Source organism: Ambystoma mexicanum, chromosome 1q (assembly GCF_040938575.1).
Source record: "Ambystoma mexicanum isolate Mex_15411 chromosome 1q, UKY_AmexF1_1, whole genome shotgun sequence".
Taxonomy (NCBI): domain Eukaryota; kingdom Metazoa; phylum Chordata; class Amphibia; order Caudata; family Ambystomatidae; genus Ambystoma; species Ambystoma mexicanum.
Window position 1 is genome coordinate 771313858 of NC_090922.1, and position 72089 is coordinate 771385946.

The following is a 72089-nucleotide window of genomic DNA, read 5'->3' on the forward strand; positions in this document are numbered from 1 at the left end:
TTACCCATTCTGTTGTGGTTGGTATTGCGGTTTTCTTTCAACATCTAGGAATACATAATTTAGCAACCATGATAGCAGTCGCCAACCATATCTGTGAATGATTGGTCAATTTGTCTCTATTTGTAAAGTCATGAAGCACGACCAATTCAGGGTTGGCTTCCAGGGATTGACTCATTGTGTAACTGAGTTGAGCAATAGTATCAGACTAGTAGCCTCAAAGATTTGGGCAGGAACATACAATATGTGAGTTGTTTGCATTATTTTCATTAGATGTCCAACATCTACTGGAGGTATTATCTTTAATCCTACTGAATGAGTTTGACTTGTGTCCAAAGCCAGTGTTGCAATGTTGTAGGAGTTCAAACTGTAAATTGTAAACATGTTTCACGCAGACCTTCGGATTAATGGTAGAGTGGGCAGGACTGTTTATCTGAAGAATTGCAATCTAGAACCTTCCCCATTTCTCTTTTAAAAGCAGCTTCACACTGGAATTATCTGCCTTATCAACTAGGGATGCGTAACATGCCGGGACTATACCTTTTGTATCTTCACATCCAAAAAGTAAATTTGCAAGCGGGCGCTACATATTGGGTATTTTGTTAGAGATGTAGCATTTTGGAAACTACTTTTTAGTTATAAATATTGTCATTCATAATTTTGTTTTAGAAATGTTAATCAATTCTGTAATATGGAGAAAGGTAACTGTTAAAGTTTCTCTATCGACTATCTCCTAGAGATGCAAAATATTTAGCGACCCAACCTGGGCAATAGACCAGATGCTCCTCAATTTGCAGCCTACGATTATGCCGTAGAGGATCTTCAAGATGCAGATAAAGGTCTATTTTCAGTAGTTTTTGTACTTTTTCCAGCTATATATGGTAGCCCGTAACATTGGATTACAATGAATTGTTTTCTATTTATGTATTCTAGCCAGGTTCAATGATGTCCAACCAGCCTTTTCCTACAGTAAGGCAAAGCGGTTTATTCTTGAGAACATGGTTGTATTTGCTGTCTATAGGTACAAACTCAATATTCTGTAATGCTAACCCCCCACAGGTGGTTGCCAAGAAATGTTTTGCCGTTCCAACCCTTGGACTTGTGCAATCCCACACACATTTCTTGATCTTCTTCTTAACCAATAACCATCAGGATTTTCCATTTTTTTAGTGGCAACATGCTAAATACATAGTTCACCTTCAACATTGCTGTCATGTCTACCATCTGAATCGTACTACAGTAACACAGATTTACTACAATCAAACACTTACTGTCTGTTGAAAAAATGTGGTCCCTAAAGGGGTTACATTATCCTGAACCATATTGCACAATCCTAGGATCAATTTAATATAATATGGCATGCCTTTAAAAGTCTATTTGGAAGGATAAAGGTGTATTTCATTTCATTTCAATTTATTGAATTTATAGAGCGCCTTTCGCCCAAGGCGCTGAACAAAATATATCAAAAGCAGTACAAACACAAGAAAATGTAAACAAGGGTAAAAACAGAAGAGGGAAAAGCAGGTAGAATTAGCTGGCAAGAGAAGATATAAGATGAGTTTTTAGGTTTGATTGGAAAATATGAAGAGATGTGGCAGAGCGAAGTGAAAGGAGAAGAGAGTTTCAATGTTTAGGAGTTAGAAGAGCAAAGGAACGGAAACAATAAGAGGCACAGGGGGTTTCGGGACGGTTAAGAGAAATACATTCTGTGATCTGAGAGAGAGAGATGAAACACAGAACAAAAGTAATGAAGAAAGATAAGGGAAGCCACACCATGGGTATATTTGAAAACAATAAAAAGGGGTAGAGGAGACGTGACTCAAAATGAGTAGGGAAATAGAGATCAAAGAAGATGTAATAGAAGACTGAGTGGATAAAGAAAAAAGGATCAAACAAATGAATGGGTCTGCCTCTCCCATACCGTTGTCTCAATTGTTGGTTCTATGTTAAGTACCAGACACACCTCGCTCGATTGATACAAAGTGTATGTATTTAGAGGTAAAGACCAACTGGTCTATTAGCACACATTAATAGAGAGTTGTCCATTTCAATACATACAACAAATATGAAATATTGTCAAAACAAGAAGTTTGAAGTGAATGCAAACTCAAAATTCAATATCATTCGGTGGAAACAATACAAAGCCTACTATTGTGTTGGGTCACAACAGGGGTCAATACAGTGATTACATACATTACAATGAAGCAAACATGGAAATTGAAACAGTGTTAACAATTAGGCACTGTACTCGTAATTGCAGAATTGTCTACACAATTGTGTTTCGGCCTTCACTGACTGTTGTGCCAGCCAATCTTAAGCAGGCCTTCACCAGGACGGAAAAAGAGAACAGATGGACTGCTCTGTGTGTGTGCTCAGCCTATGGGAAGAAACAAATAGGCAAGGGTCAATGCTAGGGTACTCAGGTATAGGTAAGGTAATAGAAATAAAACTAATGACTTGACTGTCTATAAATGACTTTCTTCCTGTGCTAGGAAAACAAAATGGATTCTGCACGTATTCGAAACAGAGGCAAGGCCCATGGTGATTCGGGTGGTCTCTGGATCTTCTTTATTCAAGAAGGGATGACCTGTGTGGTGAAGGCAGGTGTCAGATATAAATACAATGGTATGCACCCTCCTCTCGTTGGGATAGCACAGTCTGTTTATACGCCAAGAGTAGATTCAGTTGGCTTACCTGTAAAACATACAGTGTCTTTTTAAAAGTTGACGTAGGGTTGGTTCGGGATTTAATTATCCATACCAGGTTGCCACACGCATAAGGTGTGGTGATGTATAATATTTGAATACTGGGGGGCCGGGTGGCCTCACTGTACTTCTATTCCCTGAGGGGTCAAAAACAGGGGAAGGTCTATTAGATGACTAAACGTATCAGGGCTAACAGTCTCATACAAACGTTGATGTCGGTCCGTAAAGATTTTTTTTTTATATATACACTCGTTACCTGTATAGAGTGGAAACTCAGTGAGTCAGCGGAGGTGCCGCAGCGCTGGTGCCGCTGTCAGCGAAGTATCTCATGAGAAGAGCCCTCAAAGGGGAGTATGCTTCTGTGCCTTGTTTAAGGAGATATATGTTAGGAGGCAGCGCACAAAGCAAAGGATTACCTGTAGGAAGGGATCATGGTGCATACCCGCAGGCATCTCTGTGTGCGAGTGTCATTCCTGCATCTGTGTTGAGAGCAGCCACTTACCTGCGCGTGAGTCGCTGTAATCCAAACTGTGATTCAGCATCGAAGGGTTGCTATAGCTACTGTTGTTTTTATATGCGGCGGCCATTGTGGTTATATGGCCAGTTCGGCAGATGCACTATGTCGCCAGAGGGTGGTGAGCCGTGTGTCATCATCATGTGGCTTTGCAAAAATGACAATTCAGTTAATGGATGCCCAAGAATAATTATGGAATGAGCAAAAATCGATGTTATGATATGGTTGTCATGGCAACTGTGGACGTGTCTATAGTCTCAACATAGACGCAGAAAGAGAACAAAAGAGAAGGATCAAAAGCAGCACCCAAGTTGCACGTGGATGCTGAAAAAGGAAGAGAAGATGAAGAAAAGAGAGAGACAGAGGAGGAATACTAGGGGAAATAGTAGAGGCAGGAAAGAACAGAACCTCCGTTTTAGAAGGTGGAGAAAATGAGAAGACATCCAGTTTTGAACATCAGAAAGATAGCTTGAAACAGTAGAGTGCAAAGCAGAATCAAAGAGGAAAAGGAGAAAAAGATCTGATTATCAAATGTGTACAGATGAAAAGAAAGATTGAATGAAGAAATACGAGCAGAGAGAGCAACAGTATAAAGAGAGAAAAGAAGAGGACCAAGTACAGAGCATTGAGGGACCCCATATAGGAGAGGAAGTGAAAAACTCATCAATAAGTAATTCCAAGGTGATACAATTAATAAAAACAATTACAAAAATAGTAAGTGACCTTTTATAATCCTCTATGATTAACTCTTCTCTATAGAGTATTTTGTCGGTGGGTAGGATGTGAATCTCTACTTCCTTTGTAGGTTTTATAAATATACCTTTGTGATCTAACACCTATGTTGAATTACAGAGGGTTATACTTTCAACATGTTTCTGTTCATAATCTATAAATAGTGAACATTGGTCAGAAAATTTCAATCTGTTGTCACTGTTCTATTAAGGGTCTGTCTCTGTTTCCCCTTCTGCACTTTAGGAGTTTTATTTGCACGTGTTCCGCTTTAGTAACGTGTTATCAATAACAGAAACACTTAGTGTTGTTTTTATCTCGCTACCATCAAAGTTCAATTTATATATTGATTCCTAATCTTATTGTCATTATTTAGAGCTACAATGACAATAAGATTAGGAATCAATATAAAGATTTAACCTTGATAGTAATGGGATATAAACAACACTAAGTATTTCTGTTTTTGATAACAGGTTACTTAATCGGAACATGTGCAAATAACACCCATAATGCGCAGAGAGGCTCCTAGTAAGACGCAAATGATGAGTGATATGGAGAGTAATATATTAATATCCTATAACCGAAGGACCCAAGGGAAGGATAGAAAAACGGGAATTGTAAACTGTTCCCATGTTTTACTTTGTATTTTAAGACATCCAGAAGTAAAAGATATAACTACTCTAAATACCTGAAACAGGAGCATAAAGACCCACGTGAAACAGGTGGGTCTAACATACTTGACATAGGAACTGTAAAATAATAGCATAAGAAGAGAGGACTCGAGAGAGAAGAGAAACACAAGGTTAAATGTTTATTTTGTTTTATACAGATGCATATAGAGGATAAGACTACATAGGAGTCAACCCCAATGCTCACTAGCTGCCCCCAAAGACCGACTCAGGTAAACATACCTTGCACCTCAGGTCAACTCTCAGACTAGATATAAAGTCTGTAAAAATCCAGACTAGATGTTAAAAGCTCCAGTAGAAGCTTGGGAGGTTTGAACAAAGGTGGTTCTAATTGTCTCAGGGATGCAGTTCTTGCACTGTCAGGGTCTCATATTACTAGCAGCTCCCATGTAGGTGATACTATTGGGCATGCTGCTTAGATGATGCCTTAAGACCTAGGTGCTGCTGAGTCTTTGATGACGACTGAAGAGTAATCTTTAGTTAGCAATGGCAGCACTATAGATCATATTGTCACCAGGGACCTTTTGATATCGCAGGTGGTTCACAACACCCAGAAATTGGACTTAGAGACAATGAATTTAACCATTCCACCCCCCCCCCCATAGCCATCCTGGGGTTCATGACAAATAGTCCTTTTTAGCACTTAGAGTAGTGTTGTTGAATACTGGATCCTTAATTAAGCATGCCTTAGAAGTAGCCACATATATCCAGGAGTGCAATATCGATATTTGCGCAATCACAGAAACCTGGGGTTATGACGCAGCTGGTCCCTCATTGGGGTTAGCTATTCCAGAGGGTTACAGTTTGCTGCGTCAAGATAGATTGGAAGGAAGGGGGGGGAGAGCAGCAATAATATTTAAATCAAATTTAAAAATCTGGAAGGTTTCTATTCAAGTTCTCCCCGGTGCGGAAGCTATACTAACAAAAATTGGTATCAATGCTGAAGATACCATTAATTTACTAGTGCTATAAAGATCACCTGGATCAGGACAGGATTTTCCAGATCTATTGTCCAACTTGCTTTTACCCTTCCTTAAATATAATACTAAAGTTATAGTTATGGGTAATTTCAATTATTGGCTAGGATGCGACACGGACACTAAAGCTATTGCCCTGGAAGTTGCTCTGGGCCATCTTGGTTTTAAGCAAAGGGTTAAAAACCCCACACACATTAAGGGTAATACGCTGCACTGGGTGGGTACCCACAATATCTGTATTAGTGACCCGGAAGTTCTTTTATGTCCCTGTTCAGACCACTCTTTTGTACACTTTGTGATTAATAATGAATTGCCCATAAGGAACAATGGGAAAAGTAAAATCTCTATCTTAACAAGACATTGAAACTGAGGCCTTAAACCCTTAGATATCCTCTTTGGTCCCAGAGGTTTTGACAGCTGAAACAGTGCTAGAGATGACCAACCTCTTTGTCTACTCCTTTCATGATATCACAGAGACTCCAGCTCCTCCAAAAAAGAAACAACTTGCATCTGCCTGGAAATCTAATTCACGGTTTAACTTAGAACCTGCAGTAGCTGAAATCGATTAAAATAAAATGCGTTCATGTCTGAAAGTCACGTCAGGATGGCACCAGATTGGAAGCATATAAAAAAAGCAGCCAATATTTATAAAACTGCAACAGTGGCTACAAAAAAAGTCATGCTTGATAACAGAATTTTGAAGTCTAGTTTAGAAAACTGTTTAAAATACTGAAAGAACAAAACCCTTAAATGCGGCAGTAACACTATTACCGCCGCATTTAAGGGTCCACCAAATCATGGCCTTGGCGGATTTCCCCCCAGCTGCAAGCTGGGGGGAAATCCGCAGCAAATCTGCTGATTTTCATGCTATTACCGCCAGCGGGAAATCCGCCGGCAGTAATGGCGCAAATTTTCCCCATTGGGCCTAATGGGTAATGAGGAATTCCCGAATGGGCCCAATGGGGAATGGGCACTAACCATTCCGCCAAACCCATGATACGGCGCTAATAGCGCCGGGGGGTTTGGCGGTAGGGCTAATAGCGCCGGCGGTAGGGCTAATAGCGCCGGCGGTAATAGTGCCAGCGTTATCGCCCAACTCATGGTGAGGCCCAATATCTTTATGGTGCCATTCTTTGATTTATTAGACGAAATAACATAGCATTCGCTAACTATGCGGATGAAACGCCATGTGTCATCCCGCTTACAGGATCCTACCTTGAAGATGAATGCAACATAAATAAGGTTTATGACCTTATCCAAACTTGGATGCTGCAGAATGGCCTGGCGTTGAACAAGGAAAACACAGAACTCATGGTGGTGGGCATACAGTAGAAGACAAAATATTATTAAGGCTAGATCTTCCGTTAAACAGGACATGCGACTCACACAAATGGAGGCAACTGTTAGAGAACAGTATTTCAAATTTGACCCCATTTCAGAGGCGGATATGCTAGAGGTGCTGAATAATATGAATCCTACCACTTGTGCAGAAAACATCCTACTTCCTACTATTATCCTCCAACACAAAGACATTTTTGCTCCTATCCTTCGGAGAATAGTGAATGCATCTTTCCAAGAGGGCACAGTTCCTAGAGATCTGAAGAAACTCACTATCACACCGCTGGTAAAAAAAGCTGGCTTGGATCCTAAGGATCCAGCTAACCTTCGCCCTATAACTAACTCGAACTTTGTTCTTAAACTCCTAGACAAGGTTGCAACACAGCAACTTCAACACTTTGTAGAGAACCAGGAAGTTTTGCACCAGCAACAGTCAGGCTTCAGGGCGTCTCACAGTACTGAGACAGCCATGCTGGACCTGCAGAATCAGATGCTGAGTTTGCTTGATAAGAATAAGTTAGGGATGTTAATGCTCCTTCATCTAAGTGCCGCTTTCGACCTAGTGGACCATCATCTACTCATCAAGGCACTTAGAGAAAATGTGGGATGTTCCGAAGGAGCCCTGGGCTGGCTTTTGTCATTTCTATCTAACCGCCAAGCTAGAGTCCACTGGGGTAACAGTTTTTCTGATCCCTGTGACATCCTATTTGGAGTTCCCCAAGGGCCCAGTTTATCTCCCATGCTATTTAATATATATATGCGCACCATGTGCAGCTTATTGGTGGAAGCAGGAGTGTCGTTCACGAATTACGCGGATGATACTCAACTCATATTGGAACTGGGGGGTAGACATCACGCCATGGATAGCGAATTGATCGCCAGGATATACAAGACAATAGACGACTGGATGCAGGCAAATTGGATGTGCCTGAATGACTCAAAAACCGAACTGATGTTGTTTGGTTCCAGCCGCCAGCTGGCAAATTTGGGCCCTGAGTTCAAATAAAAAATGCCACAATCCTGGTGGCCCCCAAAGTGAAAACACTGGGTATGATGGTCAACTCTGCGGTCGACTCCCATGCCCAGACCTGCAAAAAAACACGGCGTATTATCTGAGATTAATGAAAGCTGTCAAGCCGTTCCTTAACGAAGGTAATATGGCCACGATAGCCAGAGCCATTATCCTATCACGGCTTGATTATGGGAACGCTCTGTTGTTCGGGGCCTCTTCCAAGGACTTATCTAGCTGCCAAGTGATCCAGAATAATGCGGTCAGGCTTGTCAAGAACCTAAAGAAGAAAGATCATACTACGGCAGATAGACTATCACTGCACTGGCTCAGGGTAGAGGAGTGTATCAAGTTCAAGGCCCTCTGCTTGGTGCACAAGTGCCTTTACGGCTCTGCGCCGGTTTATTTGAAAAAGAGCTCAGTGCCCTATATACCGAAGAGAAGTCTACGCTCGGAGGGAAAATGTCTGCTGTCTGTCCCCAACTTCAAGCTGAAATCTGGTTTGGGTAGATCATTCTTGGTGATGGCTCCCAAATTATGGAACAGCATGCCTGAAGCGCTGAGGTCAGAAATAAACCACCTTACCTTCAGGAAGCACTTGAAGACACACCTTTTCAGATGAAGAGGCTGGCGAAAGCAATGCTTCGGGGTCCCTATTAGGCCGCAGTGTTCGTTACTTAATGTCTGTCATGTTACTGCTGTGTTGTAAGTTCAAGCGCCCTGATGCCCTCGGGCTACCGGCGCTATACAAAATAAAATACATACATACATACATACAAGATTACTAAGCTCGGTCCTAGTTATGAATCTTTTTCTATTGCAGATTGCAAAATCGATGTTAAGGAGAAAGTCAAAACATTGGGCATAGTAGTGGACCAGAATATCAATATGAAGGTGCAGGTTAGCAGTGTGGTCGCCTCCTCAACCTATTACATAAAACTGCTGGCCCACCTTCGGCTTCTTATATCTCAGAAAAATTCTGGGTCGATTGCAAGAGCCATTGTAGGTGCAAAGATTGACTGTAGCAGCCTATTGATAGGTTTGCCTAAAGCAGAGTGTAACCACCTCCAGTTTATTCAGAATAGCGCTGTGAGGGTGGTTGTAGGTCTTAAGTGGAGAGAGCATGTATCTGAGGCCAGGCGGAATCTGCATTGGCTCTTGGTAGAAGCAAGAGTTCAGTTCTGGATTCTACTAATAACCCATAAATGTTGTGTTGGACCTATGCCAGTTTATTTGAAAGACCTTCTTGTGGATAAAAATAATTCGAGATCTCTTAGATCTAATAACACAAATCAGCTGAAGATTCCCCCTAGCAAGACTAGCAAAGCATCAAAGGGTGCCTTCATAAAAGCAGCCCCCAGAGCTTGGAATTCCCTTCTGCCTCACATGAGGGAAATAACGTCAACAGACATGTTTAAGAAAAAATGAAAAATGCTGTTATTTAGTTAGATCGTTATTTTTTTACACTTATTGATAAATCCGGACAAGCTCTTCCATGTATCTGTCTTAGGTATTTGTTTGTTTTTCTGTGCGCCCTTAAGCCTTCGGGTCCCAGGTTTGTGTGTTATAAATGCTAAGTAAGTATAACCCTCTGTAATTAAACATAGGTGTTACATCACGAAGGTATATTTACAAAACCTAAAAGGAAGTAGAGATTCACATCCTATCCACCGACAAAGTACTCTGTAGAGAAGAGTTAATCATAGAGGATTATAAAAGATCACTTACTATTTTTGTAATTGTTTTTATCACTTGTGTCACATTGGAAATACTTATTTATGTGTTTTAACATTATGTCTTAACTATCTAATACATGTTCTTTGTATATTTCCAATCTAAGTGAAAGGACGGATCATTGTAAATCTTGAACTGTCAGTTTTCCTTACCTCACTGTTTGATATATTATGTAATTTCAGTAAGCCATGCCATCTCCACAGCTTGTATTTGTGTGAACATAATTCAAAGGAATGGTGAAAAAAAGGTAAAAAATCAAAAACCTTCATTTTTAAAATTGTAATTGTCCATTTCATTTTATATTACTACACGTTCTGTATTCATTTACACAAACAGAATGTAAACTCCTAAAGAATCAATCATTACAACTTGAAACAAGAAATGTTTTAAACACAAATAATCAGGAATATCTACATATGCAAAGTAATATACTAACTAAATCCCAAGTGTTGAACAAACAAATAATACATTATCAAAAATAAAATCACAAAAAACAAGGGTCAATATAAACATGTAAATGATGGCAAATACCAAGAAACATCAACATGTATCATAAATCGTACAAATACCTTCCGGCTTAATAACAGTTCAGTTCGACTTCCTCAGAACTGCCAAATTCAATGAGATACACTTCCCAAACATTAGTAATACAAAAAATCCAATCATTAAAGAACACAGACATTTTCACTATGTTAATTAGACTCATATTAAATCAGAAAACTTGCTTATAACATGAAATATTGACGAATGACTGCCACATGTCACTCACACTTGATAAGCAGATCAAGACAAGGAGCGACTTCAATTGTTTGCAATTTTACTCGAACTGCAGAGTAAAGAAAAAGAAAGCCAATATAATGAACTATCTCTCATTAGTCCTCACAGGAGATCTACCAATCAATGCAGCACAAGTTCTAGCAAGCCATTCTAAAGAAGAATCTGTACTAAGAAATTATTTCGGCCACCTTATCTAAACTCCATTTTGTGTCAAACACCCATTTCAAATCTTCAATGTAAATGCACTCAAAAAGGCCAGGTCATCCGGTCTAAACTTCAAAACGGCATCTCCCAAATCACCTATGCAAACAAGTAAACAAGAAAACCAAAAAATCTGAAGCTTCTATACGATTTAAAAAAATAATCTTACAGTCTTGCTTGCAGGAGTACACATGCAGTAATGTCTACTCAGTTCTAATCCCCAACTGGGCATGTATCCTCTTCCTCTCAAGTGCCACTTCACTGAATGTACTAATTGTATGGGTCACAGGAACAGACATATAAGAATACGTATTAGAGCATACGTGGTGTATACACATGGTAAAAGCAGCTTGATGTCACCACATCATTGTGGAATTTCATACTATAGCTTTCGGATTTGGTCAAAATGACTGAATCCAATTTGCCTACCCCTCCAAAAGACCTAATATACATACCACAAAAAGTTAGAACTACCAAAAGTTCGAACTTTTTGTGATAAGTATATTAGGTCTTTTGGTGGGGTAGGTAAAACAATGGCTGCGGGGGTGTCCCCTGCAACACCCCGCTGACTATACTATACAGTATAGCGAGTATTTGTATCCTCCAACAAAGCGGGGACCAGTTAGATCAATGCTTTTATCCTATAGAAACAGTTTAGGATCCTTGTAAACTGCTCAAAACATGTAAGAAATAAGAAACAAAATGGCATATCTGGACAGCTCTTTCATAACTTCAGATTCTTATATATTAGACTAAGGACTAGCAGCTGTCACTCAGCAATGCCTTCAGTAGTAAGGTACCCACTAAAATGCCTCAGAAGAGGGCGGGCAATCGACAGTGGCAATGTCCCCATTGGACTTGAGCAGGGGACCTGTAACCTGGCAATCCCAGCTAGGATTATTGAATAAATAGCTTAGAGGAGAACCACTCTGTTGTTTCATTGGTTGAATTAGAGAACTCAAAGTTTCTTTTCATAGTAGTGAAGCCAGGAAATTCAGAAGGGAGGAAGACTCTTCCCAAAATATCCATGGGGAACCGAGGTTCACTTGCTGGGATAAATAAGAAGCACCCCTGATGCCTGTTGAGGGTCACACACCCAGGGCTGCCAACTCGTGCATAAAAGTGGCTCAGAATACTCCAGTCTGTAGAAAAAACGTAAGGCAGCTCCAGTTCAACTGGTTAGTGGCAAACAAATAACCTACCATCCCAAAAGGGAAGACTTGTTGCTGCTGCAGTTGCTTGGCTGACCGATCACATCATATGAGCCAGGATCGAGCCATTGAACTGTCATTGAACCAGTGTGCCCCCATGCAAGGGACTGCTGCCTGAGCCGCTGAGCCCCCGCTTTTCCTAAATCAAACAGACTAACTGAACGATTGAGCCAGAGACAGAGCCCCTTCGGGTCCTCTTACAGACCTCCAGATGATCTGATTGAATTCTGCTTTGCACCACTGTACACATGATTACCTCATCGAACCTCCAATCTTGAAGACACTAAGCAACCAGATTGACTTTTGAAAATGGCAAAAAAGCTATCACAACGCTGTTGAGTCACCAGAGGTGTGGTTGGGGAAAAAAGGTTCGAGTACCAGAGAAACTAGGTACCCTGGCATTATCATGGGCACTAGAGACCGATTTAGCCCTTTGTAATGAACTTGACCCCAAGAAAGATTCTTTAAGACCATTATTGCGTCTTTCCTTTTTGCAAATAATTACCAACTTTTGACATCATTCTTGTATTGTAATCCTCAGCTGCCAACTCTTCCTATGGCTGATACTGAGTCTGTGTTACTTTGCTTTGTCTTGCAAAGATGCGCTGTGATTTAGTGGTTCTTGTGTCTGTAGTAAAGTGTGTTATTTTTATACAGACCTGCATGGACATTCATTTTGTTTTGGAAGTTATCATGCTGTAATTGTGTGGATGCCTGCTGACCTACCAATGTGGAGTATAGCCTGCCCTCAGGCAAGTATGCTATTTACTTTTGTCTGCTCAGTTTTTGCTTAAAATGCCTTTGAGCCAGTTTGTGACACAAGCCTCCCCAATTGTACTTCTTCACAGGGGTTCTCGATGTGCCTAAATTGGACCCTGTTGCTTAGTCGAAAATGTTTCCTACCATGATCCAACATACAATTCAAAACCTTGTAATGGCAGCATTAACTTGTATTACAAGGGCATGCTGAGTCATGCTGGTCATTTTGCAATTTATTGGACCTTCGCTTCTTCCTAATTGCCCTTACTGTGTGCCCCCATCTATACATTTTGATCTACATCAGGTGCATCAACCAATTAAGCTATCCAACTAACTAGACATTGGTTAGATGAAGATTCCTTAATCCGAGTCCAGAAGAATTCAGAACTCATTAAACAGACTTACTCTTTCAAGCACCGCAAAGGAGGGTGGGTTCTCTACTGATGGCAAAACTGCAGGGGTGCCTTCCAAGTGGCCCTATATGATGTTTGACACCTTCTGCTAGTTCTGGCTTTTGTTGTGTGAAAACATCTCTCTTCATTCTCTGACTTCTAGACTCATACCTTTGAGCGGGGAAACCAAACGTGCCGCAAGCCCCATCTTTCAAAGTTCCTTTTGATGAGAAGCCAGGACTGGCGGAAGGTGACACACATATAACAGGTGGCAGCTGTGCCTCAATGGGGCATCTGTGTAGTCACTAACTTGCAAACATTAGTAACATGTATGGAGTAATTTATCCTTAGGAAACAATTATACAGGTACAGGAAGTAGACAGCTGTTAATTGTGTGCACAATGGCATGAAACAATGTGGAGGCCAGGAGAGGAAAATCAAGAACGCGTTGCAGCCTCACAGAAGGGGGCATTGCAAGATTAGGGTGACGCAGCACAGAGCATTGATGCATTCACGGCAGAGGTCTCTGGGAAACCTGCAGATTTAAGGTTTGAGTCTGTATGGCGTCTCCTCAATGTTTCATTCTTCCAGGCGTGTTCGATTACCTTGGGTAAGTGAGTGTTATTATGAAATATTGACAGGGAATAGCAATACTTATATCAAGTTTGCATCCAGTGCATCATGACAGATTTTATTTGTAAGTGCTGTAATAATAGCTGTTAATGCCCACAAAACGATGAATGGCTGCACTGCCTTAGCAAATTTGGAACTTGCAAAGGGGCACAGTCTTGCCCCATAACACAGTTGAAGGTTAATTCATAAACTATCCTCTGGGACACTCGACTTCAAATATCCGGGACTCTGGAGAAAGTATTTTGCATTTTATAAATATGATGCAAGCATCTGCCATCTGATGGCAATACCTGTGTAATTCGTGAAAGTAGCTGCTGCCGGATGTTTTCTGTGTACTCTTGTCTGGTATTAAATGGGAACACGTATCAGGGTGTGAGTACCTGGGTATTGGATGGTGGTACATGAGATGCGGTTTGGCCACCTGGCAAATGATGTCAAATACTGCTGCTGACATATGATGGCAACGCTGGCTAACGGAAAACACAAATTCACTATACACTATTGCCAATTCTTGTTCTTCTTGGATGCAGGCTTCATTCAGCTCTCTCTGAGGGTCCGGTATTAAAGATGTAGGCGAGCTTTGCAAGGCTCTGCACCTGGTGTTATCACTGATTTGCCTGGATCACCTGAAGAGCTGGCGCGTGAAGTGTAAATACGTGCAGGATATACAGTTCAACTGTGCACAGTGAAACCAATGATTCCATGGACCAACAATGCAAATTGCCATTACCTTCCATTTCTTATTAGGTCTGCTGGGGGCTGTATGCACATGTTAAAAAACATAGGAGAAAACAGCATGCCTTAAACATTGTTAGGTCCGATATTGATGGAAGGAGGAGGACCATTTGAGAATGTGCCCACCTTGTTTATTTATTTACTTTATGTTAAGAAAATGCAAAGATATGAACTAGACACCAAGGTGTACCAGAGGTCTGTACAATAAATCAGGGTTGTCCAACTCCATGCCTCAAGGGCCAGAAACATGTTGGATTTCTAGGATACTCCCTATTAATATTCATCAGATGAATTTGCATACAATGATTCTAAATGTATGCAATTTGTTTTCTCATGAGTATTAATTAGGGATATCCTGAAACCCAGCCAGGTTCCGGCCCTCAAGGCCTGGAGTTGGACAACCATGTAATAAATCATATCCAAAGTCAGTAAACGTATACAATAAGAGAGGGCGCACATTCCAAACATAGTCAATACAGAATCCTTAAACAGCGAAAAACAAAATAAAGTGCATTTGGTAATACAGCCAGGTCTTCAACCATTTTCGGAACCCTAGAAAGCCCCTACATTGTCAAAGAGAGTTGGGTAGAATGTTCTGACAAGACCCTTCTAAAGAGAATCTCCTGGGACCTAAAACCTCCAACCACAGCAGAGCTAACAAGGTAATTAGGGGTCCAGGCATGAATCCCCTTGTGAGCCACACATGCAACCTGGAATTGGCTTCTGGGAGCTAGTAAAGGTGCTTCTCTGGATTGATTGATGAGGCAGGTGTTGGGTATTTTCCTGTTTATTCTTATAGATTGTGGCTTTCATGAGGGAAGCTAAAGGCCTTGTTATCTTAAATGAGGGAATACTCGGATACTTTTAGCCTGGTAGATAGCTGATCTGGTGATTGGGTCAAATAAAATAATCCTCCACACATCATGAATCCAATCTAGGGATGCATTGCATGCATGGATGAATCCTCACATGATAGGCTGATTGCCAATGCTCGCAGAGCGCATCTGTGTATCCCTGTGTTCTCTAAGCTGTGTGAAATGGTAGGCCCCTTCATCTCGATAGAGACAACAAATGGCCAACACACCCCTAGAACCTCCTCTCTCGTCCCAAATCATTACAGAACTCATTTATGAGGCCAACAGTGTCCTCTCAAATGGGTATTATATGGGTATTGTGGATGGCATGGGTTAGCACAAATTACCACACATACATAACAATTCGGATTGTTTTGGAATCGTCATTTATATGCAGATGCAATATCCCCACATGTATATGGTGTAGCAGAGGACATGCACACAAAGCGGATGCAGACCCCAAGTTACTTAGAGTTTGCGAATGTGGATACAGACGGGGCAAGGTTATTTTGCCCAATGTTTCTCGGCGTCCGCAACTGCATTGCAGAGAACTGGGGAAGAATATCCGACTGTGTTTAGAGGATGAAGAAAAATTGAGTTCAATTTTCAATAATTCAATAAATTCATATCAAATTGTCAAAAGTAAGAACTAAAGATCGTTATGAAATCAATCTAGTAATGTGTTTGTTTTTACAAGTGTTACCTTAATAGAGAAATAAACCAGAAACTCCCCCTCGATATAGCATGTGATTAAGATGTGGAGAGTTATGGCAGAAAGTTGAGAGTAAATTGACATACCGTAAACATTTCACTAATGCTAAATTGCTGTATACACCTGTAAATGTATAGGTCAATTCTAACCCACTAAAGGAATCTGCTGATGGCCATCAGGAGATATTTGTCCATTTGTGTGATAGTAAGGCTGGACAAACGCCTCTCCTGCTGAAATTGCGAGATTTAGTAGAAGGTCAAAGTCAAAAGCAAATTCCGCATGCGGACTTGGTCCCGTGTGCCAATCAGAACAGCCAAGTGTTTCTGAAAGGTTTGGCAAGCCAATCAGAGGTCTAGCATGTCAAGAGAGGATCAGTGGCAACATAAAGGATCTCGCTCGGTGGTTTGGGCTTGGCTATTAGAAGAAGAACGGCCCCAATCCACAAGAGGAGATAACAGGAAGGTGTGTGCTGTACCCACTGAGAACATTTTTGTGTGTGTTTCACGTATCCTTTGCAAATCTTTTGCATGATCTTTTATTTTTTATTGCGTTGTTTTTGGAAGGTCCTTCAAGTCGGACTCACCCTTTGAGACACCTCTGTGACTTTTTACTTTTTGAGTCCATTTCTCTTTCCGTACCTTCACAATAAAATATTTGTTGAAACGTTTTGTGAATATCCTTTGCAAAGCTCTCCATGACACCTTTTGTGGTTTTTAAAACTGTTATCTTAACCTTCTTTTGTACACTGTACACTTACAAAAACAATACAAAAGAAGATACTCTTTGTTAAAGAACCTTTAAAAAAGATGTGTGGGACACCTCCTTTGTCAGTTTTTTTCCAAAACTTTTATTTAAACACAGATGCATGACACACGGAGAATACTGGATGTTGCAGTACATGAAAACACAAGGAGTACAGACAATCAAGAAAAGTGTCTCTTCATTCGATGGCTCCCACCCACAATAGTACACAGAAAAAGCAGTAGTACCAAGTACCCACCCCCCGAACATCACAACAATGAATAGCCTGCCAGAAGGGACAGCTTGAAGATGAAGGACAATATTCAATGAACGGAAGCTAGACGGTGAGATATTTAGTTGATTGTTCGTACAAGCAGTGAGCCTTTCAGCAGCTAAAATAACCCACACATTGGTGCACCACCGCGCCAGCAGCAGCACCTCATATCTATTCCAGTTGCACGCAATGCTCACAGAAGTTGGGTCAGCAGTAGTGGTCTAGAGCCAGACATAGGATACATATCTTCCACAGGACATCCCAAAAGAACAGCGAGTGGGTCAACCGGCAAGTCTGCACCGGAAATCTCTTTTATCAGAGCTAGAATGGACACCCAAAAGGTATGAATCATAGTGCATGACCACCACATGTGGTAGTAATGTCCATGAAGACCACACCCTTGCCAGCAAACCGGATCCAGGTTTGGGTTCATTTTATGTAATATGAGACGAGGCAGGTACCATCTATAGTATAATTTATACATAAACTCCCTGTTTGTAAAACATTTGGAGGATGAATGATTCCTTCCTGGCCCACATGTCCTCCAAAATGGTGTCATCCATGGCATGCCCCACATCGGCTTCCCAGCTAACGATATACGAAGGCTTTGATAGCAGCTGGTCCCCCCAGCAACTAATATAGACATGAGATGCTGCCCCCACCGTATCACTAACAGCCCTAGACTGCGCCAAGGGGTTGGTAATCCAATGCCAAAGCTGAGCCATCTAAATCGTTCATTCTCGCTCAAAGAAAATGTAGCTTTACAGTCTGTGAAAGAAAGGGGAGAACCCTCCCCGTACAACTGGGAAAGATGCTGGAGACCCCCCGTGAACCAGCATGAAAAGCCATCACCAGAGGCACCAGGAGAGAACTCTGGATTACCGAAAACAGAGGACAGGGGCCCAACACAGGGCCCACTCCCAGCCTCCTCAGTGCTTTACGGCAACAGTATAGCGAAACCTGCGTCGAAGAGAAAAGGGAAGTTGCACAATAGAGTGACTATCTTGCAGGGGAGAAGGCCTGCTTTAGGGAAACCCATTTTCACAGGACAGAGAAACCTGAGTAGCCAGGGAATACCAGAAAAGGTCAGGTGGCTCCCATGACACCCCTCCTGATATCTCTGAGGATATCTCTGAGGACCGCAGCTCTGGCTACCACAGGTCTTTTACCTGCACAGATGAAATGCTGAACCTTATACTGTATAGACACCAAAAAATGGGTGGGTATTTTAACTGGAAGCGCCTGTCAAAAATATAGGAATCTCGGTAAGAGGTTCATTTTAACAGCAGTGATCCGCCACATCAGTGTTAATTCCTGCTTACTCCAAACACAAAGGTCGTCAGTAAGTTCCCTAAATAGCCTAGAGAAATTGGCCTGATAAATCTTCTGGTGAGTGGCGGGGATCTCTACTCTCAAGAACTAGATAGAACTGGAATCTCATACCCCCAGACAGATAGCTTTCGCTGCAGTTACATCCGAACTTGGTACCTGAATTCCCAATGCAACTGATTTCTGGTCATTAATGGAGAATCCTGAGACCTTCAGCCATGACAGTTCTAAGAGAAGTCGGGAGGTTTGTCAAGGTAAGCATGAACTCATCGGCATAAAGGGAGACCTTACATGGGACCCTGCTGACCTCCACCCCACAGTTCAGCCATGACAGTACTAAGAGAAGTCGGGAGGTTTGTCGAGGTAAGCATGAACTCATCGGCATAAAGGGAGACCTTACATGGGACCCTGCTGACCTCCACCCCACAGTTCAGCCATGACAGTACTAAGAGAAGTCGGGAGGTTTGTCGAGGTAAGCATGAACTCATCAGCATAAAGGGAGACCTTACATGGGACCCTGCTGACCTCCACCCCACAGTTCAGCCATGACAGTACTAAGAGAAGTTGGGAGGTTTGTCAAGGTAAGCATGACATCATCAGCAAAAAGGGAGAATTTATATGGGGCCCTGCTGACCCCCACCCCTCGCATCTCAGGATTTTCTTTGATTCTTTGGGCGAAAGGCTCCATTATGAAGGCGAAAATTGAAGGAGATAATGGACATCCCTGTCTGGTACCTCAGGAATGCAAATAGAATCAGTATAATACTGATTAACTCTTAGGGTCTCATCAGGGGTTGGGCGGTATCCCAGCGCTAATTATGCCAGGATACTGGCCAGTGCTATTACCGCTACTCAGTCCGACACTATCAGCGCCAGATCCCGAGTAGCGGTACACCGGTAAGTTCCCATTCCCCATTGGGTGTATTGGATCCAATGGTGTTGGGTGGGCTATTACCGCAAGCGGTAATAGTGACGAAAACTGCCAAAGAACTGTCAGGAAGCAGGATTTTTAAATCCAGAAAAAAGCTGGAGGTAAAACTCCAAACTTTCTGCCCAACTCATAATAGCGCCAGCCCTTAAATGCGGCGCTATTACCGTTACCGCCGCATTTAAGGGCTACCACCCAACTCGTGATGAGGCTGTTACTCTGGTGGAAGGGGAGTGATAGTTAGCTAGAACTATGCTCTGAAACATTGGTCCAAATCCAATATGCAAATAGGGACGTAGCATGCTGTCGAAAGCTTTGGTAGCATCTAATGCGAAAACACCCTGACCCAAGTTTTTCTTTCCATCAATGTCAATTATGAATCAATACCCGTCTCACATTATCATGAGTGCTCCGCTCAGGAACAAACCCTGTCTGGTCAGGAGCAATGAATCTAGGCAGTACCATAGCTAATCTATAGGTCCAATATTTTGGAATGCAACTTGGCGTCAAGGTTCAACAGTATAATCGCCGGGCACGATTGACAATCCTGTGGGTACTTCCCAGGCTTCAAAAGTAATATAGCGATTGACTCCTCCATCAAGGGAGTAACCTTCCCCTATGCCAAGAACGAGTTCATTAATTTAGTGAGGGGTTTAACTAGCTGGGGCTGAAAGATCTTATAAAAAAGAAATTGAGAAGCCATTAGGCCGGGGGTCCTATTTTTGAGAGAAGAGATTGCAGCAGCCACTTCCTCACTCGTTATCGAGGCATCCAACACCTCCCATTCCTCGGCCATAAGCTTAGGCAGATTCGACAGCTGGCAGTAGGTACTTTCTGGGGAAGCGGGGGATCCTTCATCCATTTCTGCCCTGAAATACCTCTCCACAATCTCCACTTTACCCTGTTCAGTGTACTGAACCATCCCACCTGCTCCCCCGAGTCCAGTGATGGTAGTTCTAGTATAAATGACCTTAAATGTACAAAACAAAAAAAGCATTTGCCTTATTGCCTTGGGCGTTGTAAGATTGTTTGGTCCGAATGATTGCATGGACTGGTCGCCCTGCCAAATGGGGGGCTTCAAGTTTATTTCGTGGCATGCACAGATTTCTTAGGCCTCTCATAGAACCTGATTTTTTATGGGACTGCTCAGTGATTTTTTATGGGACTGCTCTGAAACACTTGTGTATGAGCACGATATAAATAAAACATCATTTCTTTTCATTTTCATTTCATTTCACACACCTCCCCCTATAAGGATTACCTGAGAGCTCCATTTATGTTGGTGTATGTGGCAAAATGTACTATGATTTCCCCTTGGATTCTAGCATTCGTTGCATCCCACAAGATCACACTAGAGACTGAGCCGTCATCATTCTCATTAAAATGATTAGCTATCGCATCTCTCAAGGCCATGTCCCCAAGTGCTGGATTCCAGGGTGGTTATGGGTGGGGACAGCATATGCACCACCATTTTGAGTTCCATGGAGGCCTGATCTGGCAAAATGTGGGTACTGATGCACACCTTCGGCATATAGGGAACGAATGAGGAGGAAACAGCAGGTCAATCCGAATGAGGAGGAAACAGCAGGTCAATCCTCGAAAAGGTCCTGTGCACGTGCGAGAAATGTGTACAATCACACTCTCCATCATGCAGCAGCCTCCAAAGATCAACCAAGTTCATCTCCCTAAACAATTCCAACAAGGAGAGGGAAGGTTTAAAGTCAGAGGGGGTGAGATTTGTCCAAATCAGGGTCAGGCACAAGATTAAAATACCCCCCCCCCCATCCAACAATTAGTTCCCCCTCAGCAAAAGGAATCATTTCAGACATGAAATCAGCCACAAACACATCCTGCTGTTCCTTCGCAGCATAAAGGGAAATGAACGTAAACAAGTATCCAAGTAACATGCCCTTAAAACCAGGATCCTGTTTAATGTCTAGTTCTGAAAAAGAGACGCCTCCAGAAATCAGAATCACAGTCCCCCCGTTGTTAGAGCCACTGGCAGCGGCATACGGCCATTGAAGTGTCGACTTTGCTGTTTACAGACTTCAGAGGGGCGGTGGTGCGTCTCCTGAAGTAAAGCGATAGAGCAACTGTTGTCTCAGAGCCTCTGCAGGACTGATCTGCATTTATTTGGGGAATTAAGCCCCTGAGCGTTAAGGGTGAGAACTTTAATCCTGGAAGAGACAGTCCCCCTACCAAACACCCACTCAAAGAAAAGAAAAAGAAAGAAAACCCCAAAAAGAATAAACAGAAACTAGAGCTATTGTCTCCATAGTTCAGTTATAATGCAGATCGCCGCCGGGCACCCACCACGAATAAGAGAACCCCAAACAGTTATTAAACCCACTGCCCAATCTGCATGGTGACTGGAGTCCAAAAAGATCAGCGACAGGGACAAGTCGAAGGTGCAATCGATTCGGCTGGTGAGTCACATGGAAACAAGCAATAGTCGAATGAGTCACAGACAATGTAAGTATACGCCTCCATACTTGACTGTAGACAGCCCGCCAGGAATCTGAGCATTACTAGTTCAGGACCACAGCTTCCTTTGCAGTTTAGGATTGTCTTGTTTGGATGAGGCAGGCGAGGAGTAGGGCACATCTGCGCAGGGAACAGATAAGTGTTATTCTAGGATGATAATACTATATTGAATGCTGGTAACATAAGCAATTGTCTTAATGCGTGTGATAAATGAACGTTTGCATTCAGAAAATATAAGAATCTACTTTTGCTCACCAAAAGGAATTTCCCAACAGGGATTTCTTGCACAAATAATTGAAAGTCAAGTCAACACAGACATTGTGAAATCTGGGTGAGTCACAAATATTATGTTGTATCCCTTAATAACACAATAGCCGAGTTTAGATATTCTTCTGACAGAAGGAATAAGTAAAAAGAAACGTATATTGTGTTTATTAAAGCATAAAATAGACAACCGATTTAGGCCATTTTGTTATAATTTCAGCCTCATTTACGAGACTAAGACAAAATAATCTTTTTTCCCTTTTCTCTTATTTTAAGCGTTATTTACATTATGGCTCTTTCTATATTTCTCTATTTCATCTAGACAACTACTCTCTCCCGATGAACCATTGATAACACAAATGGGGAAACACGTGTTGAGAGATTTGGAAATTATTGTGACACAGAGAGAAATAAGAGTATAACTGTGAAAATCAATGTTGCTCATTGTTGAATTACTAACCATAGGAAAGTGTGAAGCAACACTATCTAAACAATAAGCATAATGGATGAAAAACATTTTTGAAATTGAATCTTGTGTCAGCGTGCTAATTAAATTTGGACTCACCTAAAATCCACAAGCAATCTTGAACTAATTGTTTGGCGCATTTGAAGATTATTCCTATTCATATATATTCTAATAATTTATACGTGTGGCAGCCACACATCTTGGGAAAAACCATTGCTTGACAACCAAACAAACAACGTCAAAACATACTTACAGAGGAAGCGCCAAGGGAGAGCTTTACCAGGCTGCACATCTCTTTTCAACACCTTCCTCAATGTTTTGCTGGTTCATTTGAATGGATTACAATTGTTCAACAAGGGGCACTGTGAGTCTTCTCCAGCAGTCTTTTAAAATTGCTCAGTCATCCCATATGACTTGCCCAGACTTTACGTTGGCAGGGGCAAGCTTAGGGAGTCTTTGACTACTCTCACAAGTGCTGTTAGTCAGATGGGCTATTTTCTCACTCTGTACTATGGTGGATCATCATTCTTACCTATGTCAGATGCATCAAGAAGACACGCATCCACCTTCTGACTAACTGAGTGTCTGACTGAACTTACTGCATGAGGCGTGTATCCCACAGGGCCTCTGTCTCCAGCCTATCCCTATCATCGTTAATATCTTAGTGGTGTTCACAGAAGATGGCTCAGGGAGTATAGGTAACAAGAGGAATGTATTGATGATGAAGACAATGGGCCTCTTTACGACCCAGGCAGTAGGGGGTTAACAGCGCCGGTAGAGCTGCCGGTGCCGTTAACCCCCTAACGCCTCATTATGAGGTCTGCTCGCGGGACCCGCTATGGATGCCTGGTAACACCAGGCATCCTTAGCGGGTCCCGCGAGCAGACCAGGATGCTAACAACAGGCCCGTCATTAACGGGCCCATTGTTAGCAACCTCCCCATTCCCATTGAGCCCTATGGGGGCTCAAATGGGAATCGGGATGTACCAGGTCTGGGTTCCTTGAATGGGGAAATACCGGGCCCTCCAAGGTCGGTATGGCCCGGTATTTCCCCATTCAAGGAACCCGGACCCGGAACCCGGTATGGGGGTAGCCATGCCGCTAAACGCGGCATGTCTACCTCCATACTTGTAATGAGGCCCAATGTCCTTAACATCTCTGATGGTGTGCTGAGAGTGAGCACAGGGGTTGTTGCATCACATCTGGCCTCCTGGCTTATTAGTACCAAATTACTATTCTAGAGTTTGCTCAATGGAAAAAATTGAAAAAGTAAACCCACGTCAAAAAGCTGCTATGATTTAACTAGGCTCATGGGGCACACCTTGAGCCCCACAGAATAAACGTCATATATTTTTAACTCTATATTGCGCCTCTAAACTGCTTCATATAAATATTCTGCTTGGTGCCAAACACACTTAGAGCATACTATCCTTTTCACAGTACAGATATATCGCCCATTTTAAGGTTTGGGTCTATTTAACCTAACACATTTGACCTAATCACATTTCATCACATTTATTTGACCTTTTTTCAGTCTAGAATGCGGGGAAAGACCACCGCAATCCCACCATTTCCCCTTAACCTAATCTATTCCCTTACCTACCATATAAATATTTAATTAAAATTGATGGAAAAAAAGGTCAAAAAAATGTGATCAAATGATTTAAGTCAAATGTTTTAGGTCATTTATGCTAATACCCCATTTTAACACACACCCAAGCTATCACAAAACATTCATTTTCCCCTGCTACATCACCACAGCCCATCTTCTACGCAGTTCACCTACTTTCCTGCTGTTGAATCTTCTCACTACTCCTTGGGCCTCATTACGAGTCCAGCGGTAGCCGTGCCGGAAAAACCGGCAGGCTGCCACCGGACTGGTAATTCAATTCCGCCTCCGTGATTGCTGCAATCACTGGGGCATTACAACCCTGGTGACCCGGTAATTCTGGAGGGGGAATTCTGTAAAGCCCCATTCCTATGGAGTCCCATAGGACTCCATGGGGAGGGTGACCATGGAAACACCGGTTCTGTCTATGACAGAGCCGGTGTTTGTATTTCCTCCGGCAGGCGGTTGGTGTTACTTCCGCCAGGTCAGACCTGTGAATGATGCACTGTGCTGTCACGCTGGGTGGCCTCCTCAAGAGTCTATAGCACACAACAGGTACCACTTTCTTGGCATAAAGAAAGCACCATGTAATGGTTGGCTGTGACTGTGGCTATAATAAACGCTAGTTTCTTTGTTCACTTAGAAAAGCAGAATTGCAGTTGTTGTCAATTGCAGTCTTCATGTTGTGCTGTAGCAACTTGTGGCATGCCTGCAATTGGTCCAGCACATTTCCTGCACCGTACAGTACCTGGGAGCAATGTTTGTCCATATTGCTCTTTTTACCACTGGAAATGCTTGTCTCTGGGAGCAATTCCAGTGATAAAAAAGTCTCAATATGGAGGCGACTATGAATGGCTGTTCAGTGCAGATATGGCGTGTTCCGCATCAAGTTGGCAGCCGTCCAAATCCAAAGCATGAAGCAATGGGTGAGCAAAATAAAGTCTCCCACCATTTCTGAATTACAATCCTGCATTCCTGTGGTCATTCACAAATAAAAAGAAACAGTTTGTGAAGATAAGAGTGCAAGCACCTGCTACTTAACAACATATGTGTCGTAGGAACTTTTGAATTTTATTTACTCAATGCAGATATTTACAAAAATGGGGAGATGAAGAATACAACATCAACTTAGCACAATATAAAAATTGTTGTAAGTGCACATAGGTTCAGGGCATTGATGAATAAATATAGTGACAAATGCAGAGCAAAGAAGTGGCTGGAATCATAATTCTACAATGCCAGGCCTTTCCAGTTTTTTCTCACCAGAACCGGTGAGAGGTTACAACAAATGTGAGTGTTTTCTGACAATTATGCAACTCATTGTGTCACAGCCAAAGGTACATTGTGTGTCGGCCAATATTAGAACTGTGAAGGATAAAAACTGTAGGCCCAGCTAAAGTGTGAGCTAATAGTCTGGGCAACAACAACTATTTTCTTCAAAGTCTGGCAATTGCTGATGAAGCATGTCACCATACAGTGACGGACACGCACCATTCAAGGAACATGCATATTCTTGTCAATTCATAAGGCATTAGACCCCTTGCCAGCAGCAACAAAGACCAGCAGTAGCTGTTATAGGTAGTCCGCGCCACTGTCCAAGCTCCTCCTTCACCTTCATCTTAGATGTCATCTCTCCTGTGGCCTCTGTATTCAAATCCTTACATAAAAAGGTGGCTTGGTGCAGAAGTGCATGCACCTGCTGAGCCATGAATTACTTTGGGATGAGGACATTTCCTGGCTGATATGGGGAGATTGAAAGATTAAAAATATCGAGGCTTAACACCACATAATAGAAATACGCCAGTCACAAGTCCAAAGGTACCATGTACATTTATTAACAGGCAGCTGTCTGGTCTCTCAACACCCCGCAATGTGTGCAAGCAGACACCGTGAGATGAGAGAGTGCAGGACATTTTAAATAAACTTACATTTGTACAGATTTTCCACAATCCCGGACACATCGTCCAGCCCCTCTTCGTGTCATACATTTACCTATGGTTCATGGCCAATCCACATAACTAAGTCATGTTTAAAAATCTTTGAACAATTGGTTGTTTTCCTTCAAGCACTTCATATGTTTTACAAATATAGGACACAAAGGTAACAGTCCTTCTTTTACTCGCTTATATTTGTCTAGCGTTTGTTTTTGAGATTAAAGTCAGTTTAGTCTCAAGGAGCGAAAACAAAGATTTCTGCAAGAAGAGCATGTTCAACCATTCATCATTCTACTTTGCTGTTTGAACGAAGAAGGCACTGTTGGAACAGATGTTATCTAAATTACTGATTAGTACGGCTTTTGTTTAACTCCAAGGTTTCTCAGTGTAGGACAAACGATCCACTTTAGCAGCTTCAACATTCTTATCGACGTTGACATCATGGAAACAGTACAAAGTTCATTTTGTTCTGCTGGAGCCAAAAACACAATTCTAAACATGGGACAGAAAGCAAGAGGTGATTAAAATGGTGGATAACTTAAATGGGAGCGTATTCAGCCTGTTTCAGGTTCATTCAATGCAATTTATAGTGCAATACGAATGTGCTTAGGCCAATCATGCCATCAGAGCCAATGCTCTATCCTCTGTTCCATATGTTGATGGGGAAGTTCACTTTTGCGCCCTGAGACTAATCTAGTGCCTGCCCTACTTCTAAAATTACCTCTTTGATCTCCAGCAGCAACATTTTTTGGGGTGACTGTATCGGCTGGTGGTGATTTGGTTATTGGCTGCTGGTGGGACAGATGCAATTGGGGCCTTGTGAGTTCTTCCAAGTCCTGTGCACTGTGATGCAAAATATGGGATTGCAAAAATCTGGCCTCCAACTTGTTCACAAGTCTACCACTGGACACAGGTTTCTTGCACAGCTTGAAGAGTTTGTGATGTTGTTGATATTTGTCCTGGTCCTAATATGCTTCTCTGACAGCGGTGGTGCATTGGTGATCTGGCAAACAGATGCTGCTGCTTTGCACTTTCTGGTATTTCAAGCTTGAAGGATTCTGTATAACATTGGGAGAGCTTCAACATTCTTATCGATGTTGACATCATGGAAACAGTACAAAGTTCATTTTGTTCTGCTGGAGCCAAAAACACAATTCTAAACATTGGACAGAAAGCAAGAGGGGATAAAAATGGTGGATAACTTAAAATGGGAGCGTATTCAGCCTGTTTCAGGTTCATTCAATGCAATTTATAGTGCAATACGAATGTGCTTAGGCCAATCATTTACTATCAGGCGGTATTCATGCAAAATATACTTTTACAAGAGTAGGTCACCCAATATGCCATCAGAGCCAATGCTCTATCCTCTGTTCCATATGTTGATGGGGAAGTTCACTTTTGCGCCCTGTGACTAATCTAGTGCCTGCCCTACTTCGAAAATTACCTCTGTGATCTCCAGCAGCAACATTTTTTGGGGTGACTGTATCGGCTGGTGGTGATTTGGTCATTGGCTGCTGGTGGGACATATGCAATTGGGGCTTTGTGAGTTCTTCCAAGTCCTGTGCACTGTGATGCAAAATATGGGATTGCAAAAATCTGGCCTCCAACTTGTTCACAAGTCTACCACTGGACACAGGTTTCTTGCACAGCTTGAAGAGTTTGTGATGTTGTTGATCTTTGTCCTGCTCCTAATATGCTTCTCTGACAGCGGTGGTGCATTGGTGATCTGGCAAACAGATGCTGCTGCTGTGCACTTTCTGGTATTTCAAGCTTGAAGGATTCTGTATAACATTGGGAGAGTAGCTTTGTCTTCCTCGCACATCTATGAAACTGGGCCGTTGTCCTCCTCCTCCTGGTTATCAATGGTTTCCAGAGCCATGTGTTACATACTGGAATTAGATATGTCATAGTATTTTGTCTTGCTCCAAAAAGATGGTACATTTGGTTAAAGGCACTAAATTCAGACAATTCTAAGATTGATTTTATTTACAACTAATGCTTTCTCTCTTCTTAAAAGTTCTGAAATGCTCATTTGTCTCATCCATCAAAACTGTTGGCACACTCAATAACAACTGTTGAATGTAGTCTCCTGTCTTAAAGTAATTCTATTATTTTCTCTCTCCAACTAACGTTTGTCTCATCACAAAAATAGAGCACCATCAGTTTTATCCACCTCATGTAATCTCCTGGCTCCTAACAATTGTATGTTCTCAAATATTGTCTAGTCAATCACAAAATGGTGACACATTCAGTTACATTCACTTAATGTGATCTCTTGTCTCCAAACCTAAGACTTGTGTCCGCAAACTGTAGTTTCATCTCATGACAGTAATATGGCACTCTCAGTTATAGTCACTGAATGTAATCTCTGAGGTGCAAACAATTCAAAGAATTATTTTTGGCAACTTGAATTTTATTTCATCTGTCAGAAAAACTAGGCACACTCAGTTTCAGCAACTGAAAATAATCTCCTCTTCCTAAACAACTCTTTGATTTTGCGATGTCTTCTATGTCACAAAAGCTTAGCACTCAGTTACAGCCACTGAATATATTCCCCTACCTCCAAACAATGCAATTATTCTTTCTTTATATGTAGAGCCCCAAAATGTAATCTCCCCCTCCAAATAATTCTAAGAACGTTCCTCGAAAACTTGTATTTTGTTTCACCTGTCACAAAAGGTTGGCCCACTCATTTACAGTCATTAAATACAATGTCCTTCCTCCAAATAAGCCCATGTTCTTTCCACAGTAAGTGATTGCTTTCTTGTTTTGTCACAAAAAGATGACACACTGAGTTACAGCCACCAAATATTACCTGCTGCCACCAATTACCATATTTCTTTCTTCGCAACTATTATTTTTCTTCATCACAAAATAATTGTCAGAGTGCACACAATAATGGAGGAGAGCAATCGACACTCTCCCCGAACCACAGAAGCCAAATGAATCGACCCTCCCACCGTGGTTGGCACAGGCGCCTGATTTGAGTACACAGGGCACCACGTGGCAGCCAATGGGGGGAAGAGGGGTTTGAGAGTGGATAGGGTTGGGGAAATTAGGAAAACCGGGTAGAGGTTTAGGGAACACCTAAACTGGATAGGGAGAGGGGAAGCAACGGGGAAAAAACCCTGCCTAACTCTAACCTGCATAAGGAGTACTCTGGCACTGTCATGATGCCTACCCCCGGGCATCCGAATCAAGTCCATCAGTCCCGGGAGCAGGCATCCAGATACTCATTAAAACCCCAACAGCCCCGGCTGGGGGCTGTTTGGATTCAGTCCTGGCGCCTTAGGCGCCTTAGGCGCCAGGCTCATCATAGAAATCAGTACTGGCGCCATAGGCACCATGCTCATAGACTTTACTTACCTTATGCAGACCATGCTGCAAATGAGTCCAAGCCAACGTGAGGCCTGGATGGGACTATTTTATTACAGGGACTATTTTTTACTCAGGTGTGGTTCTGGGGAACTTCTTACCTGGGACTACTTTGCAGGCTATTTAAACCACACCCGAACAGCAGCTCATGCTTCGTGTTATTCTGCATCCAGCAGCGTAACGCTCACCGTGTCTGCAAGTCAGCAATCAGTCTTCTGCCACGTCCGCCTCGAATCTGGAGCTCCTAGACAAAAGGAAAAGAAAGGAGAAGAGGTTAGATCACAGACATTACTTGATTCCTTACCTGATTCCGGACCCAGCACATCTCCGAGCCTGGAAAGGACACTATTTCAGCATGCGTCGCTTCGCCAGCAGCAGCACCTCGTTATACTCACACGTCAACCGCATCTTTCAACTCGGCGCTGCCTCCATGATTTTCTTCATCGAAACCCAGCACCTGGGGGGAAAACAAAAGGAATAACAAGGTGAGCCGAGAAAACCGACAAAGACAATCTCTTTGCCGCCATATGCTTACCTGCTTTACCACCGGAGGTATTATCCTTTAATTCGCTGCATCTTTCTATGCCGCACCTATAAAGGGAGAGAAAACAGCAAGTTAAACTCATGCAACTTTTACCGGACAGTGTTTGGTAATACAGACTCTTACCTGAACGCCATCAGCTGCCTCCAGGCAATATTCTTTTGGACCCAGCTGCAACCTAACGAGGGAATGGAACAAGAGTGAACATCGGACATATTGAACTCTTTGAACTTTATAGACACTGGAGTCAATATTCCTCCGGAACTCCTCCAGCACCTTCAAACTAGTGAAGTAACTGGTATCTACGCGCCCCTGCATGCCATGCAGGATGGAGAGCTCATCATTTAAAAACATAAGGTGAGGTTACCAAGAGGGGATATAGGAGGTGATTAGTGGGGAGAACGAGAAAAGTTGGGGGGGCCATAACTAAAGTCCACGGGTGGCTAAATCCCTTTCTCCACTTGCAGGAGAATACTTCTACGAGTCCAGCAGACAAGATTAGGCGGGCCAGTCCAGACTGTCATCTCTTCACTACGCATCATGTTGGTGGAGACCGCAGCTGTCCGGGTCCGATCGACGCCTCTGTGGGAACCAGGTGAGCGTAACAGACACTTGCTGTAACCTACACCATCCTGACCAAACCCTAGCATATCTCCACACACCTTAATACATGTGCACATGTAGTAGACATACACATAGTGCAAGCAATTATGAACACATAACAATGGAGTTAATTTCCATGGATGAAAAACAGAACACATGGCCCATTGGGCGCGCAGAAGCAACACAAAACAAACATCAAAGTGTCATGCCCCACATGAATTGTGAACATTTGTATGAGTACTTAAAATTTTCAAGACCCGGTACTGTTGTAGAAGCCTCTGTAATACACTTTTCTCCTCTGTGCCTACTGGAGAAGCTGCTGTTTTGACATACTTTAAACAATAATAATGTTTGTTTGATTTGTAGCCTTTCTAAAGTAGAAAAGAGCCCCAAGCATTGTACCGTCCATGATACGGTAAACAGTTTTTGTTAGCATTCATACTGGTCAAGAAAACACAAAGAGCACTTATCTGAGCTCCGAGAGACCCCGCGGGACCACTCGGAGGTAACGTAGACTGCCATAATAGACCGCCGTACACTGCCTGCCTGTGTGCCTGCACGCTCCTCCTCGCATACAGCGTTCCGATGGAGAAAAGAAAATATCAGCCGTCCATGCTGGCCGGGGATTCCTTCCGCGTCTCGCTCTCACCGCACCCAAAATGTCAAAATAAACCACACCTGCGTGTGCGCCGTTGCCTTCTTTATGCTGCCCATAATCAACTGCAGCTGGCAACGCGCATGCAAAGGACTACATATTCCCCCACAGCATGATGGGATTTGTAGTCTTTGTCTCCTCTTCGTGCAATCCGGCTATACAGGGAACCTTGTCACGCCCTTATTCCTCACAATAATGTCCTACTTGATTGTAGCAGTAGAATGTAATCTCTTGCTTCAAACAAATATATTATTTTTTGCAAATAGTGTTTAGTCTCCTCACAAAAACATGTAAACTAGCACTTTGTCCTGTCCATGATAAAATGGTTGCACACCCAGTTGCAGCAATCCCCTGCCTCCAACGTGCTCCAAGATATTGTTTGCAAATAGTATTTTGCCACACTCAGCTGAAGCCATTGAAAGTATTTTCTTTTGCATCTACTATTTTGTCTCATTGTCAGTCACAAAAGTGAACACAGTCATTTACAGCCACTGAAAGGAATCTGTGACCTCCAAACAGTACTAAGAATTTTCTTTCTTATATTGTATTTTTCCTCCTATGTTATATAAGCTTACCAAACTCAAATAAAGCCACTGAATGTGATCTCTAGCTTCAAAAAAATCAGAGGAATTGTACTTTGCAACTAGTATTTTATTTTATCCATTACAATATTCCCCTGTTACAGCCAATAATTGCAATCTCCTGCCGCCAAACAATTCTAAGAGTTTTTCTTCTAAACTTGTGTTTGGTCTCCTCCGTTTTAAAAGTTGGCACACTCAGATATAAGCACTAAACATACACATGTGCCCCCAAACATTTCTAAGATTGTTCCTTTATAACTACTATTTTGTCTCTTAACCATCCCAAAAAGTTAGCACACTTATCTAAAGCCCCTGATTGTAAGCTCCTGCCTCTGCACATTTCTAAGATATTTATTCACAACTGATTTTTCGTCTCATGACAAATAGTCTGCGCTTTCAGTTAAAACTACTGAATGTAATTTATGGCCTCAAAACAATTCTAAGAATGTTTCTTTGCAACTAATAATCTGTCACGTCATCTATCACAAAAGCTGGTAGCTACAGCCACTCCATATGATCTTCTGTCTCCAAACAATTCTATGATTTTTTTCTTTGCAACTAATAATCTGTCTTGACCATCTCAAAAGAACCCCCTTTCCCTGCCACTCCTCCTTTTTCCACCCCTCTGGCCCCTTCGCGACCACCGACAGGTGTACCACATTCCATGACCATGTGAGGAATCTGAGAGCGTCCTCACTTCTTTCCCCAATATATCCTCCTCTCAGGTGACCAGGGAAAGGCTGTCGCTTTTGGATCCTGACCCTGGGGGTGGATATGTGAAGGAGGATCTCCTGGGTGGAGGAGACTTGGGGAGTCGGGAAGAGGCACCCTTGGGCGAGATGCGGTATCCCCTATTTCCCTTTTGTAAGGAGTAAAATGTCACCACTGCTTTTATATGGTATTACCAATCTCTTCCCTATTTCTTCCTTTTTCTCCCTATTCTCCCTATTTCTCCCTTTTTCTCTAGATACAATACACACCAGTCAGGTACTGAGACAAGGAAGAGGCAACCCAGAGTCATACATCCTCTCTTTATTAAGTCAGACATACTCAAACACCACTCTGGTACTGGGACAAGGAAGAGGCATGGTAAGCACCAAGACGTTTATGCAATAAAGGAACATTGCCTGCACCTGTGGCCGAGGAGGCAGTATAAATGGCCCGCTCAGGTGAGGCTAAGGAGATTGACTGGGAGTTTGCCTAGGAGATCGCCAGAGAGATTGCCTGTGGAATGATTGCAGAAGAAACTGGAGGTGAGACCAGGGAGATGCCTGCCCGAAGCGCCCAGGAGATGCAGAGTTGTTGCAGTCAAACACGGTGAGCCAAAGGAGCCTGAATGACCTGGGACACTGTGGGGTTAACCGTGTGGTTTCTGCAGGTCGGACCACTTGCGAGTGAGTGGAGGACCGTTTAGGCAGTGTGAATGCTGGTCCACTTTGAAATAACGACTTGTGACAGTACGCTAACCTGAAGGTTGAGAAAACTGAATGAAAGGGTTTCTTTGTGCATACCGAACTGTGAATAATGAAATTGAGAAGGCCAAGAAAGGGCCAGCGAAAACAGAAGTTTTGAATTTGTGAAAGGGCCAGTGAATAATGTGCAAATTCCCATCAGGAGAGTGAACTGGGAATATGATGACAACTGATTTATTGTGACTGAAATGTAATCAGATGAAACCTTGTGTTTTGAATACCAAACCGAAAGAATGCAAGTGTGATTGAGTACCAATTGGATTGAAAGCAGTTGGTGATATTCCCTTATACAAAGTAACTGTGAATTGAGTAAAGTGAAGAAAACAAGCTTTGGCAGGTCCCATATGAATATAAAGATCTGTGTATAGTGAAGGAATAAGCAGTGGCAAAATCTTTGAGATCATTTGAAAGTATTACAAGTGAATGGTGGCAAACCAATTATTGAGAAAGCTCCAAGAGAATAAATCCAATACCACTGTGAAACTGAAACAGTGGCAGTGTAACTGTGAAGAAACAAGTAAGGTGTGTTGGTTGCGTGACCTGTTATGGGTGGACTGTGTGGTCCGACAACTGTGCCTAGACCGTATACACCGCCCTAAAGGAAAAGCCACTTGACTCACCCATAAGCTTGTGTTTGACTGTACTGTCAAGGAGAACTTCGGTCAGCTGAAATTGAGGAAGCAAACTTTGTGTCACTGGTGAAATTGATGAAAGGCAACTCTGCCAGACAAACTGGCAAGTGTCCCAAGGAATTGTGTTGTTTTGGAACATTGAAAGACTTGAAAGCTTGGGGAAGGGACCCCCTCATTTTGACAAAGTAAACCATCCTGAATCTTGGGGAAGGGAATCCACTTTTCCAACCAAGAACTGGAAGAAACTCTGAACGTTTATTTGAAAACTTCTCAGACTATCATTAGTTTCTGTTAGGTAGGGAAATCCCACCTTAGCACAGGGCAAGATGGGCCTTTTTCCATCCTTCTTTTCATTTAAATAAAAGTTTGTGATGCAAGCTTTACTCAGTTTTCTGTTTCTACTTCCTGATGCCTTCACAACCCCTCCTCGGAAGACCTTCAAAGGTGGCAACTAGCTCCACTTAGCTACCCACAGCTTTCACTCCACCATTAAAGATTCCTCTGACATCTGCCACCTCCATGAAGACTTCGACCTTGACATCCTCGCTCTCACCGAGACATGGTTCAATGCCAGCTCAGTTACTATTTTTGACACACTTCTTCTGGAGGGCTACAAGATTCTCTCTCTACCCAAGCCTAACTGGCTTGGGGGTGGAGTGGCCCTGATCTTCCATGAATGGATCCCTGATACTATCATACCCACTCAGACCTACTCTTTCTTGAAATGCCTCATCTGCAGGGTTGGTGTCTCTCCAATCATCAGGCTGACTCTGGCCACCATCTACAGGACCCCTGTTCCGGTCTCCCTCTTCCTTTTGGAGTGGTATGCCTCACTTCATTTCTCACGGCCTCTACCTCCAAGCTTCTCTTCCTCAGAGACTTCAATGTTCACCTTGACTCTCCTGATGCAAACTCTGGACTCTTCCACAGCCCCTGTGACTCTCTTTCCCTCACCATTCTTCCCTCTTTTCCGACGCACTCAGCCAGACACAACCGGAATGCTCTCATCTCAGCAGACATACCCATCTCCAACTCTCTCACACCCCTCTGCTGGTCTGACCATGCCCTCCTGTCCTCTCACTTGGAGGATCTCTTGCGTCCCCTGGCTAAGCCTCTGTCCGCACAACCAGTGTCCTTCTCTGTCATTCGACTGATGAAGCGAGTGTCTGTTGCCGCTTTTGCCGCCACTTACATTCCTCCCCCCACTCCGGCCTTTGACTCTTACACTGACACAGCCCTTGCTAACCTTCACCTCTCCATCTTCAACTCTGTGGACATCCGTGCCCCTGTCATGAGGATCCACATGAAGCCTGCCTCAAAAGGCAACACCTGGTATGATTCCAACCTAGCCCCGCAGAAACACAAGTGCAGAGTTGGTGAGTGGAAGTGGCAGACCCCCAGCACATCCTCTGGCAGACTGGCCTGCCGCCTACTCCAAAGGAAATATAGACTCTCCATCCGCTTGAAGAAGAAAGCCTATATCTAAGCCTGCATCCCTGGGACCATTAACAACACGGCTGAACTGTTCAAAATCTGCAAGGAATTTGCCAAACCTTCTGCAGTCTCCACCTCTCCTCTGATATCCCAGACCCTCTGCACTGCACTGGCTTCTCACATCATAACCAAGAGTCAGGACATCCTGTTCTCACTCTCTTCTGCACCCCTCCATTCTCCCTCACCTGCTTTCAGGCCTCACTTGGCCCCCTGTCCCCCTCACTCCTATTCTCCTCTTTCCCACCCATACCTCTGGATGAGATCTCTAGACAAGTCCTCTCTATGAAAGTCTCTTCCAAACAGGTGTTCCCTAGCTCCTCCAGAACTATCAAGGACAACATTGCATCCCTTGCTCCAACCTTGGCTGATTTCTGAAACCACTCCTTTGCCACTGGCTCCTTCCCATTACCCCTCAAGCACACCCTTGTGCACCCTCTCCTCAAAAAGCCTTCTGCCGATCCCCTCTTCCCGGCTAACTACCGCCCTATATCCATTGTGCCCTTCCTGGGCAAACTCTTGGAGAAGCTGGTCATTTCCTAGCTGATCCACCACACTGTACTCTTCGCTGTCTCCACGACCACCAGTCTGGCTTAAGAGCAGTCAGAGGCACAGAAACTGCACTCCTTAACACCAGTGAAGACTTGCTCTCAAATCTCAATTCCAACTCTCCTTTCATTCTCATCCTTTGTGACCTTCCCTCTGCCTTTGATACAGTCAATCATGCCACCCTTAGAAATCGGCTCTGTTATACCCTTGGCATCACGGACCTGGCACTGGACTGGTTGACCTCCTTCCTCTCTGACTGAACTTTTCAGGTTCGACTGGACCCTTTTCTCTCCCCCATCACACTCTCCACCTGCAGCAGCATCCCTCAGGGTTCTATCCTCTCACTGTTGCTCTTCAACATCTACCTTGCCCCTCTAGCCCATCTGATATCCGCCTTCTCTCCTCAATTCCTCATTACTGACTGTCTGACTGATATTCAGGCATGGTGTGCTACAAATGATCTCTGTGTTAATGCCAGTAAGACTGAGATCTTTCTCATTGGGACCCCTGCTCCCTGGTTCCCTGCTACGCTCTGGCTGCCCTCCATGGGCCCCCTCCCCTCACCCAATTGTGAGGGAAAAAGCCTTTGTGTTATCTTTGACTCATCTCTCTCCTTCTCTCCTTCTCTCCTCACATTGCAGACCCTGCCAAGAAGACCCACGTTCAGCTGCACCTCCTCAGAGGCATTCTCCCTTTCCTCACCTTCCCCCTGAAACACATTGTCTCCAGAGCTCTGGTCTTCTCTAGGCTGGGCTACTTCAACAGCCTCTTCCTCAATCTGCCTAAATCATCCTGTCTCCCCCTTGAGCTAATCCAGAATAGGACTGCAAGACTTATCCTTGGCCTCAAGTGCAGGGAATGCATCTCTCCAGCCCTAAAATCTCTCCACTGGCTCCCGGTTGTTGCGAGGATCAAGTTCAAGACTCTCTCTCCCAAAATACCTCCCTGCTAGAGCCCTTTGGTCTTCTAGCTCCAACTCTCTGCAGACCAGAGGCTTTTCCAAGCAGAGAGTGTGAGGTAGATCTCTCTCCTCCACAGGAGCCTCTCTCTGGAATGGCCTCCCTGCCCCTAACAGCCTTGATCAGGATCTCCTTAAGTTCCAGAAGCTTCTCAAGACCATCTTTTTCTCTTCTTCCTTCCCTCTCCCCCTCCCCTGCTAATGACCCCCTGCCGCATTCTGACTGGCTGCCTGGTTCTTTCTGTGTTCATATTCATACAGGGCACCAGACCCTCCTCGCCTAGTCTACGCCAGCACTTCATTTTCCCCTGACCCCCACCAAATCTGCACTTGCCCTACCGGGCTCCCTCACCCTGTACTACCCTGTGGGGCTTACACTCTTACTGAGCCCGATCCAACCCTATCCTCGCACTTTGCATGTTGACCCTTATTCCATGCATTCCCTGCTTTCCCCTGGCACCTGTCCACCTGGCTTCCCTGTAGCACTCGCCTAGCCCAGGGGCCCTCTTGCCCCCTCACTGTCCGCCCACAGCACTTGTGTGCTCTCGCCTCATCGCTTCCCATTTTAGCATTAACTAATTCTGCTCTGACCGGCTCCCCCCGCCGTCCCCAACAACCCTGCACTTCTTGTTACTGCACTTGCATGATCTGAATGAAACAAGGACTAGTAGAACCGTTTTTTGTTATTCTTCATCCCTGTTCTCCCACCCTCTCTTTTAGATTATGGTGCCTGGAAAGACAGTTTACCATACAGGCACATTATAATTATCCAATAAAATAAAATAAACAAAGAGAAAGATTGTTAGACATTTCCTAAAACTGTGATGCTTGGATTCATGTCTGACTGCGAAAGTATGAGAATTCCAAAGTAATGCCACATGGTCAGAAATAGAGCAAGTGTCCCAGCTAGTATGACAAGTAATAAGAATCACCACAAGGTTGAGACCAGCAGAATTTCTTTTCACTCCTAGTGTTTTGTCTTGACATCAGAACATGTCATACAAAGTTGCAGCCACTGTATATACTCGTGTTCCTCTGAACAATTGTAAGAAATGTCTTTGCAATTTCCATTTTACCTTGTTAGACATCTTGAAACAAATATTTTCTCGCATAGGTCACAAAGGTAGAACACCACGAACAACCACTTAATGTACTTTCCTGCCTACAAACAAATCTAGGAAATTTTCTCTGCAAAATGTATTCTGACTTGTCACAAAAACATGAAATTCAGTTACAGAGTGTACACTACTGCCACTAGGGAAATCCATGAACTTGACCCTGCAGACATCATTTTGTCTTGTCATACATTTTTGCTACTTGTTTTTTCTCTTCTCCATCACAAAATGTTGGCACACCCAGTACAACCACTGAACCCCTGCCCCCGAACAGTTTCTATCTAATATGTTTTCTTCTCAATTGGATAGCAGACTATAACTGTACAGCTACTATATCATCCATCCTGCCTCTATCCTGGACAGGCCACTCACTGGTGTCCTTCCACTTATCCACTACCAGACCCACTCCAATGGCTCCTCCATTAGTGCCACCATGTCTAACCAGAAATAAAAAAAGTATCACAGTAGATAAAGTAATCCCTGCGATCCGTCCCACTCTAAATGCATTGCCAGAAAATCTTGATCCCAGTATTCTAGTCCATGAATTCAACAATATTATGCTCAATACATTGGATAAAATTGCCCCTCTCAAACTAAGATCTAGCAAACCAATAGCCCATTTAAATAAATGGTTAAATAAATGGTTTACACCACAACAACAAAGCTAAATTAACCTCACTCTCCTCGCATTTCAAGAATGAAGTCTGCAGGGCAAAACATAACTCTTATGACGAGCGTATTGCCAAATCCAAGTCTAGTATGAAGGAACTCTTCTCCATACTAAAAGAACTAGAGTCACCAACAGCTATACCCAACATCTGTACCAAAGACAAATCTTGGTGCGCAGACATCCAACTTGCTCTAGCTAACAAAATCAACATGCTCCAAAATAAAATTCAGAAAAAAAAGAAGCGCTGAACCTCCAGAATATGCCTAAAAACCTTCCTTGACTACCTTGGAAGTAGAAAAATTCATCCTATCACTGAGGCCCTCCAATTGCAAAGTAGACATCTGCCCAGCACAACTAATAATAGATGCTGCCAGAGAACTATCTCCATTGCTCGCTAAATTGATTAATGCCTCCTTTGCCTCAGGCACCATCCCTGCTAACCTTAAACAGTCTTGGGTGCTCCCTCTCCTCAAGAAACAGACATTAGATCCTCTCATCCCTACTAGCTACCGTCCTATTACCACAGTACCATTTTTACTCAAAATATTGGATAAAGCTGCATACAACCAAATTAAAAAACACCTCGAACTGCATAAACTCTTAGGAGACAGACAATCCGGCTTCCGCCCATTACACGGAACGGAAACAGCCTTAATTGATTTAAAATCCCAAATTGACGAGCTGAGAGACAAAGGTAAGACAGTACTTCTGCTCCTACTTGATCTCTCAGCCGCATTTCATCTAGTCGAACTTAAGGTCCTCTGCAGACACCTTGATTCTGCCACTCACTTCTCCCCTGAGGCCATCAGATGGATTGAATCTTTCCTGAGCGAGAGAACTATGAGAGTATTCTCTCCATCGGCAGCTGCAGACCCGACTCCTATCCTGTGCGGTGTTCCTCAGGGTTCCTGTGTCTCTCCAACTCTCTACAACATCTTCACCAAACCCCTGTTTGATGATCTGGACCTTCTGGGTATCACCTACACTAATTACACAGATGATACACAGATTCTCCTCCCGCTTTCTGGGGATCATAGCAAGGACACAGAGTTGGTGAATAAGGTATATCTTATCATCCGGGCATGGATGGCCACTCATGGCCTATGCTTGAACGATGATAAGACTGAGTTGATAATCATGGGTACACAGGCCAACATAAAAAAACTAGGCCAGGATTTTTCTTCATTCAATATCGACAGGAATACTATCAAAGTCTCCAAGCAAGTAAAAACCCTTGGTTTCTATCTGGATTCCACACTGTCCTTTGATAAACAGATCAAATCCCTGGCCTCCACCACGGCCTACACCTGCAAGTTATTAAGCGCGGGTAAGCCATTCCTTTCTGGCGACAGCTGCTTGATCCTGGCCAGAGCCTTAATTCTCTCTAGAATTGCTTATTGTAATGCCTTATATAGTGGTGCTAATAAAACTATAATCCAGAAGCTCCAAACACTACAAAATAATGCCTTGAGAGCAGCACTTGGCATAAACAAAAGAACTCATATCTCCTCCTTTAGACACCAACATAAATGGCTGTCTACTGGTAATAAAATACAGCTAAAGACGTTGTCACTGACTCACAAAGCTCTAAATAACGTTGCCCCTAACTACCTTACAGATAAACTTCATAGAAGAATCTCTCTCAGATCAACTAGAGTTGGCAATGTTAACTGCCTGGCTATACCAAGATACAGGATTACTACTATTGGTGGTAATAGCTTCGCAGTGATGGCTGCTAAATTATGGAACCTACTGCCACAAGACCTAACCAACCCTACCTAAACTTCAGAAATGTTTTAATAAAACATATTACCTCTACTGACCCCTAGCCTCCTACCCTTTAGATTGTGTCCATTGCTGGACCAACCTACTCCTACTCACCCAATATTCTCATCTAACTCTGCGCTACTGCTTGAAGTTCATGCGTAATCCAATCTACTTGTGAGTCTCAGTGATATACGCAGTGTAACAATTTGTAACTTGTATGTTTGTACATTGTATATTGTTGTAACCACATAAGTCTCTATATATGTACATTTATTGTTGTAGCCACATAAGCCTTATAGTATATATTGTGTATATTGTGTAACCATGTACGCCTTGCATTTTCGTACTGCTGCGCCCTGTTACCTTTGGGTCTGGTGCGCATAAAAAGTGAATAAACAAACAAACAAACAAACAACTAGTATTATGTGTGATCTCAAATATTTGCAGCTAGTATTTTCTTCACAGCTAGTACGTTGTCTCTTCACACATATTTGCAATTATTGTATCTGTTCTGTAACAAAGATTTGACATGGCCAATACAAGTACTGAACGCCCTACATGCCCATTACAAGTACTGAATGTATTTTCCTGTCTCCAAATATTCTACACCTAATACTTTGTTTTGCCACAAAAACATAGCACATTCAGTTATAGTCACTTTATGTACTTTTGGGTGGCCAAACAATTGTACACATTATTTTTCACAATTAGTATTTTGTCTCATCGCAAACGTTGACAACTCGTCATCATCAACTTTTTCCAGATCTATAGAATAGGCACAACATATATCCTACAACATCAAAGTTAAAACAATAAATGACAACCGTAAAATGCATCTAATGCTTGATACATTAAAGTCCTAGCACCAAATTCACTAACCATGCCAAACCTGATGCATGAAAATCCTTGCACCAGATTCACTAACAATGTCTAACCTTGTCCTAATTTACATAAACCCAATTTTCAACTAAATATTCAGTAATGTATACAAAAATATTCTCTAATGCAAGTACTTTTTCCAGGTGAAAAAAATAAACCCCTACCTCAAAACACTTTGCTTCAGGCACACATTTGCATGCCAACATAATCCGAATGAATGCATTTACACAATGCCTTTTTCATGTGGTGGAAGGGTGCCATCACAGATTATGCCACAAAACTCTACCACAAAACTTGTGCATGTTTTATTTTTTATTTGATGTTCTTGTAGTGTGTAATGCAATCAACAGAACACTCAAGATATACATTTATAAATGACTTACCATATCATACCACATCATATCCTGGGAGGGGCTTTGAGGACTGAAGGCATGGGTTTCAGAAGGATTACGAGAAAAGAAAGGGCTTTTGTATGCACCAGAAGCGGTCATGGTCTTTTCAAGTTGAAGGTTGGAGGGCACAGTGTTCCGTAGTGTGGGAATAAGGACAGCAAAGAGGGAAATGCTCAGGTGTTGCTTGGAGATTCTTACCACCTTGAAGAGTGCATAGTCTGAAGACCTGAGATGTTTTGATGGAATAGCAGCCATGAATTTGATGTGAGATGTGATGGGGATCGAGTGTACTTGAATTAAGGCCGAAGATGAGTGGTCATGGGGATGCGGATTGGGATGAAAAATAAGCCCAGTGGCTTTGTTCTGAATAAGTGAGTCTCAATGGAAGGAGGAGATGTAGGGAGTGATGCCCTGGGCTAGACCGAGGGGAAGTTTGCAAGATTTATTTAGGTGACTGATTTGGGAGTGCATGTAGAGTTTGTCATCAAAAAAGAATCCTAAACTCTGAACAGACATATTGATATATATATTTATCATAAGAAAGGGGGAGCAGGGTCGGACTGGGACAAGAAATAGGCCCCGGACACCCAAAAAAAGTGGCCCACCCCTCGTCTCAAAAAAGTGGCCCACTCCTCGCCTCAAAAAAGTGGCCTATCCCTTGCCTCAAAAAAGTGGCCAACCCCTTGCCTCAAAAAACGTGGCCCTCAAACCATCATCTGTGAATCGGCCAATTCACGACTTTACAGAAGATGCTACTTATGGAGTGTTCATGTGTCTAATACATTACAACACATTACCACTGTAACACATTTTCATGCTGCCTGCCTCTTGTCCCAGTTCCGCCCCACAAATGTCACTCTTGTTGAAAGCTGCTATCCCTGCTCGAATTCCACCCCATGGCTGCCATTGTGCTGCCCCATATGAAATTCTATCGCTGTGTATTGAGTGTAATAACATGTTGGCATACAATGGGCCTCATTACGACTTCGGCGGTAGCCATGCCGCCACTGATGGAGTAGCAGGACCTCAGGCGGCAACCCTCATGGTGGACTGTCTGTGCTGGGAGCCAGGTGGAGTGCAGGAGTCTTGGTGAGTACAACAATGACGTGTTCTCTCACATGACTGTTCTGGATGGAGGGCCGGAGCGGCAGCACCAGCAGTGTTAAGGCAGTGGTAGGGAGCGAAGAGAGTTCTGGCAGCAGTGCTGCTGATTGAGTAGCAGGACCTCAGGCGGCAACTTTCAGGGTGAACTTTCTGTGCTTGGAGTCAGGTTGAACGGAGCAGTCTTGATGAGTCCAGCGGTCATGAGATCTCTCCTGTGACCGTGCAGGGTGGAGGGTGGCGGCAGTACCAGCAGAGTCATGGACACAGGAAGGAGTGAGGAGAGTGCTAGTGGCAGCACCACTGATGAAGTAGCAGGACTTCAGGCCGCAACCTCAGGGTGGACTGTCTGTGCTGGGTGGTGTAGAGCAGGCTTGGTGAGTCCAGCGGTCATGTGACCTCTCACGTGACCACACCAGGTGGAGGGTGCTGGTGGCAGCCCCAGCAACATCAAAGGCATGGGACAGAGTGAGGAGAGTCCTAGTGGCAGCGCCACTGACAAAGTAGCAGGACCTCAGGCAGCATACCTCAGGGTGGACTGTCTGTGCTGGGGGCTGGGAGCTGGGTGGAGCAGCGCAGGCTCAGTGAATCCAGCGGTTACGTAAACACTCACGTGACTGCACCGGGTTGAGGGCAGTGGCGGCAGAACCAGCAGCGTTACGGATGCAGGATGCACTGCTGATGAAGTAGCAGGACCTCAGGTGGCAACCCTCAGGGCGGACTGTCTGTGCTGGGAGCCAGATGGATTGGAGCAGGCTCAGCGAGTCCAGCTGTTGCGTGACCTCACATGTTCGACTCACATTTCCTTATGTTGACTTGAGGGGTAATGCATTCAGTCAATGCAGGGAGTCCACACACTGTGGGGCTTTGTATGTGAATACTGAAGTGTGATGATAGCATGCATCAAGAAATCATAAGACTGTTGTTCAGAGTGGCAAGCTAAAGGCCAGTGCCTTATCTACCTAACCTCCCTCAGGGACCTCCTAAACTGTCCCTACACCTTCCGGTAGTTATTTCCAGACACTCTTCATGATTTGGTCTCCTTCCTGTCACAACCACATACTTCTCTCCCTCCCACTTCTTGATGATCCCTTCTTGCTACTCTTCTCCATTCGACTCCGGCTGCCTTCTCTATTCTTGACGTTTTCTTCTTTTATCCCTCTGATGACTCGCGCTCCTCTGATGTGTCTATCTCCTTCTATTTGGATTGCATTTTGTATTTTATTGAATTTTATATAGCGCTTTTAACCAAAGCGCCTCCACACTTTGATGTTCTCCCTCAATTCAACTCCTTCCTCCTCTGCACTACGACTACCTCCTTCATACTACTACTCGCTCCTCCCCACTACTATTGCCTCTTCCACACTACTCCTCCCTCCTTCACACTACTACTACTTCTCCGTCCATCCTTCTACTAAAACACCCTCCTTTCACTCACACAAGTGGTTCATATTTGCTCTCTACATTATCCCTCCTAAACGTTTGTTATGTCGCTGGTTGTCTAGGGGGCCTGCAGCAGTCTCCTTTCCAGATGGGCCAAGACTGGCGTGTGTTGTGCGGATCTGCACCCCCTGGATAAGAGCTCTGGTTATTCGCTCTATGGATTGCTTTGCTCCAGCAGTGTAGGACGTATCGCCCCTGAGAAAAATGTTGTCACCTTTTGAATCCCTCACACAGTGATGGTCCTGCATTGTGCTCAACAGGACGTGAAGCATCTCTGCTCTCGGCAACCAATGCCTTAATAGTTTCAAGTAAATGCCAGTAATGCCACTGTGAGAAAACAGGGCTATTCCAGTGGGGCCAATAAATGCCAGTATACTAAGCAAATTCCTAAAACATGGACTGACGCGGCAATAGTACACATTTTTAAAAAGGGTAACAGAGATAACCCGGCAAACTACGATCCTATCGCCCTTCTTGACATCATGGGCAAGATTTTTGCAACCCTTCTTCTAACCAGATTCCATAGATGGGCAAGATCTGCGCCTTGCTTGGACCAATTTCAAACAGGCTTTGTTAAGAATGCAAGCACCAGTATCAATATCATGATTCTTAACATCATAAAAGAAAACGTAAGTAATGGTGCACCAACAGTATACGTAGCATTCATAGACTTGACACAAGCTTTTGATAAGATCAGCCGACAAAAGCTGTGGGCGAAACTAGTCAACTGGAACTGTCCTGCGGAAATATTAGGCCCAGTGATTGCATTGCATACGGACACTAAACTCCGAGTCTGTTTAAACCGGCAAGGGATGTTATTGGATCAATTCTCATCGGAACATGGTGTGAAGCAGGGATGCCCGCTCGCCCCGGCCTTGTTCATTGCCTTTATGGGAGACTTCCAACATGCACAACCAGCAGTAAGAGCCTTTCCGCCCAAAGTGGGCAATACCCCAATATCTACATTGTTATACGCGGACGATCTGATCCTCATAGATCAAACTCAAATAGGCCTCCAGCACCAACTAACCAACTTGACCAAGTACATTGATGAAAACTATCTGGAGATAAACATTGCTAAATCGAAAATCTTGACTATGGGGAAAAGTCGATTAACAACCACAGACCATGGTCACTGGTATTTGAACACCATAAAAATAGAAACCGTCTCTAGTATGAAATATCTGGGAATTATAATTGACTCAAAAAGATCGGAAAGTGCAACTCATCTAGCACTGTGGGCAAAAATCAAAATCTTGACAACCCAAACTAAACTAGTAGACCGGAAATATGGAAAATTCTTCCTACTCCCTGCAATCCAATTTTACAAACAAAAGGTAGTGCCATCGATAATCTATGGCATGGACGCGGCCTTGAATATTGACAACACCATAAGGGCGAAGCTGGAAGGTTACCTGTGGAAAGCCGTGCTAGGCCTGCCCAAATCCTCATCAATATCAGCTGTTAGACGTGAATTGGGCCTACTATCGTTGAAAGCATCAGTCGACCAAAGTCAGATGAGACTACTTCAGAAAATTATTCTACCAGACACCCTACCGATTTATAAACTGATCCAGGTAGAACTCAATGAAGGTCGCTGCTATGCACTAAACAACTGGGAACAAAAACTTACAAAAAAGCTATCAGACTTGGCCTGTTCGCCTGAGGATCTCATCCTGAACCCGAACAGAATTAAGATAAAAATAGCACAAGAAGATTGGATACAAACTGGAGAGAAAACGACAGCAAATAAGTTACTCGCCCATTTACCCGCAACAACAAATAAACTAAATCAACCTATGAATTACTGTATAAAATTTCCCAACCAAAAACTGCAGAAAACATTTATGAAAATAAGATTTAATCAAATGCCAACTCAGGAAATCATAGCTATTCGTACGAAAGCAGAATCACGAACCTGTAGACTCTGTTCAGAGTCAGAAACGGTGGAAACTTTAAGACATTTACTTTTGAATTGTTCTAAAACCGCGTTTTTGCGCGAGGCCTACCTGTTACCCCTGATGCATTGCGTATCGCTTCGAGAGGAAGACACATGGTGGTGCCGCTTGATTGCAGGAGACAAAACCAAATGGTCCACGGCGGCTGTAAAGATTTTAGAAGCTGCACTGAGACCAAATCAGAAACTGCCAATTAATCAAGTTTGACTAAACGTATCTTGATGCTTCTGTTAATTCGGATATCACCTGTTTTTCCTGCTTTCTGGTTTTGTTTTTGTCTTCCCTTACCCACTCTTTTTACACTGTGTCTTTTATGTGAAACAGCGTCTTGTAAAAATCAAATTGTTCTTTGATTATAAACAAGTAAATAAAAAATAAAAAAAATAAAAAATGCCAGTATTCCCATCGGATTCCCCACTTATTTTGACTGTGCCTATAATAGCTGTAAACCCACTGTAAGAAAATATGTCCTTGATGCCATGTTTGCCCATAATGGCAATAGCGCTACTTTAGGAAAATGCATCTATGCTGTCTGCACCAATATATGCTAATATGCTAATATTTCCTCATCATTATACACTCATGTTGCCTTGTCCATAATGCCCACTGACTCACACTCTACACATACATATAGAACTTGAACAAACACACACCTGCTTACACATACACACGTCTCTCTCTCTCTCACACACACACATGCAGATAGCCACATGCACACACAGATTCAAATGTGCACACACTGACATTGACATTCACAGACAAACACAGGCGACCCATTGAATACTCAAAGGCATATTTACATGCACGCCGAAAACTATTATCCCATTGTTTACCTGCAGGTAGCTGGCGTCTTAACCAGCATCAGCTCCACACTCCCGCTTCAGGCTGTTGCCTGTGCAACCTGCAAGCAGGAAACGGGAATCATGAGAAAGTGTCAATCAAACACCTTTCCATGAGCCCGAGGTGCTGGAATGGACAGAGCTCTCCATGACAATCCTTACCATGGGGATGTGCAGGGCGGGGGGAGAGGGCTACCAGTTTTTCAGCCTGCAGTACCCCAACCAGCATACCGAATGGGCCATGCAAGTAGGGGCTGGTACAGAAAGTCACCCATCAGCCTAATGCCCACACGTCTCCACAAATCCACACAGGAGGTGATATCTGGCATGTTCCAGGTTGCAGCTTCTACTTACATTTGAAGTATCCAAACTACAAACAGCATTCCCGAACCAAATGTCTGCCACTATGGGGATAGGTGCAGAGATCCAGGGCCGCCAGTTCAGCTTCTTTGTTGATGGTTAGAGTGGGTTTACCCCAGAAGGAGGCTCTAGGGTAAGTTAGATCATTATGGTCAAGTATTGTCATTCAGTGACACCACTTCTTCACCGAAAAGACCACCGGGAGTGTGGTATGCGATCAAGTGAGCATTCCATTGTCAAAAACGATTCCAAAGTATAAGGTTTCACACATTCCTGTTCCCACTTAATCCACTGTGAGGTCTCCCCCATGACAGATGAAACCAGTCTCGGGTAGCATGCAGACTGAATGCCCTGTGCTCCATATGTGGATACCAAAGCCACGCCTTTCCACAACCTTCTGAAGTACCTGCCACTTGTTTTGATTGTACCCTTCTTTCGATGATTTGCCATATTATCATGTTGTGACAGTATTTGTTCCTCTAAGCCTAATTATGCTCCCTCTGACCAATAATGTAGGTCCAGGCTGTTAACACCTGTTGCAGAACCTCTATCCCCCCCCCACGCGCACACTCGGGCTGTATGTAACACCACATTGGTGAATCTGGGATAATAATGTGTTGTATTCTCTGCAGATACAGATCTGTGATAGTCTTTGCAAATTGACTCTATGTTTTGCTTCCATGAAAATCTCCCAGTGTAAGTGGGTATTGCTTGAGCGCTGCCATAAATATGTTCATGACATTTTCGTATATTGTTCCTACCAAACAACAGTTACTGTAAAATAATCAATAGCCGTTAAACCATTTTGTCTGATAAAAGAAGTAGAATTATAGAGATTTGAAAAGGTGTGCTTTGTGGTTGTGTCGAAACAAAGAAGCAATGCCAGTTTACATTGGACCTGTTTTTGAAATCTAAAATGAGCACTGCTCGTTTTGAGAGGCATCTATGCGGGTTTTGTAAAGCTGGGTGGCCTAGATACGGGCAAGGATCTACATTGTAATGATGATGGACCAGCTGTCCACAGGAAAACGGATTTAAAGAATATTCCGTTTAATCATTCTGGCAGCCCATATGTGCGTGCAATGTTCCTTTCTGTTACTTGTGCCAAATGTAAATGAGAATTTTGTTTCAAGTTATGGAACCAAAGCTGTCATTTTACATTTGTAATTTCATATCATTTTTGTATAATGGCTTCTGGGGGGAATATGACACTGTCAACATTTTCAAGGTGTATTTCTCAGGCAAAGGTCTTTCATGTTATTTTCAAGCTGCTCCGTTATTTCTGTGCTCTCGAACATATGTAAAATGGCCCAATACAGATAGATTGATGTGGAGCATTTAAAAAAACAATACTGCATTGCTGATGGCACTGTTATTTACTTCAATATCATGGGACCAAAATGAATGTATACTAACATGACAGTGAGATTGTTCAAAATAAAAAAAAAACATATTTTGAACTACTCCTTTTTTCAATTTGTTCTTCAATTTCTAGCGTGCATGTTCGCCAGAATGTGACCTCTTGGCACTAGAACAATTACCATAATCATGTCTTACTAATGATGTGGCTGTGCAGGGGGTCTCAAACTCAATCAGATTCTAAAGCACCTCTCGGGGGCTGCTCTATCAGATGCATGAAAATAAATGCATGATAATACACAGTGACGGATATTTAATGCGCTTAGTGCAAGCGAGGAATCCACGTGATCCGCAATGAAACCACTCAGGCGGTTTGGATGGGATTTCCCTCGCACGAAAAATGTTAAAATGATGCATTTTTTCAGCACACATTTAGGAGAAATTGGAAACAAAGCAATTAGATTTGAAGACATGTATGTACAGGAACGCATGACATTTTTTCATACTTCGGATGCCAGATTAACAAGAGCACACAGTAGCATTTCTTTGAAGCAAATCATGGATGCGACTATCGGAAATTGAAACGGAACCTCGGGCGAAAATGTCAGTAGAAATTCCACCATCTTAAAATATGAAAGAGAATAACTGCTTCTCAAACTGCAAGTTTAATTTAATGTTGTGGTGTACGTTTCCGATTTAAGTTTTTCAAGCAAGGTCTCCTTGTTAAGCCCTTTTTTTTCAACTATGGGTGCTGATGACACTGCACGGGTGGCATCGTGCCAGACTCCAGTGGGAGTTTGAGCTGGTAAAGTCATTATGATTGTTGATTCGCAGTGGTTTCGGATGGTACAACGTCCTTTCATCGCGGGACGTTTTCTCGCAGGTTTTTTTACCGGGAATTTTTTAACGAAAGAAAAACCATCACATTTTTGGGGGGGTTAGAAAATTATATATATGCGATGTGGGTGTTTGGGAATAGATACAAAATGTAAGGGAATGGGGTGTTTGGGGGGACCCCCCAAAAATATATATTTTTTAAATTCGATGGGTTTTTTCGTTAAAAAATTGTGTTAAAAAATCCTGCAAGAAAACATCCCGCGATGAAATGACATGGAACCGTTTCGGATATTGAACAGGTGCTAGGCATGGTGCATCTTGTTGAGCTCTGAACAGGTCTTTCATGATGGCTGGAGTTTGAAAAACCATTTGGCTTTTGCTCAAAAGATCTTTTCAATGGTAAGGTGACTTATGTAGTTTTTCTATTTCATTTGTTGATAACATTTTCGCTCTGCACAGAATGAGCTATTGGTGGTAGAGTCTTTCTCTGTGGTTGGGGAAACTGAAGGCACAGTAGCATTTCCTTTGCTCTCCTCTGTCAGTGCACCCTGTTCTGCAATGTGAACTACTCATGTCGATGCCCCGCCGAAGCAGCTTCAGGGCCTGCTCAGGCCACTGGGAGCCTTATGGGTGACAGGACTATGGGCCTCATTACACGGATGGCGGTATTAAAACATGGACCAAGGTGCTATTAGCACCTTGGTCCATGCCGGTAAAATACCGGCAGCGCCTTGGAGGAATGGGGAATTACCGCCCTCTTCCAAGGTTGGCAGGGCGGTAATTCCCCCTTCCCCCATTGCCCTTCCCCATTCCCATTTTTGCCCCATAGGGCATAATGGGAATGGGGAAGGTGCTAATTACGGCACCGCAATTTTGCGGTGCCGTAATTAGCACCAAGGTCCCTTAGCGGGTTGGTTTTTAACGCCTGCAAAAAGCAGGCGTTAAAGCACCAACCCGCTAAGGGACCTCGTAGTAAGGCGGTAATGGTTAACGGTCACCGTTACCATTAACGGTGACCGTTAACCATTACCGCCATCCGTGTAATGAGGCCCTATGGGTGTTAAAGCCACATATCCGCCTTAGGGGTCAAACGCGAATCTGAGACCACAAGAGGGCAAAGGTCATTAACAATTGTTATATGCCTCCCCTGGGCAGTAATGTTATTATCAATTTGGACTATGGCATGAAACATACACCCACCAAACCTGGGAATCACCCTGATACCCCCGGAGAAGTTCGAGTCAATAGGGGGATACTCTAAGAGCAGCCCTTGCTAGCTTCCCTCTCCTATCCCCCCCCCCCGCACTTGATACATTTCCCACATAAATCACTTAACTCATATGGTTCCCAACCCCCAGCATTTATCATATGAGGGTTATGTTATGTTATTTTCACTTATTAATCACTCGTTCATCCGAGGGCATCATGACGCTGAAAGGAGAGAGGACAGCCTCGACTACAGTCACAGTCCTAAAACAAATACGTTTTCAGTGCCTTTCTAAAAGTAAGGTGATTTGAAAAATATTTCAAGATTGGCGGGAGGCTGTTCCATAGTCGAGCTGAGGCAACAGAGAAAGCTCGGCCACCAGGGTAGAATGAGTAGGGTTGAGAAATCAGTGCATTGTGGTCAGGTGGGAGGAAATACGCACCCAACTTCCAAGTATCCAATCAAGTGGTAGCCATCAGGTGCAGAAGGACAACATGATTAATGTGAGCCATTTCCGTCCTCTAGACCAGAAAGCTATCAGCCCCATTCCAGCATGCACCTGTGCTGCAGAACAATGGTACACACTCAGTAGGGAATAATTCTGCGCTCCGCCCACTCTAGCGTGCAGGCAAATATAGCAAAATCTAAATGACCAAAATAGGGGATAACGAAGTTTAAGATTAATTATGACCTGTATTGCTGCATGCATCTGTTATATATCCTTCGTCATAAATAGAGTTGAAAAACACCAACACAGACAGAAAAAGTACATTACTTGAATATCATCTTAATACCCCCATTCGAAACTTTGATAATAAAAACATAATGAAAAATGAATGCACTGGACAAGCATGGCCTCATCCATTTCTTGTAAAAGTCCTTATCAAAATAGACTTTTCCCAAAAACTCTTCTATTTTCATTGTTTTGGGCATGCTTTCTACAAAAACCTGCCTTCCCCGCAGAGCGGGCGCAGAGTCTGGCAGAGTCTGAGGACTGGGACTGCAATAGTCGACCTGCCTCAGCCTGCTTGCCTGTGTGCTTTCCTGTGTGCTTCCCGTCCCTCCATCTCTGTGGCTGTGGTCTTCTACTGTAAAGCTGCTGCCGCGCAGAATAATGCGCGACAACCTGAGAACTCCCTCCTTTTTAAAAACTTGTGCACAGCGAAGACTAGAATCGACTGTTACCTGAGACATGGAAGCATCTACTGCGGCGTCGCCCTCGCCCTCACCCTTGCCTCAAGTAAGTGCCAGCATATTGAGGGAGACGGTTGCGCTAGAGAGAGTAACAAGATCTGAAGTTAATAATGTAAATGCAAATGCAGACAAGGGGACTCATTATGACCCAGGCGCTAAGTGTTTAACGGCGCCGTAAAAGGCTGCAGCACCGTTATACACTTAGGGCCTCATTACGACCCTGGCGGTAAGGGGTTTACGCCAGCGTTAGCTGCGCCGACCCCTTACCGCCAATTACGAGGTCCCTTAGCGCCATGGAGCTTTTAACACCCGCTTTTAGCGGGTGTTAAAATCCATGGCGCTAAGGGACCATGGAGTTAATTACGCCACCGTAATTTACGGTGGCGTAATTAACGCCTTCCCCACTCCCATTATGCCCTATGGGGCAAAAATGGGAATGGTAAATGGGGATTGGGGACTTACCGCCCCGCCAAGGTCGGAATGGGGCGGTAAGTCCGCCAACCACCATGGCGTAAACGTAGTTTACGCCATGGTGGTAAAGTGACGGCCCAGGCGGTAACTTACCGCCTGGGTCGTAATGAGGCCCTTAGCGCCTAATTACGAGGTCGCTTTGCAGGACCCGACCTTAACGGCTGGTTTTACCAGCCGTTAAAGTAGGGACCCACAAAGAGACCTTAGTGCTAATTACGGTGCCGCAATTTGCGGTACTGTAATTAGCGCCTTCCCCATTCCCATTGAGCCCTATGGGGCAAAAATGGGAATGGGGAAGGGCCATGGTGGCATGAGGAATTACCGCCCAACCAACCTTGGAATGGGGTGGTAATTACCCATTCCCCCATGGCGGACTCTGGCATGGACCATGATGCTAATAGCACCATGGTTTAGCACCGGAGTCCTAATGAGGCCCAAGGACTGCATTAACACGCCAGAAGCTAAACTTGCTGATGCTTATGGGCGTGGGGTGTGCCCTATTGTGTTGGTTGTAGACCCGCAAGTGGGAAATGAGGTTACTGACACTTTACTGAAGTCCGCTCCAACAGTGCCTTTTCTCAGTGAGGTTCCCTCTTTGCGAGCCCTGGTTTGGCGTCTGCTTAATAAACAAACACAACATTAACGAATGCCAATGAGGAAGTCTGCACGGACATTGTACGCCGTGCAAACAGTCTTCGACCTGTGTCTAATTGCCCTATATTGTCACCAGATGGAAGCAAGAGTGCTAACTGGAGGTCCCCGCGTTCCCGCTTCTATAGTGCTTTTGACAACCTGGGCGTGTTGCTGCCGCCCCATCTCTCAGCTGCTGATGCTAGCGAAGCAGATGACAATGTACTTTGCCATCCATGCGACAGCACAGACCCGATCTTGAAGAAAGCTGATATTCAGCAAAATCAGCTCAATTATGAGCAAATCAGCTTAAAAGACTGACACCCCAGTGACAATAGAAGAAACTCTCTGGAAGTAGTCAATAAACTGCTAAATGACCTCACCCGACCTAATAAGGAGAGAACCTGTAAAAACACAGCTAATGCAGCACCTGTGAACTTGGAGTCAGTTGCAGAGCTAGCTGCTGGCGAAACAGCTGCTGCGCAAAGTGCTTCGGCACCGAAACAGCAACAGCTGAAAACTACTTGGATAAAGAGCCTCTCCAAATGTAGGCGATTAGACTCTAGCATTTCACCCAGCATCTGTTGTTCACAGACAAAAAGAGTCAAAATAGTGAATAGCTCCCCAAAAAGTTCTCCAAATCCCCCAAATGATGAAATAATGATGGGCAGTTGTGCTAGACACACTTGCCCTCGGGCAGAAGACTCTTCTTCGGATCATTCCTCCTCTGATTCTTCACTGATGGAATGTCCTTTTCCAAAAATCAGGTGCCCGAATAATCACTTGAGGAGTAGTACTCGGCGTCCTGCCAAAGACGATGATTCATTGGAAATTGCAGAGCGGGTGAAAGACTTACAAGCAACGTTAATGTCCTCTATAGCAATAACAATTGCCCCTTTCATTAAAATGTATAAGCATCTCAATGACAACATTAAAGACTTATCAACTATGGTCTCTATAATGAACACCAAATTCTTGACTTTTGAAAATGAGAATACTCAATGCAAAGAAGTGCTACATGGGATGAATAAGAAGATGGAGTGGGCTTTCAAGTCAATGGCTGAGCACACCAAAAATGCCATCATAGATAAAAAGCTTTTGGCAGAGGTAGCAAAAGAAGCGCTGAGCTTCTTTAAACATAAAGATTATGCACCTTGCTTTGCTCCCAAAACCAATTGCGTAACGTGCCATTCTATCCCGTGTACCAATGGAGCACTGGGCGTCGACAACCCCCTGCCGATGAGCACGGCTGATTCTGAATGTACCACAATTCAGCCAACCGTGTTGAAATAGCAGCGTCTAAAGAGAAAGTGTAAGAGAATTCAATTCAACACTACAGCTAAGTCAATGCCTAGTCTGGGATACTGAATGGAAACCCTTATTGATATATCTTTATGTCCAGTTCATGCGTTCTGGATGACTACCCCTATATAATACCCCTCCCTTGGAATCCCCCTTACCCCACTGAGCCAAGAAGTAGTTCTGTTTTGCAAGTTAAAAGGTTTATTTGATAATTTAAACTATAGTTATATATATATCACACTTTATAATAAATTAATAATTGGACATCACACTTAATCCGATATGATAAGATTAACAACGGAGAATCTGGCACTAGCACACTTGTGAATAGGAACAGAAGAAGAAGGTGGTAGAGAATGCTTTATATCAGTTCAGATGGATGTAATGTTGAATGAAAAATGCAATAGAGAAAATACTCAATATGATTTCAACAAAAAAATGTAATCACTTTTCTGTGGCAATCCCCTCCCCCCTTTATGCAATGCAAGGAAATGGAAGGAAAGCACACAGTTCTCAGAAATGCAGTCAAATGTAATTCAGTTAACCCCAGCAAGCTTAAACTACAGAAGTTGGAAACACAGGCCCAAAATGCTTTTACATGTGCTGGCAATGAAGTGAAAAATATGCTAAAATGCTTTTAATTCCCTCTAGAGGTTCAGGGTGAGTGGTATCTAGTTAATATTAGTCCAGGCTCACTCTTGCCATGATTCAGGAATGATTGGCAGGTTAAACACATTTTTTCTTTAACGGAAGGCAAGCAGCAGCAGATTTTTACACGTGGAGAAACTTGCAAATCGCGGCAAAATGTCAAATCGCGGCAGATTTTTCCGAGTGCGCCGGGCGCGATTGCAGAGGAACTACAAGGACTAGCAATATCGTTTTGGGGTCCTTGGACAGCCTAGGATCTCAGCTTCCAGGTGAAAGCTACTGCAAATCTCTAGGACAAACGGTCACGGAAATATGAGCGATTAAATAAAGGTCGTTTTTCAGATTTGAAATTTTAAAGTTCAAAAAGACAAGTGACAGCTAGCAACTAGAAAATGACAGGTGATAGCTTTTAGGCAGTTCTACTTAGATTAAAATAGATTGAATTATATTATTTTAACTAAGAGATTGGTTCTGCACAGTCTTGCTAGGTACTCACACTATATTCTTGAATTAGAATGGGCCTCGCCACGGATCTGGTCAGGTTTTAGACTCGACTCTGGTCTGGTCTCGGCACTTCACAGTGATCTGGGTCAGCTCTCTCTGCCTCTGGTTCTGGATATTGATAGATTTGAAGTCTGGATCTTTCTGCACAGCTTTCTCTAGAGATTGATGGAGGTAAAGTATGGATTTTCCCGGCAGAGCGTCCCGCAGCAAATGGATTTGAAGGTCCCTATCTGTCCTGTCTGTCTGCTTTTATCTGTTTTTAAAATGGGTGTGTGTGCAGCATCACTAGCCAGCCCCTCTCTCAACTGCCCATTGGCCCAATTCTCCCCTCTCCCATGATTGGGGAAGGAACTGTGAGTCAGAGTGATGCTGTAGGTTTTATGGGTCAGAGGATCCTCCCCTGTCAAATTGCACACAATCTATATTTGATAAAAAAAACATATTTGCACAGGTACACATTTGTTTAAAATTACACGCACCCATCAAATATCACAGGAGGTATACCCTGTCCAAATCTGCTCTTCCTGGGGGCTTGCATTCAGAAATGGCAATATTTGCACTTTTTAACTGGTTTCGCAATATCGGACATTACCCCAAATTTACACACATGTGCGCAAGGAGTATGGACATTAATTGATGAAGTGTCAGATTTTTAACATGCATACATTTTAAGTAATACCCTCTTAACTGCTAGCTTGCCCCCAGATCATGCCACCGGTTCTAAAAACCTCTTAAAATGTGGGCAGAAAAATCACAAGAATTATGGTGTCATTTAAATAATTTTCACAAGTCCGTACTATGAGTTATTCATCTTTTTAGAGTTATGTTCTGGCCCCAAAGGGGTGTGGTTTTTTCAGGTCACATGGTACAGAAACCAGTCTTTCCAGTTTCTGTCAAGCTCAGAGACCCTGCCCCTCCCAGCTTCTGCCAAGAGGAAGCTGTTTTACGACATCTGCAATAAACCATCTGCCTGGGTGAAGGGGGTTGCATTGTTCAGAGCTCCTGTATTCTGTGGGGGCTCCCCTTAATTCAATTATCAGAGAGATGGCATAACCTTAGTGTGGCCAGCAGGAAACAGCCATGCCTGGGAAGTTACTTGTAAATCAAGTTTCACTCCTGATGGGGGTAGTTGCCAGGCAAAATTGGAATCTCTTTAAGCCAGTTTTTAGCCACATGTCATTTCTGTTCCCCAGTTTTCTGCATTCAAATAACTAACAGTTTTTTACATATGCAGCTAGAATGCTGATTCTAAGTTTAAAACTATGACATTTAAACAATTGCAGCCTATGTGACACTCAAAAGTAGGTCACTCATTTCTTTTAAACATTTAGATTTTTAGTGTCTTTCAGTCCAAATTTACTTAAACTGCTGAAATCCACAGCTCAGCCAGTCTTGTGATGAACATTGTTTTAGGCTCATCCTCTTTCCAGATTTTGTATGCCCACAAGACTTTATTCTGCCAGATGTCCGCTGGTGTTCAGTGAGATTTTTGGATGTGTTGCAAATAGGCATTTTGAGCTGGCATTCAGAGAAACAAAAGGTGATTTTAAAGTGTGGTTTTTCCTTTGGCACACATTTCACTCATGGCACCCCGGCCCATCCTGCTCACACTGGTGGGTGGCAAGTTAGGCAACCATTTTAGTGTGCACAACTGCGCGGTTTTCATAGATTCTGGCGCACATGTGGGCTTTTTCAGCATCTTGGATTTCCTAAGCCCACAGCACCAAATGTTGTAGCCTAATAGTCCAAACGTGGGTCAGGACACCCAACAAAAGTAGCGGTCTGTAAGGAAATGGCAAAAACATCTGAGTGCATAGAAGCAACCCCGCATGACTTCACAACTGCCCATTCGGAGCAAAAACCTTTAGCGGTTCCCAATCAGTTGGAAGCTGAGGATGGAGCAACTAGCACAGTAAATGAAGATGGGGTCTCTTCACAACCTCAATTGAACGACACAAATTCACAAAACAATCTGTCGAATAGTCCATTCTCAGTTGTACTAAAGGAAAACCAATCCACAGGAAACTTGGCGTTACAGAATCCCCAAAAAACATCAACATCTAGCGAGATCAATATTCAACGGCTTGATACTCATGCAAAACCTTTCCCCAAGCCTGTGGACAGCAGTAGTCAACCTGAGCTGTTTGACATATTCAAAGGGCAGCCGCAAAGCAAATAGGCAAATACAACAAAGCCCCAACTTGAAAGTGGAATCTTAAAAATCAACCATTAAAGAAATTGAGACGAGGAAATGACTCAATACCTGTTGAAGTGATTTCTTAATTGTGGGTAATTTTCCTTCCATATGGCAACCCCTAAACTTTTTGCTGTTGTTTTCACCAGGATCTAGACTTTGCCAGAGAAGTGCAGCCTTCTGCCGCACTCCTCTGGGCTTTCGCTCCATTCTTACGGGGAAACTGACATGCCCTTAAGACAGTCAGTACCGGGAAACATTGTTTTCCGTAGTTTCTTTATCATGTTGCAGCTTTCGCGCAACTTTTGCGCAACATGGCACAAGAGGGCACTGTAAACTAAGTTACTGCTCTCTTGGGTCTCTAGTCTTCTACAGGCCCTAGATACTCTCTTTGGATTGTAAATGAACGGTGCAAGTGAATCACGGACGGGATTGGTGGCAGCGATCGTTTCTTGTGTTTTTGAGCTCTTTTTGGCGTTTTAAGCACGTTTCTCGCGCTTAGCCCAAAATGGTGGCCTGGCTCCCAAAATGGCCAGACTACGAGGCTCTTTGTCCTGTCTGCTGACCATCTTGCCCTCTTCACCTCCCCCAGGTCGAGCCGACCCGGGGCCTTCCTTATTTGGGCATGTACTTTCCCGCGAAACACAGGTGCTTTTGCGGGCTTCTACAGGCCTTGTGTGTGCCTCCAGGATGGGGGCTGGGATATCTGGTCCCAATACACATCCTAGGCGCCAGAGAGTCTAGGGTGGTGTGAATGCCTGGGACCCCCGTGGTCCGTGATAGGTCCACATATGGTGTGAGTGTTTTATGAGCGGATCTCCCATTTGTTCCCCTCCGTTTTGGCGCAAAGGGAACCTTGGATAAGAGGGGGTTGGAAACGCCACTACAAGGTAGATCTCCTGAGTTCTCATGAACAAAAGAATACAGGAGCCAGGTATCCTGCAACCACAAGGCTGAACCGAGGAATCGCTGGTGACCCGCTGAAGGACTGCTCCTCTGCACTGCCGTCGCTTTGTGAAACCCTTTCTACCTCTGATCGAACGAGAAGGCCTGCATTGGTACTTCGACCATTGGAATAGTGGGAACAACTATTCTCGGCATCTTCACCATCTCCTGCACGTAAGCCTTCGGAAGTGTCTCTGGGCCATCCTGCAGACTGACCAGCCTACCCAGGAGTCTTGCTCTGTAACCGCCGTCAGGTTGTGTTCTATTACGAGCCCTTGTCACTCTCACACGATTCGTACACTTGGCATTCCCAGGTCTGAAGTGAGTAGTGTACATTTGGCTGAAATACACACGGCCGCTCCGTTGCCCTGCTGTGGTAACAAACTGTGCGGGTTCACTGCGTTTGGGACATCCTCAACTCAACTTCTGCTGCTGCAGAATCTACACGATGCCGAGACGTCCCCTGCTCGTATTTGAACCTGCCAGCACTGAAACTGACGTGGAGAAGCCTGGGTCTGCTTGCATCGGGGACCGGTGAGTAGCATCGCTAGGAACTGGTTGCCCTCCTGCAGGAGCCCATAGCTTTTCCCCGCTGTGTCTAACAGCACGCCTTTCCGTACTCGCGCTCTGCTTCTGCCCTCAGTGGAGGCTGCGCTTGAGTCGCGGAACTCTGTTCATCTTCATTTGATTCATCAAACTAAACTGCCTGATTCCCTCGAAGAGACTCCCCTTTTGCCCGTTAGCACCAGCGTGTGCAGGTACTTTTGAGCACAAGGCTCCACTCTTCGTAGGGATTGGACTTCCTTTTAGTTAGGTGCCTCTGAAGGCGGACTGAGTCTAATTATTATTTGCACTGCCTCTTTTCCTCTCCATCTAGGTGGTCTACACATTTCGTGCGTCTAACTCGTTAGACTCGTTTGTATTTGTATATATATTGTATTAGATTTGTATGTGTTGGTTTACTTGGGTTTTATTGTGATTTCTCGCTACAGTCAATGTTACAAAGGCCTTGTAATAAATGTGTATATATTTTTAATATAACACCTGCTTCGAGTAATTTGTAAGTGTCCTTGCTTTGTGTGCTCATTGCGGGCTTTCAGTCACCCTCACCGCTCTTGAAACCTAGGGCCTCATTACACGGTAGGCGGTAAGGGTTTACCGGTACCAGTATTTTACCGGTACCGGTAAACCCTTACTGCCTTACTACGAGGTCCCTTTGCGGGTAGGAGAATTTAAAAACCAACCCGCAAAGGGACCTGGGAGCTAATTACGGCACCGCAATTTGCGGTGCCGTAATTAGCACCTTCCCCATTCCCATTATTCCCTTTGGGGCAAAAATGGGAATGGGGAAGGGCAATGGGGGAAGGGGGAATTACCGCCCCACCAACCTTGGAATAGGGCGATAATTCCCCTTTCCACCAAGGTGGTGCCGGTATTTTACCGGCATGGACCAAGGTGCTAATAGCAGCTTGGTCCACCGCCGTCCGTGTAATGAGGCCCCTAGTCTTGACCGCCGCGATCGCTACCCTGATTGGTCTGGCTTGTCCAGAGGTTACCCTGTTCCAAGAAACTAGGCTGGCCTTCTGAACCTCTGCCCCTCCAGGACAGAGTTCAGAAATCCTTCTTAACAGTAGCGACAGACCAAATCTGCATTAGTGATATATCTGCTGATCTGATGAATGTATAGGTATACGAGGATGAAGAAACCCCTGCTGCGTGTGAGCCTGCTGTACCAACAGAGGTGGAGCCTTAGCTTCAAATGCAGACCCCCCCAGTGCGGCTCCGGACGACGCCACAGGGGTGACTTGCCCCAACAAAGCTGTACGATTATGCCAGCTGATTCAACCACCTGCTACGGATCAAAATGGCCAAGCACAACTAGGGGCAAGTTTTATGACCCTGGATGAAAAACGAACCATGTTGGTTGCAAAACATCAGTTGGCTTGTGTACCTACAAGTGGAAAGGGCAAAATGGGGAGATCCGTAACCTGTAAGCCGGCCCAATATGCCATGAGCCCTCCATGCTTTGTGCCCAATGTCGCACTTGATGTGGACAAGTCAATCTCAAAGATGGACATAGCTTATTGCGTCTCGGCAATCAATCAGCCACGAGTGCTAGGATATGAAAAACCCATCATCACGCAAAAAATGGCAAAAGAAAAAATACAACTACGCAAAAACAGCAAGCTCAACATCGACTGATACTGCAACGTATAGAGTCTTCTGATGACTTAATTTTGAATCGACATAATGTTTTGTCATCTTGTTTCAAGTCTTAGAGCTATTGAATTGGAAGATCTGCAAACTGTCAAACTTTTCGACGAAAGGAAAAACGACGCAGTGATCCTTCACATACAATCAAAACTAATAGATGACACTCTGCTAAATGCTGGGCCGGTACTGATGTCACTTGGATTTGACATCTCAAAACTTCAAGAAAGCAATGCACTTGAAAACGGTGTATCTCGACTCTTAGAATCGGGACCGAAAATGAAGCAAGCTTGTCCAACTAAAAGTTCAGTAGCTGCTCCGTCCACACTAGCTTTGCCAAACACAAGTTCCGGAAATCAGGCATCTCTGGCTAGTTTTCAGATGGGGGATCTAATAAAGATAACCATCGCAGGGCTTGAAGGACAATCAACAACTGCAGATGCCACTGAATTAAAAATCAACTCCGTAGCCAAGACTAACGACTGGTCGTGGCTTGCTGGCTCGCTCAATATGGAACCGGACAAGTAATGCCAGGATCAGGAGGGCTCCATTGTTTGTACACTGGGCTCTTGGAACACCTATTCTCGACGGTTTGGGCAGAAGATCTTGACCTCTTTAGAGGAAACCTGGTTAACTGAATGCCCCTTACTGGAAGGATTTGAAATAGCGCTAAATCCAGCAATAAAACACTGTAAGGGCAGACCGATGGCAGGCCTGCTTACTGCGGTGAAAAAAAGATTCTGGCTTTAGGATTGAGAACTCAACCAACATCTCTCCATTTATTCTGGTGTCCACTGTGACTTCAATGCAAAAAGACAAACACTATGCTTTGCCTATATACATCATTAACCTATATTGGAATCATTTGGCTTTTGGATCATTGGCCTTTATTGAACAAGTAACAGCTACTATTGATGATCTGCTTGAAAAATCAAATTCAACAGATCTAATTATCTGTGGTGATTTGAATATTGATTGTATTGCAAATAAGGAGACAGCTCGCCACAAGAAGAACTGCAATCGACAACAAGATCTTGCTGCACGCCAGTGGTGCCTAGAAATGGACCTTCGAATGCTAGCAATGCTAAATGGTAACACGACTGGAGTCATTCCAGCCCAACCTACCTGGAGAAGATCAGAGCAAAGCTCGGTTCTCGACTACATATTTGTGTCTGAATCTATTCATACTCGAACAACACACCTAGAGGTCACCAAAATGATCTAGAGTGACCATGGTATGGTTAAGGTAAGATTCAACTGCTCAATTCAATGAGAAATAGCGACATGGCCACACACAGTGACCACTGGAGCCAGCAGGACCTGTCTATAACTTAAAGAAGACGAAGTAATTCTTATCACATCTGATTTCTAGCAAAAATCAGACTCACTTGAATTCCAACACCTCTGATGCACTTTAAAGAACACAAACACAGAATAAAACATGCTAGGTTTGCTCCATAACATAAATTTGAACTTGAGGTGTTGCAACGAAAAAGAGCAATGCAGCGAGAACTATGAAAATTAGTAGGTTCCGATAATGCCACTGTTCGCAACCACAAAAGAGCGACCAAGCAGAACTATAAGAACTGGACGAAAGCGCACATGGCAGTCATGCTACAAAATGACTCTGAGCTGATGTTGTCAAAAATGGAAAACAAAAACTTCCCAAAGTACTGGAGACTGATAAATAATAAATTGGCACCTCAACATGCCTTACAAGCCATCCTGGTCCCAGAAGTAGCGTGGAACTTGTTCTATACAAATCTGTTTTGTAAAGACTCTGCAAAAGAGGAATGGAAAGCACCAGCCTTAAATCACTGGGACTTAGCATTCGCAAAGGATGACATTTTACACGCAATTAACAACGTGCGTAATTCAAGAGCTCCTGGTCCAGACGGGCTGACGAACTACACCATTAAACGCAACCCGGACCTTTGGGCAGACTTCTGTGTAATCCTCTTTGAAAGAATCGTCAAGAGACGTGCCACCCCAAAATCGTGGAAAAGTGCTGTGGTTGTTCCGATCTTTAAAAAAGGAGATAGAACTGACCCGAGAAACTATAGACCTATAGCGCTTCTTGATGTGCTGGGGAAAATTTATGTCACACTTCTTCAGCAGAAACTCCTAAACGGAAACCAATCACGTGGATCCGAAACAAGCGGGGTTTGTCAAGGGTGTTGGGTGCAGCCTAAACCAGCTATTGATTAATCTGTCAAAGATGGAAGCCATACGACCAAACTTACTTGGCCCTAATAGTCTTCTCCCATGCTTTCGATAGAATCAATCTAGACCTGATGTGGAAAAAACTGAGCATGTGGAATTGTCCCCCTAGCTTGCTGGATGCAATCAGGGAGTTACACTCTGACACCTCTATTAAGATCAGACTGGATTCTGAAGGTACATTATCAGCTCCAAATCGTATATTCAAAGGCGTCAAACAAGGCTGCCCTTGGCGGCCATCATCTTCAATTTGTTTCTATCTGATGTAAATGACGCCTTTAATGGAGCTGCTACGTCTCCACCGACAATTCATGGTTCCTACATTGATTATGTTATCTATGCGGACAATCTTATTTTACTAGATCTGACGCCTATAGGGCTTCAGCGTAAACTTGCCATCCTCGAAACCTATGTAACAATAAACGGTCTCTGCATTAACAAACAAAAATGTGAAATACTGGTGCTAGAGAAATTGACAGGTATTGGTGGGAGAAGTAAAAAATGTACCTGGTATCTTAATACGGAGCCGTTGAAGATTGTCAAAAGCACTACTTACTTAGGTATGAGGATTAGTGCCAACAGAAATGATGCGCCATGGGTGGAAGTCACAAAGAGCAAGTGTCGACAGCTGGCATGCCAAGCTTCCATGATCAATAAGCAATACGGGAAATTTTCACTGAAGCCAACCGTCACCTTTTAGCAACAAAAAGTTGTGCCGGCACTGATTTATGGTGCAGAAAACACCTTTGGTTGCTCACATGATCTGTGGAACTCATTGGAAAATATCTTTTGGGTCATAGTGTTACACCTGCCCATAGACACCTCAACTGTATGCATACGACACAAACTGGGCCTCATTTCTATCCAAGCAAGAGTATGCTGGAACCTGTTCACTCTATTTAGGAAAACAATGCTAAAGGTGCCAGTGTCGCAAATTAAATTACTGCATAAGCCAGACACTGACAAAGTATATACCATCCATTCTAAGTGGAATGATCAATGTCTCGAAGCGCTGATGTTTGAATACAAACAATTATTGAAAACCCAGACTTGGCAAAGAGGAAGTTATGGAGATCTGACTGGATCAATACATGCAACTTGAAATCCAAATCGAAACTGATAAAGGAAGTCCCTGGTGAAGCGAAAGCATATGGTCAATTATAAGCCTACTTAGCCCGCTTCCCAGATCATAAAGCGAGATCTCTATACCTGCAATTTAGGATCAACGTGCTGGCAACTAAAAAATGACTAAGCACCTGGACCCAATTTGTTGATCTAGATCTCACATGTCGCTTCTGTAGAGAAAATAAAGAGACGCTAAAACATTTAACGCATTTAACGTTGTATTGCCCAGCGTTCCAGAACCAAAGAACAAACAGGTGTTGCCTTGTGTCATTTTGCTTCCAAGGCGAGCACATTGCCGCTGAGCTATCCTCCGGAGACTTGATTTGTAAAATGAAGTTAAACACATGTATGTAATAATCTGCTCTCACTGTAATGCACATCACTGTAGACTCGGCATTTGCTCGTCATTATGTTAAAAAACCTCATTTCATTAGGAGTAGTTTAATCATTCTGGCAAAATGAATGCGTCTTTAATGACAAGAGATATTGCAAACCTCTGGAAACACAGGGGAATCTGTGGACATTTCTTTCACATTTCTGCTTGAAAAAAGTATGCAAAACTGTGAATTTTACAGAAACGAAGATCCTAATATATATATTTATCCTCTATATTTGTCAATTTAGAGTCAAAAATTACAAAAGAAAGTGCACACAATTGAATGTACTGTACCTATTTTCAAAATTCAGGAACATTCAGGAAATGCACTATTTGAAATATGTACAGTAGAGTCTCCATCCCCTTCAGGCCCGTTTTGCGTGTCTCTACACTAGGACCATTGTACCACCTTACCTGTAAATCCTCAGCCCTGTTGCGCATGCCGGTGTTAAAGTCTATAAAACACTCAAGTCTGCGCGAACACACACACACACATGCATGCAAATTTGCATACACAAACACAAACACACACACACACTCTCTCTCTCTTTCTCTTTGTCACTTGTTCATACCGGGCCTTCCCCTTTTAGACATTATGAACAAAAACAGGCCTATGAAAGTCAGTTAAAGTAAAGAAGAGTCAAACAATATACTGCTTGCAATGGGCCACTGTGTAATTGGCCTGCAAAACGGTGCCTCGCTGTGCAGGTTTCCACTTAGTGGAGTTTCCAATGCAATAATGTGGGGCCTGATTGCGAATTTGGCAGTAGTAAAAGGTTATTGGGTGCCTGAAAAGGTCAATCATGATTCTGCGTCATGCGGACCTATCCACTATTTCCCCTTTTGGAGTCCCAAGGACTCCAAGGGGTCAGGTAATTATTTCATGTGGTAATTACTGCATGTGGTTCTGCTTTTGCGTGGCTGTTATTTCCACCAGACAAAGGCAGCCGGTAATTGAAGTTTTTTTGGACATGAAACTCAGGATTTAATGGAGTAGTAAAACAGCTGGTAATAGATGGGCGTGTTACCACAACTGCCAATAAGGTCATAGGTGTCTAATGTTTGTCAGAAGCGTTGCTAGCCTCTGTTGATAGCTGCCATTGCTATCCAACATCCCTGACCCGAGTCTCGCTTCCTTTCAAGATACTTCTTCATGCTCTCCCTTTCTGCATTTCTCTTCGCCTGGAAGTGCAGATGAATAGACATCTCTCGACATAGAGAGAAAAGAGGCACTGATTTCCCAAATTTCCCAAATCAGCGTGTGATTTTCTAAAATCAGCAATTTCATGTGGGCTTAATTCAAGGAACTCTGCATCTCTTCAGACACGTATTGAATATCATTATTGGTAAGGTTTTCTTGGAGAATAGTTGCACACTGAAAAGACTTGGTTACCAATTCCCTTACAAGTCTCACATCCTAATGCCATACTTTTAGCTGAATATAAGGGCGTCTTCTGAAGGATAAATCTTACGTTTGGAGCCATGTCAGGCCAACCTTCTTTGAGTTGTGAAAAATGACTATTTGGAAATCAGTGAATTAAAGAGGTGGCCAAGTATGTCATTACTTTTCCTTTAGTGGACTGTGCTTACTCTTCCTTCAAGAAAGTCATTTACACCAATGGCGTTTTACCCCGAGCCGGAAGAGGCAGGAGTGTCCCATCTGGATTTTCTTCCAGACCACAATGTTCCTCAAATGCTTCTAGAGACAGAGAATTGTTCGGATCTCTCCTGCATCAACAGATCTTTCTACCCCCCAAAGGGGACAATTCTACTGACGAGATCTTGCAGAAGGAAACAATTCTCAGGACGGTTTTCTGGTGAGTACCATTCACATTTAAAACTAAATTCGGGGAACGGGGTCGGAGGGCACATTCAACAGCCAATATAACAAAGGGTCTATGGGCTCTGTCAGCATTGCAGGGATTCCAAACAGAGTTCATATCTAATGCCTTCCACACATCATTTCCAAGAAGGGTTCAGTTCCCCTAGCTATGACTGCAAGTCATTTCCCAGGAAATTCTAGAATGGTTATGACATAGTGCCTTAGAGTTGACCCTGCACTCTCATTTAGGCTTTCTCAGCAATCTTATTACTGTACAAATAAGGACAACGGATTCAGACTTGTTGTCGATATAACAAGGGGTCTATGGGTTCTGCAGACAGTGAAGGAATTGCACACAGAGTTCCTAACAAATTGTATACGTAGGATTAACTTCCACCATATAGGACTAGCAGTAATTTGAGATAGATTTCTAGAAGTGTTATGAAAGGGTGGTCTAGAGTTGACACAGAACTCACCTTCAGGCCTTTCCCGCAATCTTTATATTGCATGAAAAAAGGGCATAGGATTCAGACCTGTTATCAACCTGCGAGATTTCAACACGTTTCTTGTGTAACATCACATTTAAATGGAAACAACTCAGTTGTTACAGGAGATTCTGCAACCAGGTGATTGTATGGTCTGACTGCCCCCACAAACCAAACATGCCTACCCGTCAGTCCCAATACATCCTCAGCACCTCTTCCTACGATTTGTTTGTGGTAGGAAATACTTCTGATTCCCTTGCCTCCCATTTGGTCTGCCATCTGCCCTGTCGATACCAACAGTGTTTTATATTTTCCTATACGCATTAATCGTGCAGGCATCACGGAATGAGGTTTCATTATGTTTTACAGAGATTGAAGGGCACAGCAAAAGATTTTAAGTTTTAAGAGATATTATTTAAACGTGTTCACTTAAGGGCAGGGCCATAATTTGGAACCTGTACTCTTGCTTCTGTGAAGGGGTGGCTTTTCTCTGAGTGGAGAAGAGTGGCAGGACCAGTTGGACAAGTGGAATAACCTATTATATATTGTGAGCTTAGATTGTGAGTTAATTTTGCACTTCGCAAAGTTATATTGTAGCTTGTGTATGCTTTTTCGGATCAGAATGCTTCAGTGAAATAAAACTGTCAGAGACATAGATAAGGGATTAGCTGCAGTATTTTGAGACAGAAACCCCATTTTAATTCTAACTAGATAAAGCATAGAAGCATCATTTTTACTGTTGTTACCATCCACGATTCATGTTATTCTATGTATGCTGAGATATGATACAAGTGTTTTAGTACACCATTTCTACATACCATTTTAGGCAAGCAAACTCAATGTGATTCTCTTTTTATCATCTGAATGCCTTGTTCTACTCTGGGTCAGGACTCGAGTGGATGAAGTATCTTGTACATGGCTTTGAACAGTTTTTGAAACTGCTGGGATGCACGTACAACGTTTCAGCCAGGCAAAGAGATTTGGTTTGAGGAAAACCTATTAGAGAACAACATTGTGGGTGCAGAGTGAAGGTTGTGTCGCGAACAGCACATACATGTTATTAGTTAGGTCTGACACATATTAGATACTTAGACATAGCAACACAGAAAGAGCAACACATGTATTATTGTGGTTGCAGAGGTTGTAGATAGGGCAGTATTATAGGCCCAGTGTTTAATTGATGTATTGTACTGACGTAGGCTAGCGTGATGTGCAAGAAGGATTGAAATAAGTGGAAGATGCAGTAAGCAAGGTAGTGTGGCAAAAACAAGGTTTGTGTGTTAACGTGACAGAAGTGACACCACTTGAGATGTTAAGGCCTAGTACCAATGAACAGAAGATAACACAGTCTTTGGTGCAGAGCTATGGCTTTGATAGTTCAGCTCAAAAACAACCCCCTTTCCCCATTCCCCAGGAGAGAAGCCAAGGTCAGAGGCACCCATGGTGCACAGATTAGCACTAATTGTATCCAGCTGCAGGGCTTGGACGTGATGGGAACGGAATGATAGTTAGTAAAAGAGTGGGACGGGTTGTGCCCTTTGAATGACAAATTCATGAAAATAGGGCACAAAGCTAGGTAAAGATTTAGAACACTACTGCCCTCGCCTTGGGGAGGTCACCCCATATGGAGTACACTTAGACACACAATTTAAGCAAACAAATCCTCGAAATTCAGACTCAAGACTGGTGCCCTGGTCACATCATCCCTGGGCACCTGGAATCGGGGGATGTAAGGGGTGGAGCCATATCTGGAACGTCTTGTGAATCTAGACAGGAGGAGCAGAGGTGATTCCAATACATTTAGTTCAAGGTTGGGGGTTCAGCTCGTGTGCGCCATGGCGTCTGGGTTAATGCGGAAGCCTATTGTCTCATCAAAAGCAGGGATGGCCTCATCAAGTTACTTTGATCGCATCTGGAACAGATGGGTGCACATCATGTAACCCAAATTTAAGAACCCATTGATAAGAACCCACCAATCATACCTAAGCTTGACAGTGACGATCTAGTGGACCATGTGTCAAGGGGAACAGGAGTAGGGTAGATTCGGCCAATAGGTCAAAGGACAATAGGGGGGATTAACATGTTCTATAGGTGGTAGCCAATGAGGGTGGTGGGATTATGCTGTATTCATTATTATGCATGGTATTGTTAATGTGTGGTTTCTCCGCTTTATAAAAGTTGTAACATCTTGAGATAAGACAGGCTCCCTGTCAGTTTGGTTCTACGGGACCGTCTGAGAGCCTGTTTGTATGGAATACAGATTGTTTTCCCTTGCAAAGAGGTGCAGTGATTATTTTGGTCATTTGGATTGTTTTAATTTTTCGATTTTTGGGCTGCCATCCTTTCAATTTGGTGAACCTGACTTGATCCCAGACTCTCATCGAGGTCGGGGTGTCCCAGTCATGATGCATCGGAGGTACGGTGACCATCTACAGTGACCTGCGCCTCTGCACGATTTGAAGAGAGGTTCACAGGTGCCGTTTTGCCAGAAGCCCCATCTGCTCTTTTGAACAGGGTACTGCTCCCACAGTTTGCAGGCTATTGATGGGTCCCTGTATTGGAGGAACTTGTGAGAACACATAGAAATAAGTGCACCTTTGCGGGAGAAAACAATAAGTGGAGAGAGGGTATGTGTTGAATGACTTGGTGGTGAATGGATGAAATGTCCATATCCATCTCGTAATAAATAGCATTTTTTTTTATAAGGTGATATCACAGTATATATTATGAGGTAAAAGATGACGAGAGAGTAACAGGACTTTATCCGATTATGGAGGAAAGGCAGTCCTGCAGGACAAAATAAGAAGTCAAGTCCATTATATGGAGGACCTGGGGAAACTCCACTCAGCAAAAGAGTGTGTGAGGAGATAAATACCCTCATTCCGAGGCAAGGGGATTGAGCAAAGGGCTACATCAATTGTAAATAAAAGTGATTTTATTGTGGAGGTCCATTGTACTGCGGGACCTGGGATCCGTTTGCCCGGCAGAAGGGAATGTAAGGAGGTAAATGCCCTTGTCTCAAGGTGGAGATTGTGGAAGGCTCTATAGCATTTTGTATATATTTGTGTTTTTATTGATTTTTGGTTTAAGGTGTTATTGAATTGTGGTGTGAAGTAGTGGTTGTTGAAAAGTGTGGTGAGTTGAGTGCAGTATTAGTGTGTGGAGTGGGGGGTGACAAGGGATGGGAGAGGTAACAGGAAGGGTGGACAGTAGTGGGAGGAGGGGATTGATACAGATGGATTGCTGGTCAGGAGGTAAAACATCATTACAAGGTTAGGCTTGGATACAACATGAGTTCTTTAACACCACTCAAATATATCTGTACAGCACATCTGCTGTACTGGGAAAAAATATGAAGTATCACAACGAGTGGGTGGTTGATACGAGAGGGGAAATGCATAAGCCCTGGCCCAAAGAAGGAACACAGAAGGAACAAATAACATGGAGGTTTGGTCACATGTGCACTTATTTGGCAGCAAAATATAAGGGGGAAAGTTGAGGAATAGGAAGGGCATTCTGGAGCTTTGCAAAATGGTAGAGGATTTGTTCCTGAGGATCCAAAGAGGGGAGAAATAGTAACACTAGTGCTCTGTGTCACTCCCACACCTAGCATGCTACACGCACCCTGTAACGCCCACATCCCCCCACACCCCTTCCACTCCCACAGGGGTGTTATCCCATGCAAGCAGGTGCAGGATATACTAACCTTGAGTACGTGCCCCATGAAAATCCATATATTTATATATAAAGGAGACAGTTCAAAATCTTTGCAGATTTACTGATCTATACAAATAGTCAGGTGGACAAGACCTCCCTGTACCTGTAGTCTTGACAAAAATAGATCAAGTACGTAATACTAATACACAGTGTTCAAAATATTTTAATAAAGTTTACAAAAAGATTAAAAAAAACTCCATACAAATGTTCAACATGAACACGACCCAACATCAAACACATGGTAGATATAAAAACAAACATATCACTGAACTCACATACATATAGCCACATTTAACAGTTGTAGAAAAAACAATACAATTGGCTTTAACACCCCTTACACTTTCTGAGTTTTCTGACTCAGACAAAAACAGATCCCGACATGTTTCAGTTCTTTTTAGCACTAATTGCACAAACTTTCTTCAGGGGAAAACAACACAATTCACTTGGTTGCCTCCATGCAATCCAGGGCCGCATCAAAGATTCCAATTTTAAACAGCAGATTACTCCTAAGAACACATGGAGAAAACACAGGGGCCGTCACCAAAAGCCACCATCAACTAACTTTAATAGTCAGTATACGCTCATAACATAGCTCCACAATCGCATACATGTACTCCATAGTCGTAATGTACTGGGTAAGGTCCACAGGTTGCTATCAACCCTGCTTCAGAATTCTCAGAACACAACTACGTACCTCTTAGTGTAATGTTCGTAGTGCTGGTGTCTCAATACACACTTGAATAGCTGCAGACTTCATATATCAAGTCTCTATAGGTTTCTTCACTGCTTCTAAGTAGCTGTAAGTCCCAATCAGTATATACAAACAAAACCAAGACAACATGATGTTGTCTGTCAATATGTATCCACATGAAACATGTCCTGTCACCAAGACAAACACCACTTGCCAAAGTTTTAGGCTAAACGCCATTAACCAGACGTCTAAGAGTGTGAGACGGACAGCTTATATCCCATCATCATTGATGACACCACCTATTGTGAAATAGTACTACACACCGTCACCGCAATGGACTCCTAGTGCCATAGTAGTACCTCCTATTATGTTACTATTGCCTGCTGGACTCCTTCTCTGTAATACAAACCGCCAAAAATGCAGTCTCTCACCGAAAGCGTACCTCCAATGTGGGGTACCTCTATGGGTCAAAACATATATATAAACAAGACAGTTAGACAGCATTCACATCTTTATTGCTGCACACATGGTAACGTGCCATTCCACATAAAAAAAGCTAACTGCTTAAACACCACATACCTTATGGAACACCAGTCACCAATGTCTGCACGGGCAAATATCAAAAGACCATGGACACGAACACTCCGCGTCGCACACTCGGTTTGTATTGCCGCGTTCTACTCGAGTTGCCTGTACGGATTCCAATTTAATAAGTATAGAAAGAGGGCTGGAGGATCAACGACCAAGGCTTCAATAGATATTGAACGGGGACTAC